This window comes from Cornus florida, unplaced genomic scaffold (genome assembly GCF_030987335.1).
Source record: "Cornus florida cultivar Cherokee Brave unplaced genomic scaffold, ASM3098733v1 CherokeeBrave_3.0.0_Hap2_Chr02, whole genome shotgun sequence".
In the NCBI taxonomy this organism is placed as follows: domain Eukaryota; kingdom Viridiplantae; phylum Streptophyta; class Magnoliopsida; order Cornales; family Cornaceae; genus Cornus; species Cornus florida.
This window is the reverse complement of record NW_026775572.1, coordinates 28,088,536-28,147,196: the sequence shown is the minus strand read 5'-3', so window position 1 is coordinate 28,147,196 and position 58,661 is coordinate 28,088,536. Positions and strand designations below refer to the sequence as shown.

Here is a 58,661-nt window from a genome sequence, read left to right as displayed (position 1 = left end):
AAAACAATCTCATATGCTTCTCTAATTGTGCCGCGTGGCAGAATCCTATTGGATTGAGAGAAGGTCCCACTGCATTTACTATATTCAAGGCATTTAAGGATAGTTTTGTAATCTGACCCGGAATGCTGCTGTTAAGTCTCTATCCACCCAATTACCCTTTAGTAAAACAAGTTTGGAAAATTTTATTTTATTCAGGATAAGGACACAGGTTTAGGGACAATTATTATCCAACTTAATTTAATATATACCAATAACTATACCACTTTTATATTTTAATTTAATACTTAAATATATCATTTATATTCAAATATGGTCTTTTTTTTTTTTTTTTTGGCAAAGAAATATGGTCTTTTAGGGTAAGTTAATTTAGTATATATCTTGGCACATTCACTATGTGTTGGAGGATAATTATAAATTTATCAGGTAACGTGATAGAGAATATAAACAGCTCAAGCATTTGCACATGTGTATATTTTTATACATATAATATAGGATAAAATAACATTAATTTCTAGATCTCGCTTCTTGTTTCTTTTTTAATTAATTATAGAGTCAAGTGCTTTATATATAATATAGGATAAAATAACATTAATTTCTAGATCTCTCTTCTTATTTCTTTTTTTTAATTAATTATAGGATAAGTGTAGAAAATAATACTAAAGTATGTTTACAGTGCATATCACATTCAAAAAACATTCTTAAAGCTTTAATTTGGTGCAAATAGGTCCATCTAACAAATTTAAAAAACTTAAGTTAACTAAATTACCCTTACTGAACCATTTTTAAAAAATATATAAAAATAAATAATTTTATAAAATGACTAAAAATGACATTATTGGAGGATACCCCTCACGTACAAAAAACATTCCTAAAGTTTCAATCTGATGCAAATAGGTCCCTCTGACAAATTTAAACCTTAAGTTGACTAAATTACCCTTACTGAACTATTTTATAAAATATATAAAAATAAATAATAGTCTAGCGGTATCAAACCCCTACTTCTCAAAGAGAGGTCAGGGGTTCAAGTCTCAATGGAAGTATGTGTGTGTGAGTACCAACTAGGAAAAAAAAATTATAAAATGACCGAAAAAAAACACAATTGAAGAACACCAATAATTGACAAATAAAGATAAAAATATAAAATAAAAGTAAAGATAAAAAGAAAAAATAAAAAACGAAAATAAAGAGCAAACTAAAGAAAATAAATCTGTCTCAAACTCCAAAAACCAGTGCACACTGATATTGAAATTTTTTTTTTTTTTTAACAGTGTTGGTGCGAACTAAAATAAAATAAAGAAAAACAAATTTTAGTAGAAAAGAGTAAACTGAAATCTCAAAATATTCAAATCCTTGTTCTACAAATTTTCAAAGTTAAAAAAAAAAAATGTTTAGAAATATATATAGATAAAAAAGTTTTAAAAAAAAAAAGTAATGTGCACATAACACCCCTATATTATGAGATTAGTAGCATATATACCTTCTTGAATATTTTCGGAAGAGTAAAAGGGCAAAACAAGTATTACAATACTAATTTATGTCAGATGAGGTATTTTTACACAATGTGAAAAGATTATGATTATTTTTTATACACTTTTTTTAAATAAAGAGTAAAAGTGTTATGCGTATTATACGTTTACGGTGTTTTCGGTGCACTTGTTCCTTAATTATACTAATTCTTTTTCCCTTTTTAACATGAATTATGGATAACCGACAAAGCAAGTACTTTACTAAGATTAATGCCAATTGCCACCTTAGAGAAGAGGTGAACGACTGCTTTCAAAACCTAAAATTAATAATGAACATTCTAGTAACTAAGCGCAATAACAAAGATTATCTAAGAATTTATGACAACGAAGCTATATGCCCACCATAAGTTGTGTGTGTGTGTGTGTGTGGGGGGGGGGGCGGGGGGGGGGGGGGGGTGGTAAGAGGAATGATGATGAGTTTTGAATTAGTTATGCATATATATAGTGCAAGGTACTGTGTGTGAGGAAAGGGTGGTTAATGTAGTAGTTCTTGTATTTGATGTGGGTGTAAACAAGGACAAAGAAACCAAAGTCAAAAGGTTGTCGGTACCAAGAAACAAATTGTGAAATAGTATTAGGTTTTGATTGGCTTAATCCTTTCTTGTTTGTGGGTGGTAATAATATTTTCCCCCTCATCAAAAGTTGATCATGCTTTTACATTATAAAATATATGTCCATCTCAAAATGTCAGCTCCCCACACACACACATAGTGGTGGCTGGCGTACACTTTCTCCAAAAGCCCAGAAACTTAATATGGTACATGACATGATATAAGAGATTGGGGATTTTCTTTTCTTTTCATTTTTTTAATTAGAAAGTTCAAGTAAATGCATACTCACAGTCTAATTTTATCCTATTATTCTGAATTTGAGAGAAAAATTAATTAAGACATCTATTTGTGATAAAAAAAAAAAAAAAAAAGATTTAAATGCTGAAGTCTTGTAAAAACGAATAGGTCACTAGCTAATTAGTATAACCTCTCCTGAGTGAGAGTAAATTGTTGATGCTTTAAACTACACAAATAATCGTTTTAAAAATAAAATTCATATCCAAAATAATTTGCTTAGATGATGAAATCAATGTGTTGATCTCATTCTCCTTTCTACTAAAATATATATATATATATATTCTCAATTTTGTTTCCATATTCTACTTTGTCTTCAAAGGTCAGATTTTGTTTTCACCAGTCTAGTAGGGAGTAGTATTTTTCACTCGGAACCGAACCCTACATTATTTACCTATGTTGCATGACACGTGGCAGTAACTCATAGGTTTGTCGGCAAGAAAGTCATGTTTAATTTGCATGCCGACCTAACATCAAATGTATGATTCTTAAGTATGGAGCTTTTTGGAGAGAGTTGATGACATTGACTATTTGTGGGACCCTAAATTCAGGGTGGACTCACAAGTATCATAATATGTATTACTTTGGTCCCATATTAATTGTCAACTTAAAAAATTGTGACTCACAATTGAAATTTGTTTGACTCACAAAAATTTAAGTGGAAGTAATAACATCTAAAATGTGTACATTATTAACCACTGGAAGGTTATATATAATAAGAAGAAATAAATTCTACTTATGTACTTGCTTAAAGAACCTGAATCCAAAAAAAGAAAAAAAAAAAAAAAAATTGATGTACTTACGTACACAAACACATGTAGACATATTTAATTTGTTTGTGGAAAAATAAGTAATGTGGTCTCTTTTGATGTTTCACCATGATCATGTGCATTAATTCAGTTAACAAATGTTGGTATCAAGTTTTTAAGACAAGGAGGAATCATTTTAATAATACCAAGAAAGAGAGATTTAAGGGGAGCACAGAGTTGTCTTGAAGCTAGGGTTCCATGACCCCAGGTTTGCCTGCATGAAGGGACTGCTTGGGGTTTCGGTGTTTTTTCAAGAGCTATCCATTGAGAGGAACTCCTCGAGAGTCTTCAGTGCTTCCAAGGACTTCTTGAGGGCTTCAATATCCCTTGAGATTTATCCTTAGAGAAGTTTATAGGTAAGCAATCTGACATTTATCATAGGATATATCATATAGTATTGGGTGCCTACAACAAGCAATTATATTCTAAAAGCTTATGGTTAAGAGAGTGTAATTTTAGAACTAACCCTACAAGTTTAAGCCGAACACAAGTATCTTTCCTACATGTGATTGGACCTTAAAATTGTTTGTGTCAGAGTACCTTACAAGTAATATTTATTAACAATTTTCTCCTAAAACAAACATTGGTGTCAAAAAATTGCTTGAAATTTCGAAATAGAAGAAGGGAAAAACTAAAAAAATAAATTGGGGTCAAAAAGTTTGATCCTTATATTTAGTCTCAACATTAATTGGTATAAAAAAGTTCGATCCTTGTAGGGATCTTTAAAGCCTGATTCAAGTGTCTATTCACCTTTAAAATATAGCCTCTGTCAATGGACATTCGTGGGGGAGTGAGATTAATATAATGGTACTCACGGGGATAGTAAAAAAATTAAAATTTGGTACCTTATGAAGCATTAGTTTCAGAAGCGATTCTTTTAAATACACGTTAGATTATAAGTTTACTCATTTATCTACTATCTAAATTTCTTACATATTACAAATTACCATATATAAATACACCTACTATATTAATATATATAAGTTACTTATTCATCACTCACATACCCTAAAGGACTTTTACGTAATATCTTATATCTCACATATGAGTACAATATAAAGTTCTATACTCTCTCTTTTATTTCTAACATGGTATCAAAGCTTTTCGATCATTGGTAAACAGTCAATTTATAGTAGTCGCCCAATCAGCCTCCAAGACACCACCCGTGGTGCCAGCAGTAGTGCCATGTCACCTGCCACGTAAGTTGCCATGTCAGTGGTGCTAGCAGTAATGCCATGTCATCTACCACGTCAGCTGTAAATCGTGCCTCCATCATCATCATGGATGAAAATCCATCTCCACCAAAATTCCATCAACTTTCATGATTTTTCCTTCAATCTCAAGTTGGGTTCATACTCACCTTGAGTTTGAAGGGAACTGTTAGATTACAAATTTACCCATTTACATACCATCTAGGTTTCTTGCATATCACAAATTATCATATATGAGTACACCTACCATATTAGTATATGTAGGTCACTTGTTCATCATTCACCTATTCCCAAATCTTTTCATATATATAGGACATTTGTGTAATATCTCATATCTCACATATTTTATACTCTCTCTTTTTTATTTAACAATGCAAATAATACTTAGAGACCACACTCACGGATATAATTAGAATTTTAACCAATTCGTGTAAAGGAGTAGCTTGTAAATTAGTCGGGCTAAAAGTCTCGGACACTCCGACTGTTGAAAAAATGTGTGTGTGTGTAATGATACTTGAGAGAGAAAGAGAGAGAGAGAGATCAGTTGGATTCGTTTGTACCAAAATTCATAGGTCAAATGTAAGTTTGAATCTGATCCAAACCATATTGAGAAGCAAACTTTTGACAAATGATCAGTTTCATTGAACCCACCAAGTGAAGTGAGCCTAGCCTTTTAAAACAGCAGCACATGACTTGTTCACCTGAAATGTCAAAAAAGGCATTAGTTGGTGGTTGGCCACTCCAAAGTCCAAACTATACAACACCCCATTAACTCCCGCCTTTTTATGGTCCATTTCCACTCACTCCCCATCTTTTTCCACCTCTGCTCTTTTATGCGCGCCTCAAATCCATATTTGCTTTAGGCCCCTTCAACGCTTCTATTGTGTCTTCTTTGTCATCAATTGCATGACCCAAAATTGTTATTATAATTACCATTTATAAGTATTATATATATATTCGTTTGTTTAACCATTAGTCTTCAAACTTGTGTGGATTCAACGTTTATCTGTTTTGACATTTGTGGATGTTTATTCTATATATATATATATATATATATATATATATATATATATATATACTGATTTGTCGACACGTAGATTGGCGGCAACATTCCACCTTAAATGGTCTTATATTTTACTAATTTATAAATACATGTTTCAACAAAACTTTGCTACAAGTCAATTCTATAATATTGTTATTTTTGCCCTTTTGTCAGTCGAGGCAGCTTCATTCACATGTGTGTGCATATATATATGACATGTGACAACATTAGCATAATCAATTTTAATTTTTTCTGTCATGATGCAATTTTAATTAAAGTTATCTGCAAATCCTGAAGTACAAGAAAATTTGACTTCTTACTACGAATTTTTTTTTTTTAACAAATTGTACAAATTTCATAGCAAAAAGAATTTGGCAACGAAATGCTACTGTCACTAGGGCCGTTGCTAATATGTGTGTGTGTATATATATTTGCAAGTTAAAGCAGGCGTGCACACGAGCATGTTCTTAGTAGAGTTCAAACATTCAATGATTCCAAAAAAGAGATACCATACCAACTAGTCAGGGGTCAAAAGTTGTCGGAATGATTAACTTAATTCACTCAATTGTACGTCGACTGCTATTAAAAATAATATTCTTTCTTTATCACACGTAACAGAAGTATCATTAACATCACATCATTCACACAAGTATATATAAAAATAATAATCATACATATCTACGTACAACATAATATTTTACGTAATTCACCCAACTTGAAGGCCAACATCAGAGAAAAAATTTCACTATTATGAATCAAGAAAAAGAATATACAAACCACATGTCAAAACCACACTCATTCATCATCTTTTTTAAGACTACATATATACACTCGGGAATTACAAATACTCTTCTCTCTCCTCACAAAACTCACGTCCCTTAAACCTCTTACGTCTTTTCTCTTCTCTCTCTCTACCCAAACCCATCTCTATTTATAAAGTCTTCAAAACACAATTCCTCATTGGATAAGAATTCCTCAACTTGCCTACAAGAAGCTAATATATTAGTCTTCAACTCTAAAATAGCACGCACAATTTCATCCCCAAATTTTCAACCTTTACCCCAAGTCTTCTACTTTCCAAAACTGATTAGGAAGCGCACATATCAGATAAGCATAACCGGTTCCGCTAAAACGCAATCGATTTAGCTAAAACGCGACCTATTCAGCTAATCCAAAATAGAGTTCTCTATCACTTTCTCCTCCATAACTCCACCTCAAATAAGGATCTCTTCATAACTCCACCTCAATTGAAGATCTTTCCACCTTAAATAAAGCACTATAATGAAATTGAGAAACACTATAACAAAAATAATTATAATTTCAAGTTAACTCACACAATATCATAGTAGATATTGGATGTGTCAGGTGTGCGTACCATGTAATTAGGATACCTACTCAAAGACAATGCGTTATTTAAAAAAAATAATTTACTCAATGGTACGTCGACTGTTATTAAAAATTATATTCCTCCTTTATCACACACAACAAAAGTATCATTAACATCACATTATTCACACAAGCATATATGAAGATAACAATCATATACATTTATGTACAACATAATATTTTACATAGTTCACCCAACTCTAGGGCCAACATCAAAGAGAAATTTCAACTATTATGAATCAAGGAAGAGAATATACAACCATATGTCAAAACCACACTCATTCATCATCTGTTTTAAGACTACATGTATACACTCGGGAATTAAAAATACTATTCTCTCTCCTCACAACACTCACGTACCTTAAACCTCTTACGTCTTTTCTCTTCTCTCTCTCTACCCAAACCTATCTCTATTTATAAAGTCTTCAAAACACAATTCCTTATTGGATAAGAATTCCTCAACTTGCTTACAAGAAGCTAATATATTAGTCTTCAACTCTAAAATAGCACGCACAATTTCTTCCCCAATTTTCAACCTTTACCCCAAGTCTTCTACTTTCCAAAACTAATTAGGAAGCTTTTTCTCGGACATATCAAATAAGCATAACCGATTCAGCGAAAACGTGACCTATTCAGCTAATCCAAAATAGAGTTCTCTATTACTTTCTCCTCCATAACTCCACCTCAAATAAGGATCTCTTCATAGCTCCACCTCAATTGAAGATCTCTCCATCTTAAATAAAGCACTATAATGAAATTGAGAAATACTATAACAAAAATAATGATAATTTCAAGTTAACCACACAATATCATAGTAGATATTGGATGTGTCAAGTGTGCGTACCATGTAATTAGGATACCCACTCAATGACATTGCGTTATTTAAAAAAAAAAAAAAAATTAGTCCACCGACTTATAAAATTACTGATAACGAGAAAATAAGTTATGTTTTATTATGTTGGTACACTTATGACATGGCACGCTCAACGCACCCAATATCTACTTCACAATATCATATCATTCTTTAATATTTTAATTAATGTTATCTTAGTCTCTCTTCGTTTTTTTTTCTTTTTTTTTTGGGGTAAGTAATGCATGTTATCTTAGTCTTTTTCTTCAGCTTATCCTTATAACTTGAATGGCATAACCAAAAGATTATATAGATGGCCAAGTCTAATAAGAAAGATAAGGAAAATGAGGAACCTTATAATAGATCACTCACCCATTTAGACTTTAAGCTCAAAATTGGAAATGTCAAAACCTAGCGAGGATTTTGTGCTACCTAGCATTAATGTACACAGAAAAGGCAAAACCCTCTGAACAAATATATATACATGTCATCCAAAGTTGAAGATGCTAAGAAGATAATGGCTAGTCCTGATTAGCTAGGACAATGGCTTTTAACATTGAATGATAGCTGTGACATAAGGGGTGATGGGATATAACTTTTTAGCGCGCAGCAAAGGTGGTGGTTGGTGGACTAGGGTTGGTGTTTGTTTGTGGTCCTTAGACTTTGATATGAGTATTTTGTACATCAGTTGGTACTTGTTCTGGTTAAGTGTGAAGAAAAGACTGCTATAAAGGATAGTAGTAGAAATTGAAGTGAATGACATGAAAATCATGTATTTGCTTAGGTTGAAGAAATATATTTATGGTTTATATATATATATATTTATAAAATAAAAATAAAAATAATAAAAAAAGGGTTGGAAATGGATTTAATAGAATAGAGATGGTACTTGCATTAGAGAGAGAGAGAGAGAGAGGTGATGAAGGAGATGGGAGGTTAGAGAGAGCAAGTAGAGTTTGACGCAAGAAGGGCATTTTTGTCATTTAATGGGTCTGATATTTTAAATCAAATATGAATAAAATATTGAAGGGCAATGTAGACATTTTATCCCTTTTTAGGCTCTGCTTGGACTCAAAATCTGACAGGAGTGTCGTTATTCAAAAAGTAACTGATTTGCATCTGACTGTCAATAAGACAAATATCACGAGATGTAAATGTAATTAACCCTATATTAATAATAATAAATAAATTATACTAATGTACTTGTGTTACAAGTGGAATTTGTCCACATCAGATTTGGATGGGGTTTAAAGTTTGCATAAATGGGTGAGTATGCAGCACTATCAAACAATTTGAACTTTTGGGTAAATGGGCAAGCGTCCACCCGTTACAGTAGATATCAGAGCCAGACCCAATCATTAATCCAGTGTCACGACAAGCGCTCGGCCCTGAGGGCATCAGGGTCTGACTCCGGGTAGGCAGGGTGGCCCGATGGCAATGAGGACGTTGTGCGAGATTTGAGTGGGGGAGAATGTTACAAGTGGGACTTGTCCCACATCGGATTTAATGAAAAAGTGAATGAGTATAAATGGGTGGGTATACAATACTACCCAATAGTTTAAGTTTTTGGGTAAATGGACAAGCGCCAACATGTTACAATTGGTATTAGAGCCAGACTCAATCCTTGATTCTGTGTCACGCCAAGCGCCCAGCCCCTCCATCCGAGTCTGCACCCCAAGTAGGAAGGGTGGCCAGAGCTGCAACGAGAACGTTGCGAGTTTGAAGAATCCGTATAGAAAAGTAAATGGGTATAAATGAACGAATATGCAGAACTACCCAATAGTTTAAGTTTTTGAATAAATGAGTAAGCATCCACCCGTTACAACTTGCATAAAGAACCTGAATTCAAAAGGAAGAAAAAAAAAAAAAAAAAAAAAACCACAAACACATCTAGACATATTTAATTTGTTTGTTGAAAAATTAGTATTGTGATATCTTATGATGTTTCACCGTGATCTTGTGCATTAATTCACTGAACAAGTGTTAGATTTATTTTGCTTAAATCTAAATCCATTCATTTCAAATCCATTCATTTATTCAAATGAAAATTGATAGTTACATAAATGGGGGCATGTATATCCTCTGTTCTATACTAGTCTAGAATTCCTATAATATGCTGCTTTTATGATTGAGAAGACATTTGTTTGAAACAAGAGAGAATTATTTTCCCACTTAAAAAAATGGAAACCACCTATCAAAATATATACATATATATATAGATATATAATGTAAACAAGCAACTTTAAAAATCTATTGTTGTAGATGATATGACATTATGAAAATGGTGAATTTGATGATATTGTAGTGGCTGCAATAGGCAATAGCTGTGGGATGGTGGTGGACCTGGTGGTAGTGCAGTGACAATGGTGTTGTTTATCATGTCTTGCAAATAAAAACTTCCATTAGAAAGTTTTTGGTTCCAAGTTCCAACTAAAATCATGCCTAACAAGAAAGTTCATATTCAAATCATATGTCCCCTGTAAGGGGGTGTTTGAGAGGGAAAGATCGAAGATAGTCTTAATTTTTGAAATTATTTTGTATGAACTAATTGTTCTTAAACTCGAACATGTCAACGGTTGTCTCATTTTAATTAAGGCTTTAATGTTTTTGTGAGATGCACCCTTTTTAATTCCTAGAGATTGAAAGACCGAAAATAGATTTAAATTTTGAAATTATTTTGTATGAAATAATTGCTCTTAAGCTCGAACATGTCACGTTACGGCGCATAATAATGCTTTAATGCTTTTGTGAGATGTATCCTCTCTAATTCCTCTCAATGCAATGTTATATGCTACTCCCACTATATGCTACTAAAGTGCATCAGTCACACAAAAGAGCTAGAGGGTTTTGTGTGCGCGCGAGAGTGTGTGTGTGTGTGTGTGAGAGAGAGAGAGAGAGAGAGAGAGAGAGAGAGGTCCTTGGAAGGGCTAGTTTAACAAGTGTATCAAGCAAGATCTTGGTTGATGTGGACAATATGAGAGGGAGAGAGATGAAATGTATATTGCAAATGATCTTGTTATAGATATGGACAGTACTAGCTAGATTCTATTTAATTGACATTTAAGTGGAGTGTGTTGGTTTTCCATATGACACTCTCCTTGTAAGGCGCCACTAAAATGCATTTCCACCAGTTTCACCACAAACTTTTTTTTTGGTTAGATAATTAGATTCACCACAAACTTGGCCTTTCTATATTTGTTCATGCAATGAGATCAATTCCTCTCACTATTGACATTTCACTACCTCTTTTTTCACAAACAAAACTTCATGGCTTTGCTTTCTCTCAGTGGAAGGATTGGTCATCATTATAAATACAGAAATTCCATTATAGTGCACACATTGAAATGAATAGCATCTTTAGCAGTCTGTTAAAATATTTTTTTTATATAAAATATACACTGCCACGTATGTTATATAATTTTTTTTTTACTTCCAACAATATGTTAAGATACATTGTCACGTCACCAATATATAAAATTATTGTGTATTTTACACAACTTTTTATACCGTCATATCAGCATATTTCCTTTTTCCTCCCTATTTCTCATCCCATTAACGAATCAACTCTATATTAAGATATATTTTTACACAAAATGTATAAAACAACGCTGGAGCTAAAAATAAATAATTCGAAAATTTTTGTGTAAATTTATTGTGACACATCATATTTATAAAAATAAATAAAATAAAATAAAATAAAAATAAATAAAAAAAAAAGAGCACAGTTGGAGATGCTCTATTTGGGAAATTTGGGATCCCTTTTGTGTAATAATAATTGTGGGTGATGTGGCTTTACAAATTAAAGAAAGTAAAACAAAATTATATTACTAAAAAATAACTTTCATATAAGCTATTGATCTGACTTTTGATCCATAATCACAAACCTAGTGAAGGCCAGTGGGAGCAATTGCCTATAAAATTTGAATTATATACTTATTTATCTATAAATTATATACTTTTATTTTTTATGAATTATATACCTATATTGACTGAAATTATAAAAATAAAAAATAAAATAAAATAAAAATAAAAATAAAAAACCGCTATTGCCCCCACCCCATGGTTGATTTTTTTTTTAACTTTTTGCTGTTAGTGATCCATGTCACATAATTTTCTGAATTCATCCCTTTCTATAATTCTTAGAATCGGATCCTTTCCTTGAATCCTATCCCTTTTAAGAGATCATGTGCACTGGTATAATATAATTATATATATTAAATTGCAGGGCAGTTACATTAACGCAGTTATATCACAATGCAATATGGCTGTATCTCACAGAATGCAACACTCATGCTACAATTTTTAAAAGTTATGCAAACATATTTATATTGAAAATACAACGTCTGTGTAACATATTATATTATATTGCAATGTTAAAACACCATTAAATTAAGAATTTAACACGCTTTTGTAAATATTACATTCACAATATAAAGTTATTGCATTAGACACCGGAGAAAATATTTGTTCTCATTCTCATTGCTTATATCATCCATAAAATCTGGAAATAAACCTCTGCATAGTGTGTTGAATCAAGTTTTGGAAGGTAAAGTACTATAGATTTTGTTAAGTTATGAATAAAAGAAATTTTCTATTTACACTAGTTGTTTTCTTTCTTCCTCTTCTTTTATTTAATTTTTTTTTTTCCCCCTCTTCTTTTCTCCAATTCATCTTATTCTTCCCTTCTTGTTTTCATTCATTCAAAATTTAAAATAATCATGAACCAAAATAACTTCCCTTTACAACCTTATCTTTCTCAAACATGTCTACAAATCAATCAAGGAAATAGAATGACCAATCAAATCACTATAATGTTGCATTCTCCACACACACACACACACACATGGTGGCTTAATTTGTTGGATTTTTTTTTTTTTTTTTTTTTTTTTTAAGAGTACGTGTATCGGCCTCATGACATACGTATTATTTAAGTTAAGAGTGCAATTCAAAAGCAAAATCTCAAGAATTTATCTTTCAAATTTCTGCCAACACCGTTAAAACTCTTACATAACTATTTAATGAAAACTGATATCTTTACTACATAATATATTCTATTGAGTACTGCAACTGACAGTGATTGATTTTATGTATCCTTTGAGTGATGCTACAAAGATTCACTAATATTGACTCCAATAAATACTTGTCAATATAAGATGAGGAACTCTTCCTTTAAGGTGTTAAAATCAACAATTGTCACGTCAACGGCGTTACTTCTATTTATTTATTTTCATTTCGTATGTTGTAATATTAGTGGATTGAAATCTTGTAATTAGTGGTTAAGAAAACTTGTAGGAGGACCCCAAACAAATTTAGAAACCATTTACATAAACACAAAGTGCACATATAAAGAGAATGAAATCATTTGTTTATTTGATAGGCTTGTTAGGAGGGAAGGAACAGGAAAGGTTGTAATAAATAAATAAATGACAGGGCGAAATCTGTTACATAAATCAGAACTTGGGGTCTATGTGAGATATTGACAACTTTCAGAGCAGAAAAGTTGAAGAGTGGTAAGTGAGATTATAAAAAGAGAGACTTATGTGAGATATTGACAAATTTCAGGGGAGGTAAGTTGAATTTACCCTTATTTTATTATTATTATTTTTTTTTAAATGGGAAAAAGAATCTGGAGTTGTTACACAAGTTGGGTGTTGGGAAAATGTGTGGTTACATTTTCAAACATATATGTATCAAAGTCCATGTATAATCCAATGCTGATTAATTTGCCACAAAGAATAAATTATTGCCCTTGTACAAATCCACAAGTAATTCTTCCAATTAGTAGCATTCACTATTAGCTCTCCATATAAGAGTGCAGTATGAGATGGCACAATTTTAACGGTTTCAAATAATTAATTGTTCTTCTAGCTTTAATTGGCAAATCGCTCAGCTTTTCGAATGAAGTGTGTATTCATAATCGAGTCCCCCTCCCATAATTTGCCAAGATTTTAAAAAATATTTTTTTTTTGAAAATGTGATGACCAAAACCAAAATCTAATAAGAATTTAACCATTAGATCCATAACTTAAATAATAGATATATTAATATCTTGTTAATTAAACACATAATAGTAAATAAATGCCATAATACACTATAGTATAGAGCCCTTATGATAAGGTTAAGAGTCAAAAACCATGAAAAAACAAATTTGTTTCCACGAGGCACCATTGTGGAAAGACTGTGTGTGTATATCGATCACATGTGCATGGATCTCCACTGATGTAGACAGTATTGAGAAATTTGAGTATGAGATCTACGAAACGAATATTGATAGTGATCTTTATGAGCTAGATTCTTCCAAAGGGTAGAGAGGGATGGTTTGGGGACCATTTACTTAACCGCAACGGTGGTCAAGAGGTTAAGGAGTTTTAAGGAGGCGAATCATAAACTCAGACGTTTTATGTTCAATTCTTATTAGAAATAAAGACATTCGGATATGAATGATACGTATGATTTGCGAATGATTACAAATATTCAAAATTTATCTAGGCCGGTGGTTGGAAGATTCTCCATTTCTAAAAAAACGAATGCGTAAGCACCCAGCACTTTAAATTTTGAGATTGCAACGTTATTAATTCGAGAATTCAATTTTGTTGTGAATATGTTTCATTCTTGATTTAATAATATTGTTGTGTTGTTTCTAAAAAAAACAAATGCGTAAGCATCTAGAACTTTAAATTTTGAAATTGTAGCGTTATTAACTCGGAGAATTCAATTTTGTTGTGAATACATTTCATTCTTGATTTAATAATATTGTTGTGTTGTATTTTAACAGAATAAGTTTCACACTATGAAGCACGAACACTCTTTCCACGGGTCCCGTATCAGTGTCGGACACTTTTCGGACACGGACACGATTGTCCGAGGCTCGGACACGTGTCTGACACTTCTATGAAGTGTCCAAAAATTATTTTTTATTGGACACGGCTCGGACATGGCGGAGTATATTTTGTAATTTTTTTTAAAGATAAATGGGGTACCTAATGTAATTTTTTAAAAGTTTAAAAGTAAAATTTTGAAAAAATAAAATAACAACTACAGACAACAAAGGATTACACAGTAAATTTATTTTCTCTCACTTCCTCTCTCAGTCTCTCCTCTTCTTTAATTATCTTTGTACATGAACAAAACTTTGTGAAAGACTGAAAGTATATATGTTTATTCATGTACATATTTAGCCCATTATAACTATGTCTTTTCTACACATCTTCGTTTGGAATTTGGATTAATTTTACTTTTCATTTATTTTATGTTTTGTCTTGTCTATGTTTTTCTTATAACAAAGATGAAATTATTGAAATTAGTCATGTTATTTGTTGTTATTTTATTTGTAATTTTGTATTTATATATACCTTTTGTTATTAAGAAAATGAATGTACAAGATTCTAGTAATTATATTTTGAATATATAATTATATATATATTATTTTATAGGCGTATTCTGTATTCGTATTATGTCGTACACATATTCTGTGTCGGTGTCCGTGCTTCATAGTTTCACACTTGCATTCTCGAAGTTTCCATATTTGTTCGGTACAAAGTATCTTTCCATCTCCATATTTGTTCGGTACAAAGTATCTTTCCATCACTAATTTGGCATTCGCTATCTCTACTGCACCAAAAGTATATATATTGATGGCATTGCCACTTGCTAAAGGAAGCATGGGTGATCATTAGAATCTCAAACAAATTTTTTGAACAGAAAGAAAATAATTTAATGGTGCAACGCACTCACTCAACTAAGGAGTAATTTGAGGTCAATTGTACTTCGTAATTTTTAAAAAAATAAAAAATAAAAAATAATAATTATGGTAAGCTGTGGTGCAAGGTGTCATGTGCCACACGTAATCTCTGTGTATGGCTCATGGCTTGCCACGTGGACCATTGCTGTGGATGATGCAAAACCATTGTCTTTCAATGCTTCTTCAATTAGAAAAATGGGGAATCTTGTTAAGAATCAACTGGATTGGATTGGACAAGTTGAGAACTCCATCCAACTTCAACTCCTCAAAATGTTCAAGGAAAGTCAACCTGAATTTTTCAACTTTAATTGTGCTCGATTTGGGAAGGGTTGGTCACAAATTTGGATTCTGATTGATTGTTCACCCTCCATCTAAAAAATAAATATATAATCATTATAAATGAATAGATTATTTATTTTTTAAAATTAAGAAATTATAAAATTAAAACAAACCATCATTAAGTAAACATTTCAATAGAGGAAATAAAAATTAAAAACAAAAAAGCCCAACCCCTGTTATAAAACACTGCCCAGACACATAAAAACTGTAATTGTGCTAGGTTTTATGTGTTCAAAGAATATTTACATGGTCATCCAACCTATACAAACTCCAACCTTGTATCCAAAGAAAATTGTCACCTAGAACCACAAAGAAATGCCATAATACTGCGGTAGTCACTATGAAACAGGAAAAATCACTGGCTAATTGAATAAACCATCTTTACATTGAGAAGGGAATTCAAATGCCACAAAAGCAAGACACACCAACTCTTCCAAATTTGCCACCAATATTGTCCATACTTAATTGAATCCAAACAACAATTTCAAATGTTCTTGTCAAGATTTACAGCATTGCAGCAGTCTGATCCATAGGGAAAACTGTGTCGATACAAAATATACATTTAGTGCCACAACAGCAAAAAAAAACCAGAACAAATTCTAGGGCAAAAAGGTAAGGGGTGACAGTTCAAGAAAGAGTTCGCTTGTTGAAAGATTCCACAGTCAAGTTGGCAGTAAAAGCTGGAATCGAGTTCAAGTTCCGAATAAATATATCGACCTGCAAGAACAGAGGCCACAAAAAAGTCGTGAAATATTAAGTGCAAATCATATATCATAACCACACAAAAATGTTGTATATCAGGTAGAGAAACAGCGGCAACCAGGCTACTTCTCTGATGACAACTTTTCTTGCTTTAAGGTTTCCATTCCTTCCACATACCAAATACAGAAAAATGCTACTCTTTTTGATAACCGAATTTAACAGAATAATGTTGTTCCCTTAGAGAACTTATTTTGGGTGCAGCACGCATGGTAATACCATCACTTCTCAAAGTGTCATTTGCACATCTGCGTCAAAAAATCTACCCCCACACAGCCCCTTAAATGGGGCAGCCAGACATTCATTTTGCAAACCAAACAAAAGCTGGTTTTAAAATCATAACATTCTACGCTTGGCAATGACTAGTAGGAATTTTGGTGTAATTGGCGTCTTATAACCTGTCTAGCGATGTTTAAAGAATCAGTAAACTCGGATAGGAAACTCTGCCTAGGTTATAAACAGTAATTGCGGTCATGCACAACTCCTGGAAGTAGTAGGGCTGCAATGTTTAGCAAGTTTTATTCGACCTGTGAAAGTGATTTAGTATTCACTAATAAGTTCAACGTTGTTTCTTTCAGTAACCGTCAACGAGAAATGGCAACTATTTCCTACAGAAATTTAGAAATTGTAACTGTAATATAGATATTAATAAATTACATTGACTTTCCCCAAAGTTTGATGAAACTTTACCCGGATGGCAAAAATGGCAAAATTACACTGACCTCTGTCAGAGTTTAGCGGCTTAACAGATGTTAACAGATCAGCTGAAATGCCTTTTATACCATTTTTTTGTTTATTACTAATATATAATAATGTTTGTAGAGATAAAAATAAAATTTAAAAAAAAAATGCCCTAAATTAATCTCTCTTTCATATCTCTCTAACTCTGCACATCTATCTTTGGCTCATCTGCATCCCTCCACATCAACCACTACCACCTCACTCTGCCATCACCTCTGCTTTTATCTCCATTAAAGCATTTCAATGATATATTGGTCTTTCGCCTGGGTGAAGGGCAATATCAGCATGAAAAAGACTTGGACTTAACGGCCCTAACAGCTATGTAACGGCAAGGGGTTAATTGATCTGCCACATCATACCTCGGGGGCCAGAGAAATTTTGGCTAATTTCGCCACGCATGTGTAATTATGCCAAACCTCAGGAGAGGTCAATGTAATTTAACACAAAATGTAGTGATCAAAAGATTTTATTGTATTGAATCAAAATTCATCACAAAAATTGGATCAATTCAAGAAATTTGAACTTATGTCTCACCAATGACACTTCATTTCCGATCCAAAAGTATTAGGTCAAAAAAGAGATTCTAACCCCAATTTTCAAAATGACAGTTGAAAGAACTGAGCCAAAATAAGTATCCCACCTAGATTTATTTAATTTTTCAATCTTGGAACCATTGGTTTAAGATTTGACATCAACAAGGACCTAAAAATAACAAAATTAAGATGGAAATGTGTTTCTAGGATATTTTGGAAAGTAAAAATGTCATGATCTGGCTTAAAACTGACTTTTTAAGCTCACGTGCTGAGCAGATCATTGTGGCCTCATGGCAGGCGTCAGCCACTATCTAACAACGCTAGGCAGGCAACATCCGTTATACATGTGAAGCATCCTCTCATTGGATACGGGATAAAGGTGAACGGACTCCCCAATACCATGAATAAAAGGCATGATGAAACAGCATGGTTTTTAAAACAATGATCTCTAAATAAACATAAATCAAATCTACCAACATAACAACTCGCCACTTAATCAAAGTACACCCTTCAAGAAATTCTACTATTTTGCTTCCTAGTACAGAAAAAAAAAAAAAAAAAAAAAAAAAAAAAAACACACACACACACACACATTCCCCAATACAAAGCCCCATTATATTGCGACTAAATTAAGTACCATTGGTAAAAGTTTCACAGAAATAACCTGGTGTACTTTGGCTCAGGAAGGAATAAAGAAGCAAAACGACCTTTTGAGATCAAAATAACTACACACTTGAAAAGGAAAGTTGCAGAGAATCATATTTCATACCTGATGGGATATCTCAGGGTGCGAGGTGTAATCATTTGCCTATTGCATGAAATAAGAAAATTAGTTTAAAATGCTTATTAATTTGGATTTCAGGAAAATGAAAAATATATACATAAAAAGAGGATGGCCATTCTATAAATCCTAGAATAACACTAAACATTCAGAGAGTGCTTCAGATATCAAACACTATAAATTCAGTAGACAAGAAAATGCTATGTAAGACGCAATGGATTGATTTCAGTTCTATAAGGATGTCCAAGCACCCGACTACATGACCTGAATTCTACAAGTCCCTCTTACCAAAATGTTTGTATTCCCCGATTCATATTCAAATTGAAGTTTTTCATCATCACTTTGAGCATAGATAGATTGAAGGGTAAAACGTGTAACTGGAATTCCATCAGAACGCTGGTGATCATCCATTACAATCTGCAAAGAAGAACATTTACTAAAATGAGAACATATAAATATTTGGAGAGACAATAGCAAGTTCTATCCAGACAAACTTGTTGATGTGGAAACAATATGCAAAACTGACTTGTAGGAAACATATGTTTGTATGACTGAGAGTACTAAATAAAAACCAATAGAAGTAAAATTAAAATGCAGGGTTGTCAAGGGTCCATATAATAGCTTGTAACAAGCTCTTAATGGTACAAGAACAAACTGTTTTTACTTGAGAAAAAACACCTTAAATTGATTTCAAAATTGACTATTGGATGCTTTAACAACTCAAAGGAGTTGAGTCACCCATCTATATAAAGGAGTATGTTTTATTTTCTTTTATTCATATGAATCAAGTATCAACAAACAAGAAGTTGCTTTTACTTTTTTCAGGTGTAGTTTTTTTTATTGAATGCTCCTCTATGCAAACTGTTTGCCCTTTTTCTCTGACTAGTAAACTTAGAATTTCATTATTCTTATTTTTCTTTTCTTTTCTTTTTTTTTTTTCTTTTTTTTTGTGGGCGTGAAAGAAAAAAAAATTAACTATGTCACAATTTTGTCAGAGCTTCCATCCCACGCACTTATAAAAATTATTTGCAGATTCAAATTACCTATGCTCATTCAACACTTTTCTCTCTTTCAGGTGTAAACACATTTTTTGGTTATTTAATATATAAGTTTCCAAAAACATAAATATATATTCTCCAGCACAGATACTATTCCCAAATTTCATCGTTCTACTTTTCCAGACCATCATATTGACTATTGCGACACCATTGGCTCCATAATTGTATATCACATTTTGGAAAACAGTCCAAAGCATTTTGTTTCAGCTACAAAATGGAAAAAAATACTACCTACTATGTCTCTAAAAGTATTTTGGAAGTCCCAATACTTTAAAGACATCTCAGGGGTTCCCGAGAAAACAGTCTATTTGACCTTTTAAGTGTCAATTCCAGTAAACTGGTAGATTTTCATAATTACGCTACTATTATAGGGGCTATTCAAATTAACAAGGGATCGTTAGATGGATTTTTGGAGAGCAAGATGTCCCATTTTCTCTTTCTTCTTTCCATCTCTCTTCTTCAAGTGTGAACCCAAACAGCAAGCAATCAATCTACATCCTAGCATATCTAGCTTGGAAGTTTTTGAGATCAAGAGTGTCTTCAACTCTTAGTCTGATAGGATCTTTATGTAGTTGGCTTTCAATACCCTTATGTTTCGCCGTGCTCCCTATTCAAATTTTAAGCCCTTGTGCCAATCAATGTGATAAAATCTTTATGTAGTTAGCTTTCAATGGCTTTATGTTTCAATGTGATCCCTGTTCAAATTGTAAGCCCTTGTGCCAACCACGTTAATGCATACAGAGAGAGAGAGATATATGTATGTGGAAGACAATATGAATCAACACTAAAATTCATAGGATTTAAGAAATTAATAATACAAAGAATTAAGTACCTCTTTAAAGTTTGAACCACCAGTAATCAAAAAAAAATATCATAATCTCATGTCCACGGTATTCTAATTTTGAATGAAAATTTCAAAAAAGTATACATGATAAAAAGAATCATATGTTAGAATATTAAATAGATCCACTACACATTACTTAGCATGCAATAGTTTGTCTTCTAATTTTATTAAATTTCTTTCTTTGCCATTTCTTTTAGTGAATAATGGAGACGATAATATTCTTGTATAGGATTATACACAATGTTATCAAATTTTTACTTTTAAAATATTAATATCTATATTTGATATATATTATTGATAACAAGTCTGAAAAACTATACTGGACTCCTTTAACACCAGCATGTCCCGTACCTATAAGAAGTCCAAAATGGCCACCTAAACGTAATCAGTTGTTATGATTGGCTCCGCATACACTAATAGCTCTGGCTAAAACTATGTTACCGGGAAGAGTATACTTGCAGTTATGGTAACAGTCACTCAAGAACTAAGAAGAAAGTATGTTGAGTTGCCAATACCTTATAACCAAAAAGTTCACAGCATGCCCTTCTAAACACTGAGATTCTATCAGCAAAAACAGTCTTGTATCTGTTTCAACTTTCAAGGGTAAAATTAGAAGCTTCATTTAAGACTAATTAATTGCAACTAAATAATGCACTGGATACCAAATTCATTTCACCAGTCACCTTTCCTCACGCTTTTCCAGTGTCGCAATTTGCTCTTTCAACTGCACAATCTTTCCAGAAATATAAGAGTCTACAAATTTCCCACCATCAGCTGAAAGTTGACAGAAAAGCCAATTAGAACAAGAAGAAAGTCAGCCTGTTAATCAATCAATTGATGAGACATAGCAAACATTCAAATTGAGATTGACTTAGTAGATTGCCTAATTGAGCATATGCATTAAGGCTTTATACCTTAGTCGGGGTAAGAAACCTCCTGACTTTTTACATATAGCGCCCCCTTCTTACAGATGGATTTTCAGCCCAATAACAATGCAAATAATGAAAAGCAAATACAATGACAGAAATTGCTTCGGCTGCTTTGAACACAACTCAACAAATCCTTTGCCCAACCATTTGGGGCTGGTTGCAAGACACTACCATTCCGCCCAATCTAAAATTTCCATCTTGGGAATTAATAAACCATCTTAACTAAATTTCTCTTCACTTTACACAACCATTGCTACCATCAACTTCTTGCAACACATTCATTTCTATTTTGCTTTTCTAACGTACTAGTCATTCATCTGAATATCCAACCATGCTTTAAAGTCTAAAGCAATCAATATCTAGGCATGACCTAAGATACAAAAACTGGACATCCAGTTCAAGGGAACAACATGACAGCATAGACCAAAGTTTATGATTTGAAGACTTATCCTTAGTACCTGATTGTTTCTTTAATTCTTCAACAGCTTCCAACTTCTCCTTTGTCTTCTGTAACTCACTCTGTAAAGCTTCTATTGTTTGTTTTGCCTCGTTGTCAACTGCAAGGGTATTCACCATTCGCAAGACTTTTGTATTTGCGGATGAAAAATCACCATGACCTAACTGCAGAAGGAAAACCAATAAAAATATTTCTAACTGTACCACTCTTTGTGCTGAGCTCTTACTATTGCTACTAATACTAAAAACTTTGGAAAGACTAAAGAGCATATTCAAAAATAAATTAACTCATTCCATATGTTAACAATTTCTGATTTTTCCTGGACTTGTAACTACCTCCTTGACTACCCTGCCAAATAGTCAGCTCGCCTCATTTTTGTATTGCATTATGCACATGCTGTTTGAGCTATAAATATTTAATAGAATACATCACCTTTATCAGTTACAATAGTAATAATAATAACACTAACAATAATATTAATATAAACAACTACTCTTGCAAAAACTCCTGGCAGGGACCAGATAAAAAAACATGTATAATGTTATACAGTCATTTATGTTATTTAGTCCGATTGATTAGACATGAATTTTTTATAGAGTTACGCTATAAGAAACATATTTACACTATAAATTATCAAAGCTCATGAAGTCCTAGGACAGTGACCATGTGGCACTACCTCAAATTACTTCTTGTTGACCAATGTTTATCAAATGCAACCCAAGTTTAATAACCAACAAGATCATGCAATGTCAGCATCGGAAAACAGTGTTATGCAGCCAAATAAATCACAGCATGTTAGTATAAAAGAGGAATTTAACCACCATGTAGTCTTATTCAAAATCATGTAATGTCAATATCAAGAATGGGATCTACCATTTAATGGGATCCATTTTGAAGATCAAATGAAAAACAGTAATATTAATAGAATTGTAAATTAAAACTCAAATTACAAATTTCACAACTTCATTTCAGCTATGTCCCAAGAACAACATAGGTTAAAGGGATAAAAATCATAAGTTTAACAAAATTAAGGGAAGAAGTCAATATGTTTTCATCATCAAGCCACTCATATTGGAGTTGCTATCATTTGTGATCTATACATGCTTAAAATAAGCATCAATTGGGAAGCTCGTACAGCAAAGTCAGTTGCAAAGCCGTCCATGCTTTAATCATTTGGTTCAAGACGAAAGTATTAAGAATAGAAATACTATATGGACCATAAAATGACAAGTATGGCCAAGTATATTTAAGATTTGGAAAACTGACCTTGGATTCCAATAGTGAAATCTCAGAACGAAGACGATCGGCCTCCCTCTCCAATGACTTTATCCTTCTTGCCTCATTATTTAATCTCTCGGCGAGCATCTTTATTTCATTGTGTTGACGACTATTGACTTCTTTTAGTTCACATAAATTACCTTCCAATTCCTTGATATAGCATTCTTTCTTGGAAACAGATGATTCAAGTTCCTGCCCTTGTAAATCAAGTAACAAACAAAGCTCGTCATGAGAAACCGAATGAATAATTAAGTAAAACAGTATGGTGTTCAACAACCTGAATGAGAGTTCCATTGACTATTTCACCGCTCAATTCAACATTCTTGTCCTTTTTCAATTCTTTAACAACATTTCTTAACCAATCTCTTTCCTCAACAGCAGAAGAAAGCTGCAAAAGATAAAAATATTTTTTATTGAACAAATAAATTAAAAGAAGACAAACAAAAAGACTGTTATATAGTTGGGGAAAAAAATACTGTAGAACATACATATGTTTGTTATTAACTTCATGTAGCAAACTAACAGGAACTATATGAGTGGAATCACTTTTCTAGCTTGATGCAATTAAGGTAAAAGCAGATGCCTCCTCATTAAGTTGGAATTGTTCCTATTTCCTTTGGAGTTGCAATGTTCCCTAGAACCCAGAAGATTAGATGGCGGCATACTTATTCTTTTCCTTTGATTTTTAGAAGTTTCGGGAGAATAATGGAGTATCACAGGTGTAATGGACATTTCAGAGTATAAGACGAGATTAAATTGGATAACTAAAAATACAAGATGGGCCTCAACAATAAAGCTATGAACAAATCAAGCCACCTCATGCATCCCATTAAATGAGAAAAAGGATAGAGAAACTACTAACAACAATTATTCTATAGCAGCAAAGACGGGGAAAAGCCTCTATCCATACTTTACCATTTAAAGAGGATCTCACATTTTTCCCCAATAAGCCCATTAATTTTTAGATTTGACATACAAAATAAAATGTAGATAATATTTTGTAAAAGAAAAACCCTGCAAGTAAAACAAAGATGGACAAAAATCAGCATTCCAGATTTTGGAAACAACTTCTGGACATCAGAGGATAATATTTTGAAAAGAAAAACCATGCAAGTAAAACGAAGATGGACAAAAACCAGCATTCCAGATTTTGGAAACAACTTCTGGACATCAGAGAAGTGATGGCTGCTGATCTGCAATCTAAAATTGGTGATGTTACGAAATAATTTTTTTCTGGATCCCTGGTGGCATGGTGAGACATTAATTCAGGATTTTGGGCCAGGGTAGTCAGAACTCAGAATGTTTGATATTCCTAAAAGTGCTATTTGCTAACATCAGTGCATTAATTAAAAATGGAAATTGGAAGAAACCTGAGTATTTAGCTGAAGAAGCAATGCGGATTTGGCATCAGATCTCAAATGTGCAATTGTATCAAGGACAAGACATAATTGTTTGGAAATATGGGAACCCAGAGTTCAAATCCTTCTGGCAGGTCTGCAGAATAAGTGATCCTATAGTAAACTGGTCAAATTTTGTTTTTGTGTAATGGAGGTTCTCTTCTTTTGGTTGTAAGTTTTCTTGGTTGTTAATAAAAAGTTACTTAGAAGGTGGGTAAAAAAAAGGATGGACAAAACATCATATGACACAAGGAACATGAGCATAGTAACTCGAATAGAGAAAATAAGAGATTTATAGGAAGAAAAATAAAATAAGACATCTCAAATGAAAAAATCTAATACTTACCATTAATCCAATCCTCTTAACCTCTGATTTTGACAGTTCAGCATTCTCCTTGGCTAATGCAGCCTCAGTTTCAGCATTTTGTTTACAAAGTTCTGCAGCATCCAAGGCCACCTCCAATTGCTTTGCACGTGCATTGGCCTCGCCCATCTTCACCATGCTTTCAACCACCTCCCTGAATTGCAAAAGCAAGATCAATATAGTAAACAAGGAAACCAACTGAAATAGAAAACATGATTCAAATTTACAAAACTAGACGTAGAAGCTTCATTTTCTTTCACTTGACAAGAGATATTAATAGAAGGGTAGTAAAAAGTTGTGGATAAAAAAGTTCCTCAATAAACCAACCACTTACAGTGACAAAGAGAACAAAAAAAAGAGCTTCATCACAACATTATACAAAGGAAAAAAGTATGGTGGTATACATCTCTATTTATCATCCTAAAATTATTGACCAAAAACAGGTCACATTCTCCAAGAAAAATCTCCAAGAAAAAATATCTAACATAAACACATGCACGCATTGAGGTCCCTGGGATATCAGATCCTGTTGTACAGCAATAATATGATCGACCAGTAATGAGACAAAAGATCCAAGGTTTTCTTATAAAATACTCCCTCTGCCCAAAAAGAATGTCCTTTTGGGGGAGTAAAAATTTTTAAGGGGACATGTGGGCCATGTATTGTTACCCTGGAAAGTTACTAACTTGCCCTTTTAAGTTTTGAATATTCAAGTTTGAAATTTTAAACTTCAAGGACATATATGTAAAGATGTAAAATATATTATTTGAAAAAGGAAAGTGGACAATTATTTTGGGACAACCAAAAAAGGAAAAATGGACATTCTTTTTGGGACAAAGGGAGTAACAAATGTTAATTTGGAGTCTTTCAAAAAAAAAAATTGAGTTTCAGTCTACACTTCTCTAGTAGTTGCCCGAAAAGTAATAAAATGTAGAGAAGACTCAAGTCAATCAATAATCAATAGGTGATGTCATTTTCTTTTTGCTTTTTTCGATAACTAAAATTTCATTAAAAAACGCTCAAAGGGAAGGGCACCCAAAGGAACAACTGCACAAAATAAAAAATCACTGTACCCTCAAAGCATCCAAAAAAACAACAAAATTCTCCACAGATGTACATATTCACCCTCCAGCCCAAAAAAAAAAAAAAAAGAACTCAAAATAGAGTGCTTCAGCACCCATAACAGAGCTTCTGCATATCAGAAGATCACCTATTTCTCTCCCTTCATAAACCCCACCAAAAATAGAACAGACCAACCCTCTAAACATCTCAAAGTTGTCTGCCCACTGTACACCCCCAAGACACGAACTTCCGTAGCAGAAGCCGGCAGCACCCACTGAATCCTGCACATGACCCAAACATTCCTCGCTACTGAACAGTGCAATAAAGACGTCTCGCTGACTCTCATCACTTTTGCACATGCAGCACCAATTAGTGGAGCATAGCAATAATTTTTTTATTTTTCAAGGTGATATCATTTTTCAAAAGTTATATAACATACTTTATTTGAGGAGTCTCAAGTAGTGGACCATAACAGCAAAGCAAATATAAATAAAGTTGGAAACATACTTTTGTAAAGTTGCGAACTTGATAGGTATATCATCAGCGCATGAAACGCCAGGAATGTCTTTCATCATTAGCTTCGAGGCAGACAATTCATCTTCCAAATTCTTCATGCTCAACTGAATATCTGACAGTTTAAGTAACTCCGACTCTGCCCTCTCTCTCCGGCCCTTTTCTTCCAATAATTTCTCCTTCAGTAATTCGACGTTTTCATGAGAAGATTTTAATTTTCTTGCTTCTCGCACTTCAGATTCCTGGATTAAGTTCATACAAGTTAAGCTAATACTTGAGATTACGGTTGAAATTTTCTACAAAAATAAAAAACTGATTTATACACCATAAGTAGTTGATGTAAAACCCATTATCTCAAGGATCAATCTCAATCTCAGGATAGCTCAAAACCCAGATAACCATGGATGGAGCATGATTAGGTATTGATCTCAATAGCTCAACAACCATGATTCATGTACAACTTATTTACACGAGAACAAATTCTTTAGCTACATATACTACGCATTTCTTAGAGAACCTATATATGCAATACTGTCACTTCATCAATATGTGGATGCTACTTTAAATCAATGGCTTAAAATCACGTGGATTAATTTCATTGTGCACATCTTATTTACTTTCTTCTTTACAGGGCATTCTCCGCAACTCTGTTCAAGAGAATAGACCACTGATAATATCACAGTTTCGGGTTAAAATTTTCGGTAGGAAGTTCATGTTAAATTCACTAAAAATTAATATCGGATTTCCTACAAGATTAAATTAGCCACTTGATGGGCCTTCAATTAAATACAAACGATACTTGTAACAGCACTATGAATTTTGACTGAACTTTTGAAGTTTAAATAGTTTTGTTAATAACTTTTGAACTCGGTGTAAATATTTGCACTTCCTGACAAGCGAACATCAGCAATAAACTGAAACTTATTTAATGAAAAGCTGGCAAAGGGTAAGAAATAAGGAAACATAGGACTTCTTATCAAAGGTCCAGTGTCCTGTTATCCTGTAATTAAGATTTAGTTTTGTTGGGGCACCATTATCCGATGGCAATTAGCATACCTCAAAACCAGGACATACAATCTATTATGGGATGTTAGCCCAAACCACAGGAATACTGACTGCTTATGGACAAAATACTTCTGTGATAGAACAGCATATATAAGAAGCATACAACATGTGAATCAAAGGTTTGACTCCTCTTGGGTGCAAGCAATTCCTTGGTGGGTGGGTGCATGGGTGGGGTGGGGAGGTGAGTATCAACTAAGAAAAAAAAAAGCTGCCAGTGGCATCTTACAGATCCAGTATTCCTCATTAAGCATTACTGGCATGGTCCCATTCTGGGTGGTCAGCTCGTACAAAATAAGGCATGATACTGAACAAAGTGAAGTTAAATTAATGAGGGCATGATTTGACTTGACCTGAGGGCAGCTGCGGAACCAAATATTGGTATTCAATACACATGAATATCTGATTTATTAGACCAAAAGACTAATACATACATTAAGATAAATAGACTTTCTACAGAAAAACTATGAAATTCTAAAATTCAACAAAGAGCTATTGGTCTTTATGGAGTGGGCTAGTTTCATGTTGATTTTATCAGTAAGGAATTAGTTAGATACAGTCATTTAGCAAGTGTAATAATGTGCACGAAGAGAACTCACGTAATTCCTAAGCTCTTCTTGCAAATGCTTCACCAGAATATTGGTATCTGTAGGATGAACTTCTTGACACAAGAAACTTGATAATTTCTTCTCTACTTCACTCTTCTGATGCCAGCTCTGATGAAGCAAATAAGATAATAAAGAATTGTCATCATACTTGAATGAGTTTATGGAGTTGACAAACATGCACATGCAAATGCAAATAAAACAACATGCAATCAAAAAAAAACTAAAAAAATAAAAACAAAAATAAAAAATAAACAAAAACAGAAAAATTGTGTTGATCCACATGCAACATCAATAGCCAATTCCCACCCCACCCCCAAAAAATAAATAAATAAATAAAAAGAAGAAGAAAAAAAAGAATCATTATCCAGTATTAGTCCTGCATATGCAGGGCGTTGGGAGGGAAAGACTAACTTTTTTTTTTGATAAGTGGGAGGGAAAGACTAACTTAACCTTTAGACATGACATTGCACCGAGGTTGTTAGGAACAGGATCCTACATTGGATTGATTAGGGGGTTCGTAAGATCAGATCAACAATCATAAGACCCAACAAAATGAGCGGAAAAACTCAAACTATATTTGTAAATATAAAGTAGATAGAGAATAAATTTTAAAAAAAAAAATTTATTAGATATGAATCACAAAAGTCATAACTAACACTTTTTTAGAAGAGGTGTAAAATAAATCCACCTTAAAATAAAAAATAAAAAAGAAGCAAAGGAATTTTTTTTTTTTTTTTTTCCTAGTTGGTACTCACACACACGTCTCTTCCGAGACTTGAGCCCCTGACCTCCCTTTGGGAAGTAAGAGGCCGATACCACTGCCCGTTGGTAGCAAAGGATTTTTTGTATCATGAGCAATCCTATTATGCCACAATCCTATGGTACAATCCAGAACGATCCACCTCTCTATGAATTTTCATACAATCTGAATCAATTTGATAAGTGTGATCCTATGATCCAATTTGTAATTCTGATAATTATGTTTTTTACAAGGTGATTATTCTCAAACTCGAACCATCGTACTAACCTAACCTTGTCAAACTCAAACTACCATTTTTATGCTTATTTGCCTGAGTTTCTATCATTGCACCAAGAAATGCACATCAATTTTCAAAAAGAAAGAAATATATATATATCATGCATGGAAAAACTCAAACAGTATGTTTTGAAAAATAGGAGGAATGGAAAAGATAGACTTTGCTATGAGATTTATAATATTTAAAAAAAAAAATGGAAAGAAAAAAGAAAGAAGGGGGGAAAAAAGGATAGTGATAACCCTCCATCATGTTTGAAAAAATAGTGCAAAGAAAATAAATGAAATAATGGTTTTAAATTGTGAGGATAAAGGGTAAAAGGGGAGATCACTTGTTAAAATATATACATATATATATATACACACACACACACACACACATATAAAGTGACAGAATGGGCAATCAACGAGGGAATGCTAGATTTAGTTTTCTAATAAAAATTATTGTTCTCCGACTATGTGAGAAAATTGAAAACTGTTCAAAAGTCCATTTAGTTGACAATCTTTTAAAAATTTGTTCTCTAAAAAAAAGTCCTTTCATGGAACAGTCTTTTACAATTCTCTAAAAACTGTTTTCTGAAAATTGAACCAAACAGGCTATAGGTCCCCCATCCTTTCCTTCCAAATTCTCCCACTTTTTGGAGGGCAACCAGAAAACTATGCAAGCTGATAGGCTCTCCCTCCTATTCCTCTTATTTCCCTCCTCATTTTTTAAAACAAACAAGAAGATAAACTCTTCCTCCTCTTTTCCTCTCATGTCCCTCCAACTCCCACAGTCCAAGGTTCGACTGGTACCTCATGAAGCATCAAGTCTAAGGCTTAGACGACTCCCCTTGAGTGCAAACAAATTCTTTGGGGCCACCCCCGCAGGTGAAAGCCCGAGTTTTACCGACCCGTGTGGAAGGGGTGCTTTGCACAGTGTCCCGGGGATTAGTCGGGACAAGGCCCTGGATACCCCGGTTCCGGAAAAAGAAAAAAGAAAAAAAGAAACAAAAAAGAAACAAAAAACTTGGGCTGAAATCACTTGAGATGTGACATATGACACGTGATATTCAAAAACGAAGAAAATTATGACTTGTAAATACAAAGCAAAAAAAACTATGCCGGTGACCTGATTAAGTTGCTCCTTAAGTTCTTCAAGCTGCTCTTTCAGCAACATAGATTCTTTCTCAGCATTAGTAGCTCTGAATTCCATTCTTTCAAGCTAAGAACAAGAAAAAGAAAAAGATAATCACCAATAAATGCTTAAACACAGTCTATTTTGAATATAATTAACACATTTAGCTACTCACATTTGCACGTATTCTAGAAACAGAAAGTTCCGATTCTTTTTTCAGATGCACAAGCTCGTTATGAAGGCGTTTTCTGTCCCGTTCTATACTTTCAGAAAGCTCGCTTAGTTTTCTCTCTAAAAGGCTTGCTTTCTGTTCTGCTGAAGCTGCTGAAGACTCTGCTTTTTTGCGAAGATTCTCTTCGTTTTGGAGCTTTACCTACAAATCAGATGGCCTAAACATTATTAGAAACACAGATGACAGCAAACAAAAAAACAAAGTTATAACACTAAAGGCGAAAGATAGGCAAAGGCAACACATTAGAAATTTCAATAACACAATAATCTTAACACTCGAAACATGCCTCTGGCAACCACAACCATAAACTTAATAAAGTCAATCTTTGAACAAGAACTGTAACTTTTTATTTGGCCAGTAGCAACTAGCAATTCAGCAATTACACCTTGTCTTTTGAAAGAAGATAACCTCTAGTTAAGGAGAAAAAGGCATGGCCAAATACATACAGACGGACGGACGGACAGACAGACAGAGAGACTTTATGTAATTATCCAACTTCCCTGACTTTTTTTTTGTTTGGTTTCTTCTTTTCCTTGATTCAGTTCTGAGTTTAAATAACATAGCACTAATGTAGGTTGATTCAGTTCTGGATTCACACGGTGGGACGACCTACCAAACCAAAGAATCGGACCCATATTTGTAGAATCATCTATATTATTGTGTTTGCTCAATATATAACGGCATAACCACAATGCCTCACGTGATCTAATAAGTTCAACAGCACTGCAATGGATTAAAAAAAAAAATGTGACTCTCTTCTTCGTCAACAAACTTGAATCTCAACTCTCAGCCTCCAAAAAACAAGCCCCCTTCAAATTTAGCAAAAATCTAGAGTTTGATTTGGATGCACATACAGCTAAAGATATAGGATTAAGTTCAGATGCAAACTAAGAACTACTTAAGGTTTCTTCTTTCTGATGCAGGCTTGAGACTTATTCTTCATCGCTCAACTTGCATTCACATACATGAAAATAATTTGAATACCTCTCCCTTATCACTTCACAAACCAATAACCAAAACGAAGTCATCAACCTTTAATTAGTTGGTTCGGTTCCATGATATCCCAGTTCAATTACTAGCTGCATAAAACGTACACTAACAAGGAAATGTATCCTAGGTTACCAAAGCATAGTGGGACTCAGAGAATATCATAATCAATACAACTCAGAGCACCTAAAGGGAACCTATCAACTTTCCTATGTGATCATGCCCTAGATTGGTGTCCATTATACATACATACATATATCATTATCCTTGCCTTCATCCAAATATTAATGGGACCATACACATGTATCCTCTTTTCCATTATTTTGTATTACATGTCAGCTCTCCTACTCTATTTAATGATTTAAAGTCATTTCAAATTATTTCATTCTATGCTACTTTTGGTTATCCTGTTTGTTTTTATCTTCTATACAAACTAAATTATCTTTTGTAACCAGTGCATCAATGGACCTACGTGTATATATAAGTGTATATATACATGTAACACATATATTATGATTATGTGAGTATAAAAAATAAATAAATATACTGAAAACTTAAAACTAAAGAAAAGATAAAACTTAGCTAATCGCAGGACCATTGGTAGCCTTGTGTTTAAGTGTCCACATTACTTATAAAAATAAATAAATAAATAAGTGTTTTAACTGTCCACACAAACAATGTATATTTTTTATAGAAAGCTCAGCAAAAAGTACTAAGCATGTCCAGTCCATGTCTTTGAAAGTTAAGTTACCAACTCAAAAGTCAAACTTGCAGAGCATACAAGATTCTTCACTGAATCTATGACAAGTCGCATACGCAAATTAAGTACCCTGGGTCGTATTCTTACATCATTACATCTCAGCTATTACCAGATCCATATATTAAGATACATTTAGTAATTTTGACCCAGTTCAGATAGTACACATCTAAACATGCTAAACATTGAGATGCAACAATTTTGTAAATATCTAGGGATTGTAAGAAAAAAACATACTGAGGTCTTAAATACTTCAACTTTTTCTAATAAATGAGATCTAATAAGGTTAATCATGTTGAACCTTTTCCTGAGTTTTTGTCCACATTGCATAATTCTTTAGATTTCTCAAGTGAGCCAGATACTATGTGTTAGAAAAACATATCTGATAAATTCATAAAAAAGGTTCCAACATGATAATATTGATATGCTCATGTCCCTGTTATATGCTTTATCCTATTTTTCTAGAAACTATCAGTTTGGTGTCATGACCCATCCATACTTTTTTTCAATGAGCATGTCTTATCCATACCTTGCGATTATACGTTATTTGTCAGGATATTGAAAATTGTTTTCTTCGTCAGTTCTGCTTGGTGCATCAACCAAAGCAGGTTGCACTCTAAGGACCCTAGCAGTCTAAAATTCAAATCACAACTATGATCGTATGACCCGAAAGAAAAGTACATCTCTGCTCCATAATGCTACATTCAATGATCAGAGAAAACTATACCACCACAGCCCCATAAAATAAATATGTATGTTAAACTCTAGACTAGTAGAAAAACTATCAAAAAATATCATGACATATATAAGCTGATGATATTTACCGTGTCAATTATTCTTTAGGCAACAAAATGAAGTTTTCTATCACAGATGTTATTGACTTCATTATACCATGTCAAGATTAAGAGGCATAATATGTTCGATTAATAATTCCTATGCAACAATTACCTAGGTCCAACGAATCAACGTGATTAAGAACATAGACAGATAATTAGCCAACCAAAAAAACAAGCTTAGGCCATGTGATTCCCCCTTCCAAACAAAGCCTTGCTCCACCTATTTTTGGCGGGATTCACCACTTCTGTTTTGCATTCCGCTCTGTGTAGAACTAACTTTAATTAAATAACATGCTACCACGTCATTCCTTAAATCTCAATCCACCTATTTTTTGGCTGGTTCAACGAATCAACGTGATTAAGAACATAGACAGATAATTAGCCAACCAAAAAAACAAGCTTAGGCCATGTGATTCCCCCTTCCAAACAAAGCCTTGCTCCACCTATTTTTGGCTGGATTCACCAATTCTGTTTTGCATTCCCCTTTGTGTAGAACTAACTTTAATAAAATAACATGCTACCACGTCATTCCTTAAATCTCAATCCACTTTAATTTTAGCTTTCCCCTACGTTACCATTAATGTTAACCATTGTTATTCCTCCTTACTAGTGCAAATGTTTAAGTTGGGAATATTATAGTTTAAAAGACTGAAACTTGACATTCTATGTGCTATTTTAGCAACTAACTTGTGATCTCCTACCAATCCAACACACACCAAAAAAATAATCAAAAATAATAAAGAAGAAAAATAAACAAAGAACAAGTTTTATTGTTGAAAATCAAATGGAATAACTGGCGAAGGTGGGAAAATAATAACTTCCACTCAGGGAAACCCCAAAAATCATGAAAAGACGATCATAATTGCAGTATAAAGATAGATTGAAACTACTTATAAAAAATATATAAAGATAGATTAGTTTCCCACTCCCGTATTACCAGCAGTAAAAAAGCGTAAAATTCAAAGATTTCATTTGGTAGCAAATTAAAGAAAGAAAAATGTTGAACCTCGAGTTTGCTAAATGATTCGAATTGTTTTTTCAGTCGATCTTGAGAATCATTGATCTCCTTTAAAAGCTGCTCTTGCAGCGCTTGTTCACGCCCTTTAGCAGCTGCAATTTCTTGTTCTGCATAGAAGAATTGATCTCGATATTTCTTCCTCTCAGCTTCTGTACATAGGAATGTGGGACAGAATCAATGGGTGATACAAGCTCTGAATAATAAATGTCCTAAATGGCATAACCCAGAGAAATTAACAAGAAATAATGTATTTTAAATAACCCGAACATTGCAAGGACAACAATGGAAAGGGCAGGCAAGGGTGAAAACTCATTTGATACATGAAACACTTTAATGTAACAAAAAACTTATGCACCATAAAAAAATGCAAACGTTGATTCAATTATTGAAAGAACTGAATTTTCCAATATGTATATTCATTTTTTTCGTTCTTTTATGCTATGTTTGGTTGGAGGGAAGGATTGAGGAGGGATGGATGAGAGAGCATCCCTCCTTCCTTTGTAATTTTCTATCCGCCCAAAATTGGGGGAAGAGGAGAGAGAAAGACCGATAATAACCAACAAGTTTTTAATTTTCATTTTTAACCTTGTTGTTCCATAATTTAGAATGGATGTATAATTTTATAAAATGAGGGTATATTAATAAAAACATAGAAAAACTCTCTTTCCCTTCCTTCCAACCAAACCAAAAAAATAAAAGTGTTACCGCATCCATCCTCTCTACTATCCATTCCATCCAACCAAATAAAAAATGATGGAGACACCTTCCCTTCCTTCGGGACACCTCATCCATCCTTTCCCCTCTCCCTTCCATCCAGTTTTCCATCCCTCCAACCAAATGAAGCATTATGGTTGGGGCGTACATAGAAGGCCCATTAGCAAGCCACTGTGATAGAACCACCAAGTTTAATAAGTTGTTGGCCTACTAAGAATATGCCTACTGTTCCTATCATCCGCTCGGTAAAAGTTAGAAGATAATATACACTTGTTAATATTTATAGATAAACCAATGATGATACACCCTTTTTGAAACTTTTACACGACGAAGTGAATGATTTGGATAAAACACAATCTTTTACCCTTCAAGACATGTTCACAAATTTTGCAGAAAATAATTGTGGATGATCCTTAGTAATTATTAATCTTCCTGCGTAAACACTGTTGATATCATTTCCCACATCAGTGCATTATGCATTGTAATCAATGGAAAGAACACATGAAAAAACACGCAGTGCCACTTAATCTGAAAGGAGTGATTGTTGCAATAAAATAAATAAATAATGGATAGGAATTTCATCGGAAGAGCAAATACCAAATATAGCCTAATCATAGAAAGAAACGAGGTTAAATATCTTTGTTCAACCAATCAACATAGATAAAATAGTATTAAAGGAGTGTGACAAAGCAAACTTCAGAATTTATGTGTTCTCACTTCTCAATAACATGATGGAACATCTAATTTTGATAACTCACCTGCTTTGCACAAATCGTCATTTAGCAACTCCAGTTTAGATTTAGAGTCTCGTGCTTGCTTCTCTGCATTGCTTAATGCATCCAGGAATTCAGATTTAACCTACAACAGTGCATAGATTAGTAGCCCGTTAAACAACAAGTAAAATAAAAAAAATTAAGGCACCCAATATCTCATAAAATCAACTGAGTGTTAATCATGACAAATTTGCATCCACTATCTAAAAATTTCCAAAATAAAATACACATCCTACATCTAACTCACAAAGTTTTGCATGAAATAAAATAGATTTGAAAATTATAAAAAGTAAAGGGTATAACTATCACTCAAATTTTGACCATTGAGAAAATAGAAAAGTTATCTTATATATATATTATTGAGAAGTATGCGTAACTAAAGTTTGTGATGGAAAACTTATGAGGAGAAAGGCACAGTATAAGTCCTGTTGTAGTGTCAAAAGCATATTTGTCTAAAAAGAAAATTTTGGAATGAGATTAATGAAATTGTAACTTCTTTAAAATATCAATCAACAACTAGCATCAATTTATCAAAATAAATAAATATACAGCCAACATCAAACAATACCAAAATTACTCAAGAGTTCTCTAGGACAAACAAAATTTCCAAGGATTATTCTTGAAATAAAATTTTCATAACATGAGACATAGCTGACTCTCTGGGTGATAAAATCTAATTCCAATTACCAAGACAAATAAAAAATTGTTGGTTAAAAGTTGGAAGATACCACGTTTTCTGTAGCCCGATATCTAGTTAGTCAATTGTTTCCCACTTTCTTAATTCCAAAAATACCATTACTCTCCTACTTTATTCCAATGCACGAATTTAGAGAACAAGTGACTGTAAAATGAGATTAAATCACTTCAATGCACAAAATAAGAGGTGGCAGCAAGGGGCATGGACTCCCAAACTTTTGATATTGCATTTCATGGCATCAATAATCGAATTAGGGGACTCAAGCTATAACAGGGCACCTCCAATATTAAAATATTCACACATCAACCTCCATTCTTTAGTCTCCAAAAACACAGCTCTGCCAAGCCTGTAAATTAGAATGTTCTCACTTCTTTGTCATACAATTTGATGCGATTTCAATAAAAATTAGTGTATTTGTTGTTTGTACGGAAAATTTTGATTTATCCAGCTATTATCAGTTAGGGAACAATCCCAACTGGATTTTGTTGCACTCGGCCAGAAATAAATTAATTAATTTAATAATAAAATGTGTTCTCGTTTAAATTAACGATGCAGGCCGAAAAGGAACTCTTTCTCCATCAACATATTTTGAATTTAAACACGTGCAATAGCTGACTCGGGCTGTTTTAAAAGAATTTTATCAAAGAACCACATATTTGCTTAGCTAACTGATTTTCAAATTTGATTTGGTTCACTAAGTTGAGGACGAGCCTTGGCACAATGGTAAGGTTACACCATTGTAACCTGAAGGTCACGGGTTCCGTGTTAGAGGCTATGTTGCGTACATCTGACCCTCCCAGACCCCACAATGTTGGGAGCCTCGTGCACTAGGTTTGAAGAAGAAGATATTTGGTTCACCGAGTTATTTCAGTGACTTAAATTCCATGACTGTTAAAATCTCCCAATGTACAATTAGTTCTGGTGCCAAACTACATAAAACTTTGTGTTGTTTGTTATTTTATTTTTCCACTTCCACGTTCCATGGTTGCACAATTACACGGTAGCCATTGGACCTTTCAAATTCCAGTCCCATCTGTTAATGATAATCGAAAACATTCTTTTAGCTCTTATTCCAATGCTAATATGCTTTGCATATTCTGACTCGATTGTTGGCAATTTATTGGCTAGGTTACAGTCATTCCTTCAATCCTTCAGGATTTTCATTAATCCATGCATAATTCAGAACTAATGGCTTCTTTTATTCAGTTCTCATCAGGTTTTTAGTAATGGGCAACAATTTCTACTAGTTCTTTTTCTATCAGACAATTTAGTTCCCCAATTATGTCATAGACTTAAAAATTGCAACAAAATATTCAATGAAAAACTAATTTAGCAAAACTAACACAAATTGTATTCTGCACACCTAGTAACAAGTAAAAGGGTTACCATTAAAGCAACCTGCTTGAACGGTTTCACCATTAATGTGAACTAAAAATATACAGGGCTAAATAATCCAGCAAGTGAGCGTCCCATACACTAAAAAATCCAGCAATGGATTTTCAATATTTTATTTCAGATTGGTTATACTCGGTTAGTATATAAGAATATAACTTCGGTTTCAAAAAGCACTTTTACAAAAATTACAAAATTATAATAGAATGAATATCAATAATAGAATATGCCGCTCAACGAGTATAGCAGTTCCCATTATATATCCTGACAATTATGAATAAAATTAAGGACTCATCAAATATATATGCCAGTGTATGTATGTGTGTGTGTATGCATAATGATATAGGGCATCAATACCATCTGACGGCACTGATAAGTGCAAAGCATTTGCTCCGAATGATCGTGACATGATTCGGGCACCGGAGGGTCCTCGTAGATGACCAATCGGCGATCCGAGTTAGGGCTTTCAGGTGCCCTTGAATCGGCCCTTCTTTTCCTTGGAGGTGGGGTTCTCACAATCATATTCTCCGATAGGGTTTCTCTCTCTCTCTAGGACTCTGTTCGATTCTCTCTCTCTAAAAATCTCCTTTTCCGGTAAAGTCTCTACAGACTTCGTTTAAAATATAGGCGCCATTTTATGACTGGACTTCGTTTGCGTAGAGAGAGCTGTTTTAGGCTATGTTTGGTAGGATGGGTTTGAAGGGGGAGGATAACATTAGTTATAAGGGAAAGGGAAGGGAAGGGAAGGATAAGTTTAATCCTCAATCGTGTTTGGTTGATTAATGAAGGGAAGGGAAGGGAAGGATAACAATCATGTTTGGAAAAAGAAAGGAAAGGGAAGGATAATAAAAAAATTACTATTATGCCCTTTATATATTTTAACAGATAAATTTTTAGATTTAAATATGCAACAATATTTTTACCCCAAGATTCGGTTCTAAGGCTCAGTTTGGTAGCAAATGCCACATTTATCTTCTCTTTCCAAATCAATATTTCAAAACTCAACAGCACTTAACTAATTTATGCAGTGGTATTGAGGCTAAGCAGCCCAACTCTGCCATGAGAAAATCTGCTCGTGTGCAGCTGATTAAGAATGGGAAGAAGATCGCTGCATTTGTACCCAATGATGGTTGCTTAAACTATATTGAGAAGAATGTAAAAGTCTTCGACAAAACTAGTGTAGATCTTCTTTAATTGCTTGCTTTGTGTCGTAGGACACAAAACAAGCTAAATCTTATAAAAGGAGCCGGCTCAAGTAAAAGTGGAGGAGGCTCCAATATGAATGGAGCAGGCTCTACTTTAAGTAGAGGAGGCTCCAATATGAGTAAAGCAGGCTCCCAAAATGGGAGGCGGCTCCTTTCAAGAAAAATTGTTCTGGGAACCAATTTTATGTCATGTTAGATGGCAGAAGTAAAATAAAGAAAAAGAAATGCAATTTACCCAAAAATAAAAAATAAATAAATAAAATGTAACTCACTTTTATTCCTAAAATGAAGTTGAAATAACATTCATACTCAAGAGCACAAATGAATTTCCTATTAAAAGTTTGATTTCCTTCAACAAAAAAGATGATAAAATCAACAAAACAATAATAAAGTCAATGAAATAATCATATTGGTAAGTACTGAAACAATCAACAGATCGCATAGAAAACCCAATTACTAGATCTTCCTTCAAGCAAGTAACAACAGAGAAAGTAAAAAAATAATCATTAATTTAATCTTTAAATTTGGCTTCTTACTTTTTTGGGTGAGAGGGGTTTGATCACAAATGTAATCAATGATGATCAACAACATAAAACAGTAAGTTAGGTTCTTTCTGACTTTATTTAAAAAAAAAAAAAACTTAACAACCCAAGGCATGAAGTGGATCGAACATACAGATCCACCAATTTCTTGCAAATAATGACCCCAAATTAGGAAGTGCCGAGATATAATGGGAATAGGACACTTGAAGGGAGCCGGCTCAACCATGATCATGGAGCCGGCTCTTATGGGTTTTTGAGAGGTGCCGAGTGGAGCCGGCTCTTCCTTTTTGTAGAGCCGGCTCCACATTTTTTTTGGAGCCGCCTCAAGTAATTGCTGGAGCCGGCTCTCTTGGGCATTTGAGAAATCCCGAGAGTTGGTGTATGCAGGCCAATAATACAGGCCCTAATATAAAGAGCAAATTTGAGGGTAAAATTGGCTTAACAAATATTTTGTATGCCATTGCTTTCCCTTTCCTTCCTTATCCTCCCAATTTTGGAAGGTTAAAAAATTACTGTACGTTGCTTATAAATAACCCTCCAAACCCCTCCCTCTCCTTCCCTTTCCCTCCACTAACTTTACCCAAACACAATTTTTTTATTACCCTCCATCCCCTTCCCTTCCCTTTCCCTTCAAACCCATCCAACCAAACTGACCCTTAAAGTAGAAGAAAAGAAAGTGAAGAAGGGACCATATCAGACCATCTCCGACCCACTGCTATTTGGGCTGTCATTTTTAAAATATAACAGATGGATTTTAAATGGGCTCTCCAATGAACTGTCAATTAGCCTACCAAAATTTAACTTTGTCAATTCTAGTGTCAATTGTAACACAAGAAATGACAATTGCTAGCAACAGAGAGAGAGGAGAACGGCGGTAAGAGACGGCGACCAACGAGAGAGAGAGAGAGAGAAGAGGACTGCTGCTATTTCTCGATCAAACCCCACCACCAGCATCCCAATCAGAGCTCGACCTCAGCCCTGCCCTCCTCTCTCCCTCTCTCCCCCCTACACCATACACTCTCTCTCAAACCATAGACAACTCACCTACACCATAGCCACTCCTCCGTCGCTTTGAAACTCTAAAAGGAAGCAACAGGTATGAAACCTATATATTTGCGCACGCGCACACACCAATATATATATATATATATGTATATATATGCTTTTTGATTTAAAAAAATTCAATTTCATTCTAAAATCCGGCATGGGCTTTGTATTTGGGATCCAGATTTCTCTCTATGTGCATATGTTTTGTGTTGATTTGATTTCCATGTGTGTGTATATGTATTTTGCAGTCTTCAATTCAAATTCAGTGTTGATTTGTTGACTGGCTTCCTTTAGGTATTATTTCTGCGATTTCCCAGTCGAGTCTTGATTCTTAATGATCTGTTTTACAAGTATGTTTATTGGATAATTGCTAATTTAAGCTCCAGCCTCCTAATATGAAGTGAATTTTGGATTAATTTTCATTATGTGTATTAATATGAAGTTCTGCTAACTGTTGACAATTTCGGAAACTTCATACATGTTTTTTTTCCCATCAAATAAATGGAACTTTTGATTATCATAGTTAATTTTAAGATTTAGTAGTTTAATTTTGGTTCTTAGTCTCTCACTCATCCTCTATCTGTTTCTGTCTCTATACACACACATGGCTGATTTATTGTTTTCCCTTTGGTTGTGTTGTTAATGCTGCTCTGTTAATGAATTGGGTCTGTATTTCCCTTTGGTTGTGTTGTTAATGCTGCTCTGTTAATGAATTGGGTCTGTATTTTCTCTTCCCCTCTCATCTTCAATTCCACCTAGGATGCATAATCTACCTCTCCAGATGCATCAGTATGTTCTAATGAAAACATTAAAAAAATTGATTATTTTGATTTATATGCACTACATGAACTGACATGAGCAATCCTATCATATTAGAATACTTGGATGCTTCTTTTCTGAAATAGCATTTTGCATGAAATGCACTATTAGAGCATAATTACTAAAATATAATATTTTGACACTGTAACACTTGTCAAAATATAGATTTGGCATGCGAAAATAGCTTTTAGTATTGGAGATGCTCGGAGTTATAGTTACATACAATACCCATTTTATCCCAAAAAAAAAAAAAAAAAAAAAATTATATTTATGCCTTTGGATGGGTCGGATATGAATTGGATTGTATTAAATTTTATTCCATAAATCAATGATTATTCATGAATTAATTCATGTTTGAATTATTATTTTGTCAGGTATCCGACTGACAAAATATTTGAGATTGTATTAAATTATTATCTTGTCAAGTTTTAATTTGGAATAAAAAATTTAATTAAATTTCTTAATTGAATTCCACCAATCCCGAATTTAAAATACTCGTGTTTCTAAGCACAGTAATACTATTTTTATTTTTTTTTCGGAGAAAGTAAAGTATTGTATAACTGTTAAAAATGTACAGATGGGCCGAAGCCCCAAAATACAGCCCAAGACATCCTTGGGACCAAAAGAAAGCCCATACACCAAGGTAAAGCATTAAATTAGAACCTTAACCCTAATTCAAATTATGGTGCGTCCAAATGCAATAGTATAACTGTGAAAAATGTACATATGGGCCGAAGCCCCAAAATATAGCCCAAGGCATCCTTGGGACCAAAAGAAAGCCCATACCCTAAGGTAAAGCATACAATCAGAACCTTAACCCTAATCATATACAAAGAGCCAATAACTCAGTTGAAACGAGCACACTTGTATTTTAGATGACCTAGAATATTAATGTGTATGCAAACCAAAGTCCGGTGTGTGAAGAAGGGACGAAGCATAACAGATCCGATCCCATCGATCTATCAGTCCGATGGCAACCGAATAAACTTAGGAGGATCCCAATCAAGTTGCACTCTTCTGGTTTTAGCGGAATCATGCACCTTCCTTGTGAGTAGTCTTTGTCTAACCATATCCATAATTTGTTTTAGAATTCCATCTGTAAACGCCTTTGATTCTTGTGTTTTCTACTGTTGCGCTTAGTCCGTATTTTGTTGACCGTGGTGGAGAGTGAGAGGTTACATACAGTGGTGAAGAGGCTTCGATTATTCCACCGATCTGAAACTTGAGCAACCAACTCATTCCATGATGATAGAAGAAAATGGACTCTGCATTTATCCTGTATGGATATCCAAACTGGTCGAGTGAAATCACATTTTTTTTTAAAATGCTTATGTGATTCATCTTCTCTTTGGCATAGCAGGCATAGTTTGGGACCAGGAGCAGATCTCATACACCTACGGTCGAGAATGGAGAGTCGATTTTATGCAGCCAGCCAGAGAATGAACATACATCTCGGGACTGGGAGTGAACTCTAGACCATATGATGTCATAGTTTTTGTTGATGATGAGGTGCCAGCCAAAACATTGTGTGGGAAGCTTTATTCACTGTTGATCTTAAGTGATAAGAGTTTTTGATTGGGAAGAATGCCAGAAATCTGAAATCTGAATTGCCTCCGTAGTGGATCTTTGAGATGGAGGAATTCCACCAGTTCAATTGTCCTCCCAAAACTAAGTATGACATCCCGAACTCACCCTTTTCCTCATCATCGTCCTAGCCACTCCCCTTAGCTGTAAGATCCTATTCCAGTTGGCAGAGCACGCCTGTGGAATGTTAATTGTCCATAGACATCGATCTCTGACAACTGTAGTGGTACTTCCTTGTAAGTCAAAGTTTTTTAAGGGCAAAATGGACTTGTAAGTTTATTTCTTGTCAAGATATATCAAAAATAATAATTAAATAAAATATTAATTTTTTTAGTAGGTACACCTAAAACAATTTAATTAGATATGTACCTTTATACTTCATTAGTTAGTGCGAGGAATTCAACGTATCATTTAGGTTATGTTTGGTACAATGGAAAAGAAAAAAAATGATAAGATTAGTTAGAAGATAAAAAAAAAAGAAAGGAAATAAGAGGATATAGTTAACCACTTATCGTGTTTGGTTGATTGATAAAGGAAAATAAAAGATAAACTATGAATCATGTTTTGGGAAAGAAAATAAAGGAAAGGATGGTATTATCATGAATTTACTACCATGTCATTTTTCACAAATTTTGCCTTTTATAAAAAGAAGGGTTAAATGAAAAAAAAATATAATAATAAAAACAACCTGAACTATTGGCCAATCTGTAACAGACCCCCCTGAACTTCAAAAGTTGCAATAAACCCTCTAAACTATACCTTTTTGTTGCATTTTGCTCCATTCGGTGATGCACCGGTTGAATATTGCCGTAAAAAATACCATGTGTGGTCATGTCTGTCATCACTGTTCATATTCTTCAACATGGTTATAAGTCACTATTCATCTTATTAAACACAACCCAAACATGTGTTTTCTGATTAAAAAAATAATCACGTTTATCCCTTAGGACGTCTCTCTCTTCTCCTTTACTTTCTCCCTCCCTCTATGTATATATATCGTTCAGTAAATTACAAATTATTAGGACAATAGAAAATATTGAAGAGGAAGTGTTTGCTGGAGAAGAAACGCTAAAAGACTAAAACATGTGGTATTTTTGTTTTTTGTTTTTTTTTAGACCCACTTTGATTATATCTCTCCATTCGAATAAATGTTGGGTATTTTGAGAGACCCATATGGTATTATTTTGTGTTTAATTTGTAATTTTTTTCACACAAAGATATTGCGCAACACATTTTGTCAAGATTGAAGCAATTGAGATTTTGTACATGGTGACTTATGAGGTGAAATTTTCGGTGACAACAGTAAAATTTGATTGAAATATTGTGACGATTGATTGAGAAATTTATAATCTGTCATGTGATGATTTGGTTCACTTTGAATGTTCTTTATTCTCTGGCAATTAGTGTTTTACATAGAAATGTTAAAATTTGATTTGAGTTTGTGGCTTAATGGGTTCACACAGTGAAAGGGCAAGGGTTTGATTTGAGTTATAAGCATGATGGGTTTATACATAGAAAGAGAGAGCATGAGTTTCGGGTTTGTATTCATTTTTTTCTATCTATCTGTGTTTATGTTGTTTGTTATAATGTAATGTCTTGGATTTTTCTGGATTTATATTTTATTTACTTTTCGTACATCATTTTGCGCGCTGTGTGAGTCCTGGTATTATTTTCCATTAACAAGTATTTATTATTTTATGTGATGATGTGTTATATATGTGTATACATATGTATGTGTATAAGTGACTTTTGGTGGGATGCGATATTTTATGGCATCAAATGTGGATAAATGAGCTTTGAAGGGCATTTTTGACATCTAAGTACAAGGAGGACTTTTGACCATTGTGAACCACACATTTTAGAATGAAATGGGGTCAACCATAGACCACAAACCTCATTATCTCCTCCCCTATTTTCGGCCTCTCTTCAACTCTATATCATTTCTCTCTCTCTCTACATATATATCTTCTCTTTAGGATTTGATCCACTTAGAGTGAGATGTAGGCAAAGAGCAAAAAGGGAGGTTGGTTCTACTCTTCAGGGCTTTATTTCTATACCCTTTTTGCACACATTGGGTGGATTTTAAGTTTGGAAGCTAAGGGCTTGGTTGCATCTTTTGAGGTAGGGGTGTCTAAATCATCTTACTTTGCCTTCATTTTGAGTTTCTTATTATGATTTCATACTAACTATGTGCAAATTGATGATTGAGAAGTTGAAATGATATCTTTTAGTGATGAAAGTATGTTATAGTTGTTGTTAAGTGTATATTTGAAATGCTAAAATTTGTTATAAAAGTATGTCATGTGTTAAGTTGCTATCTTGAGGTCCATGGTTGAAGTTGATGATATGTTTTATTTGAAAGCAAGTATATTAATTAAATTGTTAGTATTGTTGATATTGCAAAGCATGTTGATGTTAATCGTAAACATTGCATGATTTAATTAATGGCATGGACATGGTTGGGGGATTAGAAATGGTTATATGATTTATGTTTGGGGAGAGTGAGAAAATTATTTTGTGAAATAAACTGGATATCGCGAGTCCAGTGCTAATTTAATGTAGTTAGAGTGCGTGTCGAATTTGGACGCGTAACGTTGATCTACTAGGCCTCAAATGGTTGTCGGATTTAAGGCCAGGATAGTAATTAATCTCACCTCAGTAAAGTTGGTTAGCAGGTTTTTAGTGTGCATTGAGTTAGACCGAAATTATGGTCAGGGAAGCATAACATTTCATTGCATGTTGATATACTTATGTTGATTATAATGCATTGATATTCCTGTGTATGATCCCGATCACTTTTATCTATTATTTGTATGTTGACTCAAGGGAGCACAAAGCCAAATGTATTAGGCATTTCCCACCAAGCCGTTGTGCTCACCCCTTATTTATCATTTTCAAGACACGGCAAGGAAATTGTAGAAGATGCACCCTCGCAAGCTTAAGAGTCGTTGATGTATTTTGTCATAGAATTGCTTAGGCAATGAACAAATGTATATGACCATATTCTTTCGTAAACTTTGAGTGAAGCCTTTGTAATCATGGCCATGGAGACCCCATTATTTTGTAAACTTATTCTATTGGACATGTATGAATGTTTTAAGATGATTTTGATTCACAAAAGATGTATGAAATATGTTAATTTGATGATTCAATGAAATGCTTAAAGGTTGATGATGTCCATTTAGCTTTATTTTCATGTTTAGTTACTTTGGGTTCCATTTGAATATGTTTAGAAAACAAACTTTTCGACCTTTTCACCATTGGGCATCATCTAACTGGTTAGATAGGGGTATTTACCTGGTTAGACGAATGGGTAGTGCTTGGATTTGATAGGCTTCTCCCATCTAACTGGTTAGATGGTCATATACCCGGGTACCTGATTAGATGAATGGGCAAAGAGGGGGGTAAATGGATTTCAGGGTAGATGGAGTTATCTACCCGGTTAGATGGCCTTCTAACCGGTTAGATACCTTTATTTACCCGGTTAGATGAGCTATTAAGTTTTTCACACCTACTAGACCATTCATCTATCCGGTTAGATGAACTGATATTTGCACCTTGACCCTGTATTTTAGTAAAATTACTTAATTACCCCTGGACTTCACCATAACCATTGATTGACTTTGGTAATTGACTATTTTACCCTTTTTGGGTCTTCAACTAAGATTGAACATGTTAAATGACTGAAATACCTTTTTGAACCCTATGACCTATATGATTGTATAGAATGACCAATTTGCCTTTATTGGGGCCTTAGTGTACCCAATTAATGTGAAAATGACAGCCCCTGATGAATTTTAGAGCCATAATAAATGTACCAAATGACTATTTTACCCTTATGAGCCCTAAACTATTATTTGACCACGGTAAATGACCGTTATACCCTTATGGACTCTATAACTATTATAATGACGTGAAATGGCCATAGTACCCATGTGTGACCTCAGGTTTGGATAAGGACTCGGTTAACGATCCGGATCCTTGGGTTCGGTCGTTACATGTAAAACCATGAAAGAGAGAGAAACATTTTAGATTTTTAAAATGGTTCGTCGTCGCTCAACAATGGCATCCCCGACGAACGATCTCTGTATTTATTTCATATAAGCTGTCTCATTCCCTTATATATATATATCAAATAAGCATAAAAATGTACTAATGATCGTCTTAACTTTTAATTTATTGTTTCTTCTCTACTTGATTCAGTTGGTACAAGACTACAAGTGGTTTCAAATCATCCTAATTAGATATTGAGTTTTTTCTTTTTCCTTAAATTTATTGTTATTAATTTTTATATGTAACTATAATCTTTATCCAAAACTACGTTGTATTAGTAAGGGGTACATTTATCTTTTTGTAACGACCCAAACCCGGGGATCCAGATCGCTAACTGGGTCATTACCCGAACCCGTTATAACACAAGGGTACTATGGTCATTTCACATCATTATAATAGTTATAGAGTCTATAAGGGTATAATGGTCATTTACTGTAGTAAAATAATGGTTTATGACCCAAAAAGGGCAAAATAGTCATTTTGTACATTTATTATGGCTTTAAAATTCATAAAGGGTCAAATTATCATTTGCTAGGGTCATTCAATGCTTATGATGAAGTCTAGGGGTAATTAAGTAATTATAATGAAGTATGGGAGTGCAAATATCATATCATCTAATTGGGTATATGATTTTATCTAACTGGTTAGATGGCTTAGTCTAGTGAGCATGCAAAACTGAGGACCCATCTAACCAGTTAGATGGGAAAATCCATCTAACCCCTTTTCTGCCCCACCCAACTAACCAGGTAGATGGGAACACAAATCTGATCTAACCGGTTAGATGGGCAAACAAATCTAATCTAACAGGTTAGATGACCCCATCTAACAGGTTAGATGATGCCCCGAAGTGAAATGATCGATCACTTAAAAAACTTGTTAAAATGCAACCCAAAACAACCAAACACGAAAATATAAGTCCATGCACATCATCTAACTCAACAACAACACATATTAAATGAATGTTAGATAATGAATTTCATACCTGATGCACACTCCGGTGCAAAAATGTCATGCTAAAACCCTAATTTCTCATATATTCTCAGATTCGGAACGGTTCCGTTTTGGTGGCTTTTGAGATTTTCATCTCAAAGTGAGGTAGGGGATGTTGATCACCAAAACAAGTCTTTAATTCATCATTTAAAAGTTCAAATTCTCCATAATCTATTACATACATATCCGAAAATAATGATTCATGTCCAAAAGAATAAGTTTGCAAAATAATGAGGCCTCCATGACCATGATTATAAAAACTTCACTTGAAACTCACAAAATAATATAGTCGATTAAATGTGGTCATTGTCTATGCAAGTCTAATACAAAAGATGTCAAAAGTCCATCACTTTACTTCTAAACTTGCGGGGGCACATCATCCATAACTTTTTTGTCATGCCCTGGAAATGTTAGAAAAAAGGGTGAGCACAACGGCTCAGTATGAAATGCCTAAAGCATTCGCCTTGGGCTCATTTGAGTCAACAATCAAAGAACGAAAAAAAGACTTCAGGATCATACATGGGGAATTATTAAGACCATAATTGACACAATTTATATAAATGGATAATCATCATATAGTCAAACTATACTAAAGAATGTCAATGTGATTGAGATGCAATGCCATCCCAACCATAGTCCCGGCCCAACACAACACACACCAAAAATCGCTAACCGACTTTACCGAGGTGAAATTGATTAGTTATTCGTGGCTCCAAATCCGGCAACCATTTGGGGGCCTAGTAATCAATGTTACACATCCAAATTGGCACAAACTCCCTCTAGGTCGAATTAGCCTGGACTCGCGATATCCAGTTCATTTCACAAAACCATTTCTTATATCCCTTCCTAACACATCTTTTATAACAATCTTAACCTCAATCCCCTAATCATGCTCATGCCATGAATGAAATCATGCATTCTATAAGTCAATAATATCAAGTTTTGTGTAATACCCCTAGTTTTAAAAGGATAGTCTCGGCATTTTAATTTTTTATTTTATTGGTTTTTATTTGTTTAATTGCTATTTTTGGTTGTTTAATTGTTTACTTGCATTTATTAATTGATTTTTGAATTAAATTGATTTAATGGTTTTATGTGCATTGTTAATTGTTGTGTGCTATTTTCTGTTACTTGTTAATTGTTTTATTTTTATTTGTATTAAACTGTGGTAATTATTTAACTGCTAATTATGTAATTTATTTAGTTGCTAGATTGTTTTACGTGTCTTCAGTTAGGATGTTATATTATGGGCTAACTAGGGTTTAACTTAGATTAGGGTTTCTGTCTTGGATTACCATTAGAATTAGGTTATACTTGTGCATATATATACACGGTTATAGTCTATAGGAGGGGTTGGAAAAACCCTATTCGCGTATCGAAGCTACAAAGAGATACAGAGTGAGGTTTTAAGAGAACAGAGCACGTTCGGTATGGGATTCGACTGAGGTTTCAAGGTCGGACCTAGGAGAAAGAAGAGAAGAAGTAAGAGGAGGATAGACGGTAGTTCAGTGTTGTCGGAACATTGGACACGACGCCGAGATTTCAAAACTGAAATCACACGCAAGTTCTTTTCATCCTCCTTCCCTCTAGCTTGTCTTCTGTGCACCTAGATAATCTCTAGGGATTAATTAATGATTAACTGAGTCGTACATGTATATTATATGCCATATTGATGATATATATGTGTTGTATTATGTTAAATTACAGTTTGTGCATGTCTGTTTTCAGTTGTATTCTTAAAGCATGCTAGAACTGGTAGTTTTTGTATTTAACTTCAACTGTTGTAAACACATCATGGGGATTATATTGGACACAGTTAGAACCCTTATGAACAGTTTAAAACCAAATAGACAGGTTGGGAGCTACCGGAGACGAAGCAGAAGGTCGCAGAGTTGCGGCGGTTGAAGACGGCTCTTAGAGGAGGTGAGAGCCAGCTCCATAAAAGTGGGAGCTTGTTCCCACACATGTAGAGCCGGCTCCAATGTCCTTGGAGCCAGCTCCAGACTTATTAGAGCCTGCTCCCAAAGTCTTGGAGCAGGCTCTCTTCAATAGTAACATTCTGATATTTTTTTTTTTTTACGAGTTGTGGTTACTATTAGAGTATGGGAACTGTTCTGAAAATTTTGGGACTTCACAGAGGGATTAAATGGTTTATTTTGGGTGTTATTAAGACCTTAGATTGATCAAAGTTGGCCTCCAAGTCAGTGGGACAGATAGTATTAAATTAGTAAACTTTCTATACTGTTAACGGATAAAAGATGGATTAATTGTTTAACTAAATTTTAGCAATTTAATGGGATTTGGGATGTTTATAAAACTTATTTTAAATGCATGATAGGGTCATCTATGTATTTGTTTTGATCTATACATGCTTTGGGATGCTATTTGTCGAAATATTAAACATTTTCTGCAATTACTTGGATTATTGTTGGATTGAAATTGCTATAGTAATGAAAGGTTTTCTGCAACTACTTGGATAATGTTTTGGACTGTAAATTACTAAATTATGATTTATATATTGTAATTTACATGGATACGGAAGATAGTATGCACCGGTATGGGACGGTAGCATATTAGGGACGGTTTAGCTTCAAAACGCTAAAACCTAACCTAACAGATTAACGGAATGGATTGTAAACTATTGAATCCTAAATTGTGTTTAAGTCAGATCAACTAACTAAGTTGAGTGACTTCCTGGTTTAGTTGGTTGTAGTTAACTCATATCAGCTGAATAAGTTGAATGACTAACTGGACTGTATTCCGTATGTCACCTCAATAAACAATTGAATGACATACTCTGGATTTGGACGGACTTTAGATATATGATACTGGTACCATGAAATGAGCTTGAGTCTCAGGCTCATTGGTTAGGGTGCGTGTATGCAGTGGATGCGTAGCTGGATATAGTAGGTTGAGGTGTACCCTGTTAGGTCTAGGTACTCATGCCCACATTTGATGCGTTTTCGCATGTTGCCTTTTATTCAGGTTGAGACCCCTATTATAGTCCAGTGAATGTCCTTAGTGTGGATATATATATTCGTATGAACTAGATAGCTATTGTGAGGATGTCTAGGGTGTATCTGCATATCAGGTCACTGTATGGATTGCAGTTAGATTAAAACTTGTTCGTGGGCCTGACCCACTCCTTTATTGTTTTCAGGTACAGAACGGTTCCAGCCTTAGAGCTTGATCGTGCTGTAGAGGACAGTTTCTCATTCATCGGATTACATAGGACTTCTCTCAATGTTTCATTTTTTTTACTTTCAGTTCTTTCAGTTTAGTTGGGATTTTATTTAGGGGTCCACTACATGGATTCCCGAGTTGTAATCATGGAGGTTTTGGAAATTGGATTTTATTAAGTTTTATCAGTTGAGGATTTATATTAGTATTATTTTCAGCTTTTAATATTTATTCTTATTTCATTTTGTCATCTGTGTTCATTTTAAAATATATTAATTGTTTGATATTCCCTCGGGTTTGGGCCTGAGCCTGATCAACCCGTGTCTCGGATCCGAGGGGTATCACACTTTGCGATTTCTAACAATTTAAAGAAACATGCTCATCATCGTCATCATTTTGTATATATATATATTCACGAAACAAGTCACGCATATGATCGTGTTTTCCAACACCTTAACAACAAGGATATACATTAAATCAACATCATATTTTAACATACTTCTTCCATTTAGCACACAAATAATATTTTAGTTAAAATTTAACATTTAAAATAAGTATGGCATGAAATAAAAAAGAAGGAGGTCAAAAGAGACAAAACATAATACTATAAACATCCCTACCTCACAAGACGCAATGAGGAAGGAGGATGGTCCATACCACCTTTTGCTAAAGTTACCCATTTGCCATTATAAGTTATTTAACTTCCCCGATGTGTCTTCAAAATATATTCCACATATACAATCACATATACACCCACATATGATAATATGGTAACACTCCAATTAGCCATATAAATAAATAAAAGATAATGGGAAAATAATACCACGACCCACACGGCATGGAATTTGAGGTACGGAAAAATAAATAATAAATGAAATACAAAAAAATCAGAAAAATTGGGGACATTTACACTTTTCATTTTTCCAATCAAGTCAATTGCCAGATTGTCCTTAACGGTAACAATTTAATAGTTCAATGGGGATTAATTTGTTGCAATAGGCTAATAGTTCAGGAGTTTTTTTTTGCATTTAACCCTAAAAAGAAAGGCAAATTTGGTATTAAAAAATTTCATTAAAAAATTAGTATTTCGTTTCATTTCTTTCAATTTTTTGAAGGCTAACAAAATCGACACATCCTGTATAATTTGTTTCCTTCCAAATTTCCTTTATTTTCCTTTAATAACATCTCATATACCAAACACAATATTTGACTTCCCTCCTTTACCTTTCTTTTCTTTTCCGTCCAAACCCCCCAACATACATGTTTAAACAATAAATTTTGAATACAAAGTAAACTTGTTCCAGAAGCTATACTTGAAGCTTGTATTATATAAACTTTCAGTCTTTGGGTAATTGTTGGCTTAAATTAGTGAATAATTACTCTAATAATACACTTAAAATAAAAAATCATTTGTGTTATTAATCTATTAGAATTCTAAGTATTTCTGTAGAAAACAATAAAAAAATACAATTTTAATTGATACCCATGTGGCTAAATAAGCCCTTTTGCAGTCGGCTTGATACCTGCCAAAGGTTTAATTTCAGTAATTTTGTTTGAGAAAGGAATTTTTACATCATGAAGATCAATTTTACTCAAATTAGATGAAAATGTCTTAAGATACTCACGTTTTATTTATTTTTTAATAATAAACTGAAATTTAGGAGTATTCAAGTCAATCAATTGCCGATTGTCCTTAATGGCAACAAATTAATAGTTTAAGCGCTTTGTTTTTTTTTTTTTTTGCATTTAACCCTAAAAAAAAGAACAAATTTGATATTAAAAATTTTCATTTTAAAAACTAGTGTTTCCTTTCCTTTCCTTTATTTTTTGAAGGCTAAGAAAACCAACCCATCCCTTTGTTTCCTTCCAAATCCCTTTGTTTCATTTCTTTTCCTTTAAAAGCTCGTACCAAAACACCATATCGTACTTCCCTTCAGTACCTTTCTTTTCTTTTCTTTTCTTTCCAAATACCATCCAACCAAACTGGCCTTAATAAAAAAATGTGACATTTTATATTTTGATTAATTTATTTATCAAACATACATAGTTTTAATAATAATTTTTTAGTACAGAGTAAACTTGTTCTAGAAGCTATGCTCAGGACTGATCTATAAATTCATAAGAGGGGGGGAATTTATATAAATGGGTTTTTCATAATTTCAGTGGGACAATTTTAAAATTTTATGAGTATAAATATAAAAAGTATAAATTTAAGAGTGTAAAGTAGATTTGTGCCCGGCTATACTTCAAGCTTGTATTATATAATTTTCAGTCTTTGAGGTGAATTAAGTAGTGAAAATATAGTAAAAATAAAATAAAAAAGTAGTGTAAAAGAGTTCAATTGGTATCAGAAAGTATGTGAAAATCATACTAGAAGTTTAATAATTATTATTGTGTTAATAAAATTCCAATATTGATGCTCATATTTGAGAATGTTTTTACAAACTCGTGTACCTTTCATGTATTTTATTTTATGTTATAATTTTTTTTGCATGCATCCATTTCATTGACAAGAAAATAGACTAAAAAGGAAAGAAGACATTTTGTGATATTGTTTTTATGTGCTTTGATTGTTTTTTAAAACAATAATAATAATTGTATAACTTATCATTAACACTCGCATAATAAAGATATTTGAAGAAAGTTAAGATATGATAGCCTACGCAATTAATTCTAGGTCAATGTGTGTGTGTGTGTGTGTGTGTGTATTACACATATATGAGTGAAAGAAATAAGAGGTGGCGGTGGTGGTGGTAGCAACATTGCGGGTACTAGCTTGAGATGAAGAAGTTATTTTGGTCCTTTAAAATTAGTTTAAAAGGATTATATTGGTAAATTTACATTTTGTAGTTGCAAAATTTCGCTCAACCAATTAGAATCGAGAGAAAATAATACAACACACTCAACAAACAATAAGAATAAACAAGAACAGTATCTATTGAAGAATTGAATTGCTTGCCCCTTTATTGGAGGTTTAGACATCTATTTATACACAAAAGTTGGTAGAATTATAGTAGGACTTGCGTTGCTTGTCCTCCAATTCTTTCCATATATGACTTTCTTTACAAATAGAGTTCTTTCCATTGTATGATATTTACTATGTAGAATTTGCTTTGTATAAAAACTTTCCATCTGAGTTGACTCCTTTGTTAAATAGGACTGAGCCATATTTAATTACATTTGGGCCGGATGTGGTTTGGTGTAAGTGACTTAACTAATGGATCAAAACTTCAACAGCGGTGATGTTGGGCTGATCGGTACTTTTGTCTGGCTTTAGAGGCCCAACATAAATGATAATGGGTTAAAGCACAACGTAACTTGGGCTTGATCCGGATAGGCTTCTAAGATCTCCTAAATGTAGATTTGTATAATGGTGTCGTGTCTCATTCTTATTGGAGGGAAATTTTTCCCTCCACACTTTGCCCCCAATTCCACTTTAATTGGGTTACGGCTCCTAATTAAAGGGGAATTGAAGTCTTGTAGTTGTCATTCTTGCACGAGGCGTTTCCATTCACGTCTATTGTTATTCTGATTCAAGGGCTTCTTCAAGACTCGCTTTTGTTCTCAGTGTGCTCATTCTGTCTATTGCGTTCTTCATACTCTCATATCTCCAGGTTAGTTCTTCTTTCCCTTCTTCCAATCTTACATTATGAGTACTTCGACTATTCCTGAGCGTATAGAAATCATAGATTTTGAGTCCACGCCCTCGTCTTCCCCTAATCTCATTAGGGTTCCTCCTCCTAGGGTTTCGAACTTCCCTAAACCTACAAATGACTCGGTTAATTAGCCAGATGCTTCCCCGATCCAGGCTGAAACATCCACCTCTGGGTCAGACAATATCTTCACTAAGGAAGAAAGGAATGCAATTTTATCCATTCGTCATATCCCGTTTTCCATTGAATCCGTAATGAAATAGTTTGAGATTCCCGAGGGGGTAGAAATTGCGGAATACCCCAAGGGCGCCGATTTTTGCGCCGGCAAGGGCGTCGGAGAAGACGAGTTGCTCTTCTCTGTTGGGCATCTCAACGCTCTTAGGTTCCCCCTTTATCCTTTCTACCACCTAGTCTTTAACAAATTAGGGATTGCACCCCTGTAAGTAAACCCTAACTTCCTTCAAGTAATCTCGGCAATCCTCATTCGTCGATGGCTGGAGAGTCTTGACCTGACTCTGGCTGACTTACTGATTACTTATTCCATTTCTAAGCACAAGACCGAACCTGGTCATTTCTTTTTCACCTCCCTCTTGCACCAAAGGATATGTACAGACCTCCCTACTTCTGAGAAGAAGTGAAAAGAGAGGATGATAATCGTTAAAGGGAGATGGGCCGTGTCCCAATCGAGCAAACTCCCACTCCTTCGCAAGTTCGGGAAGTTAGGTATAGAACATCCCCCCTTTCTTCATGAAGATTGTTCTGGCTGTTTCCCGTGTCGAGTCTTATTCTTTCGATATATTTATGAGTTTCTTGGTATTTTTTTAGCGACATTTCTTTCTTCAGCTGCCAAGAAGAGGCTTTCCTTCCTGGAAGGGCAGGTTAGGAATGACCCTCATTCGGTTGAGAACTTGCTTACTTCCATAAATCTTAAAGCAGTTACTTCCAGAGCTGTAGCCGCTGATCTCATGGACCTCTCACTTCCATCATTCGACAGCTTCCCCATGACTGAGGAAGAAAAACAGAGGGCTGAAGCCTTGAAGGGGAAGGCTGCAGAAAGTGCCCCGTTGACTATATTGCGCTCAAACGAACAAGAAAAGGAGATTGACGAAGTCCCCTTGAACAAAAAGGCAAGGCTGAACCCTTCTTCAACCACGAAACCCAAGGGTGCTTCTAACCCAAAAAGCAAGGGGAAAAAAGCTGAAGAGATTAACCCTGAAGATGAGGTCAGTGCTTACGTCCTTGCTGAGGCTGGGGCACCTTGGACTCTTTCTTTCTCGAGGGCTGACAAGTCCATCCTCCATGTTGGTGATCCTATGATCACTGACCCATCTGCAGCGCTGGCCGTTGCTCGGGGAATGTGGCTCCCCAGGGATGAAGAAATTATTGGTAGAATGGGGTTGGAACAGCTACTCCCATTTGCCCTTGTTCGAGCCATAGAGGTTTGCTCCTTCTTTCGTTTCCGTTATCATAATTGTCTTACAAATTTTTTTACATTGTTATTGTCTCTATCTTGATAACGCAGAGCCTGTATCACACCATGGCTCTTTGTGCCACTGCTGAGGCTCAATCTCTCTCCATTCAGAAGCTGGAGAAAGATCTCAGCAATTCTGAGAAGAAGGCATCCCATGCCATTGCCAATGCACAAATTGCATATGAGGCTCGGGATGTTTATAAGAAGCGTCTAGCTGCTTCTGATGCAAAAGTGGAATCGCTAGAGGCTGAAGCCCAGCGTTTGAATGATGCCCTTATCACCTGCATCATTATCGGGAGGCAGATGTAAGGTCATTACTCTAGCTTGGTGCGTTTATCTAGCGCCAAGTCCTTCAGGTCCGGCTTCAATCAAGGTTCAGGGGAAAAAACAACAGATCCCGAGGCTTTTGATACTCATATGGGAGTGTCTTTCCTTTATGATGAGGGTCCGAAGGCTTAGGAAGCTGAAGTTCTTTTCGCTGAGATGGTGAAAGCTCACCCTGAGGTCCCTTCAGTTCCAAGTGTCTCCACTCCTGCAATTGGCCCATCAAATCCTCCATCTGCAAGTCCAGCTGTGGTAGATGCTTTTGAATCTGCCCCGTTTGATCCGAAGAAGAAGTAGGTCGAGTAACTTTTTTTTTTTTGTAATGAAACAACTGAGGCGAATGATAAACATGAATGATATAACCTTGTTTCTTAAGCTGTGTCACTTTTATTCTGCTTCGACTGAGTATACTTATATGCTTTTGATATTGCACACACTCTGTTGGATGAGATTTTTTTTTTCCTTTTCTTTTGAAGAAGAAAAGTATCCTACCTGAGGGTTCCTTATCTGTTTTAGTCCGAAGCAAAATAAATAAGATGTGAAGAGAAAATCTCCTCTAACGGTTTATCTGATAATAAAGGATTGCTTTTTCCTTTGGTGATTTAACCGTCAAGGGAACCCTTCTTGAAATGAATTTGTGTGAAGCAAGTATATTTATACTTATTTCTCCTTATAGTTTTTCGATGTGGGACAATCTTGTGGCTTATATTACCGGACTTAGAATCAGTAAATATGAGCGTGAGAGTAAGGTTTGTTGAGCCGGACACTTTGGGTCCGAGGCGAATAAATTACTCCTCGGCGCTGAGCCTGAGGGGAGGTTTTCTGAGCCGGATCCTTAGAGTCCGAGGCGAATAAATTACTCCCCGGCGCTAAGCCTGAGGGGGAGGTTTGCTAAGCCGGCCACTTGCAAAGCCGGACACTTAGGGTCCGAGGCGAATGAATTACTCCTCGGCGCTGAGCCTGAGAGGAGGTTTGCCGAGCAGGACACTTAGGGTCCGAGGCGAATAAATTACTCCCCGGCGCTGAGCCTGAGGGAGGTTTTGCTGAGCTGGACACTTAGGGTCCAATGTGAATGAATTACTCCCCGGCGCTGAGCCTGAGGGGAGGTTTGCTGAGTCGGACACTTAGGGTCCGAGGCGAATAAATTACTCCTCGGCGCTGAGCCTGAGGGGAGGTTTGCCGAGCCGAACACTTAGGGTCCGAAGCAAATGAATTACTCCTCGGCGCTGAGCCTAAGGGAGGTTTTGCCGAGCCGGACACTTAGGGTCCGAGGCGAATGAATTACTCCCCGGCACTGAGCTTGAGGGGAATTTTGCCGAGCCGGACACTTAGGGTCCGAGGCGAATAAATTGCTCATCGGCGCTGAGTCTGAGGGAGGTTTTGCTAAGCCGGATACTTAGGGTCCGAGGTGAATGAATTACTCCCCAGCGCTGAGCCTAAGAGGAGATTTGCTAAGCTGGACACTTAGGGTCCGAGGCGGGTTGGTTTCTCCTCGGCGTTGGGGCTGAGGAGAAGTTTGCATATATATATATATATATATTCTTCTCTTTTTTTTCTTTTTCAAGCGAGTAACAATGGCTGGGAAGTTTCCTATTTGTTTACTTTGGAGACTTTCCTCCATTGATACTCCCTTCTTGGCAACCAAATGTAATGGACTACGCATATATTAACCACATTTCTTTTCTATTTTTATCCGATGTGGGACATAAACTAAATTTTATCAAAAAAGTCGGTGTAAGGAATGCCTCTGGTATTGAGCTTGACAGCCTTTAATACCAGTGGGCCTTCCTTACACCGCAATCAACTATTTAAATATTCCCATATATAACAGAATCCAACTCACACTTTTTTATTGATGTGGGACAGAGAGTTTTAACCATAGGTCAAAACGCATACTTTTTAATAACTTGCTTCCAACATTGCTTTGCATAAAAACATAAAATTGCATAATCACTGTGTAGTATGAAAATTTCTTTGCATAAAAATTGAAAATTTCTTTATATAAAAATTGCTAATGCATAATGCGACGCAAAATTGCATAATCATAGAATGGTGGTATGGCCCCTATTTTTATGGAAAGAAATAAATGGAATAGAAGCAAA

At 34.4% G+C, this 58,661-nt stretch overlaps 1 protein-coding gene across 1 annotated transcript; it reads right to left on the bottom strand.

Moving 5' to 3' along the window:
• Positions 1–16,092: 16,092 nt before the first annotated feature.
• LOC132294458 (mitotic spindle checkpoint protein MAD1-like) lies at positions 16,093–38,359 on the bottom strand. The gene is made up of 16 exons (XM_059792328.1): positions 38,049–38,359; positions 35,588–35,687; positions 34,104–34,264; positions 30,461–30,658; positions 30,280–30,372; positions 28,127–28,243; positions 26,460–26,707; positions 24,873–25,044; positions 23,407–23,517; positions 23,118–23,321; positions 21,853–22,015; positions 21,149–21,239; positions 20,981–21,050; positions 18,852–18,980; positions 18,552–18,590; positions 16,093–16,466 (listed from the first exon to the last, which is right to left on the bottom strand). The coding sequence occupies exons 1-16, from the start codon at positions 38,211–38,213 to the stop codon at positions 16,377–16,379; spliced, it is 2,151 nt and encodes a 716-aa protein (XP_059648311.1). The 5' UTR covers positions 38,214–38,359; the 3' UTR covers positions 16,093–16,376.
• Positions 38,360–58,661: the final 20,302 nt, after the last annotated feature.

Excerpts from the sequence above, each read along its gene's own strand:
- LOC132294458 (XM_059792328.1), bottom strand. The coding sequence starts at position 38,213 with ATGATTGTGAGAACCCCACCTCCAAGGAAAAGAAGGGCCGATTCAAGG. Across the intron at positions 22,016-23,117 it reads TTTCACTATTGGAATCCAAG|TTAGGTCATGGTGATTTTTC; the intron begins GTCAGTTTTCCA and ends TTCCTTCTGCAG. Across the intron at positions 21,051-21,148 it reads CTGGAAAAGCGTGAGGAAAG|ATACAAGACTGTTTTTGCTG; the intron begins GTGACTGGTGAA and ends AAGTTGAAACAG.